This window comes from Lygodium microphyllum, chromosome 28 (assembly GCF_053477565.2).
Source record: "Lygodium microphyllum isolate KBCC chromosome 28, Lygodium_microphyllum_v1.1.10, whole genome shotgun sequence".
Lineage (NCBI taxonomy): Eukaryota > Viridiplantae > Streptophyta > Polypodiopsida > Schizaeales > Lygodiaceae > Lygodium > Lygodium microphyllum.
In genome coordinates, this window is record NC_141162.1 from 24,982,308 (window position 1) to 25,054,396 (window position 72,089).

Genomic DNA, 72,089 nt, shown 5'->3' on the forward strand with positions numbered 1-72,089 from the left:
CATTAATGTCATGCTCTCGGACGGACTTCTTGGATGCTAAGGCGTAAGTGTTAGGGCTCTTCCTTATCGTTAGGAAATTAATGTAATGCTATTGGACGGACATCTTGGCTCGAATGTTTAAGGTTTAAGCCTTATGGTTAAATGGCTTGAATGTTAAGTCCAAGCCTCTCAGATGGCATTAAGGTTAAATGGCTCAAATGTAAAGTGCAAGCCTCACAAATAGCATTAACGTTTAAGCCTTATGGCTAAATGGCTCATCGAATGACGGTTTGCCTCGGACGTTAAACACTAAGGCTCAAGGCCTTACGGCTCTTCGAACAACATGCCAAGGCTTAAGGCCTTATGGCTAAGGTTTGGTGCGGTGGACTCTCACTCCCACATGCTTAAGCGTTACGGCCCCCACTGGCATCTTGCATTAAGCCTTATTGTGCCTCTCATATGGCATTAAACGCTTTAAGACTAAAAGCCTTACGGCTCGGACGGATAGCTCTTCGCTCGCTAAGGCTTAAAGGGTTTTGGACTCGGGCATTAAATGCTAAGGCCTAAAGTCTTATTATGGCTTAGAGCCTTTTGGCTAAGGCTCGGACATGCATCTTTCTCCAAAGCCTTATGGCTCTCGTTTCAAGTCATGCTCATCCATGTGCACTTCCATGGCCCATTCTCTCCATGTCTCTACAACCAATTCTCTCTTCTGTCTGAGTGAATACGTGGTCTTACGGGTCTTAAAACAAAATTCAAGCCCCTTGTTGGGACCTAAAAGAGGCTCGACACTAGCTCTAAGCACTAGCTGGGCCTCTCTACACTCAAAGAACACACCCCCTCGGCCTTGCGGCTAGGATCGTCTAAGGGGCACACTGCCCTAACTTCTATCGTAAATTTCACGTTTGTTTTGGATTGTAATCTAACGGTGAAACCTTCCCCACGTCCTCAGAGGGAGTCCCTACACATATCAGTGTAAAACACCATGTAAGCACAGACTGGAGGAGGTACCCCTTTACTAAATGTCGCGGCCCTACTGCAACTCTCCTACACCTCAAAGATTGGCCCCTCGATGTGTCGCTAACACAAATAGCACGCACATCACACACCACTCTTGTTTTCAAATGTTCAAGGATATATATATATTTTTATCACTAAATAGTTCCCAAGGAAACCGATTGTCTAAACTTACAGCTTAGAATATCTCACATACTCAGCATACATTATATGTATGAATACAATTGCAATGCATCTAGTAATGATCCCATGAGTTGCATGCAATACAATTGTATGTGAACCATAGTACTCAATCATTTTATCATTTAGAAATCAGCATTGTGAGGTGCAAATACATTTCTTTTAATGTTTTAATTTACACGTAATGTTGCATTGCTAGGGTCAGCATACTGAGCATTCTCGTACTACTAGACCCTCTTAAACTTAAACCATAAACGTCTTATATGCCATGCATCAGCAAAATATCAGAATCTTATCAACAATTAGTCACCCTCAAAACCCCTCCTCCTCCCTACCGCTTAGGTTATGCATGTGTTGATAGGTATAGTAAGCAAATTTTTATGTGTTTTTCCTTATAAAAACGATAAAGACTCCACTTTGACACAATGACAAGGTTGAATTGAGGATTTTTCCTCATGTTCCAGTCATGTTATACATAAATCCTAATTTTTTTAATTTTTTTAATGTAAAAATATTATTTTCTCCATTTTTCCTATTTTTTCTTATTTACTTATGCATAGAATATGATATTTTCTTATTTTCTAGTTTGGACTGATCATGTGTACTAAGTATTAATTTTATATGAATTTTTTTTCCACACAAACCCCATAAACACCACAATACCCCTAAAATTGACCATTTTTCTTAAAACCACATAGTTGTAGGTTTTGCGGGTTTATGCATAAGTTGTTATGTGACTAAATTCTCTTATTTTCTTTAGCATCTTTGATGGATTATAGAATTATCAATCAAAGACAACCTGATGCCAGGAGGTATATTCCACAGTGGATTCCGTGAGGTTTTGCGGTGGATTCTGTAAAATTTTATTTATTGCTGAGGCTCATACACAAGGTGGATTCGTTGTGCGAAAAGTCAATGGGGACGCCTATCCTTTTTGGGCGTCTTGTTAATTTAATGTGCAAGTGGGTGATTCCATAGCGGGTCATTTCGCAAAATACATATTTAAATTAATAGACGTTTATGAGTTTAGAGCGCGCACTTGTAATAAATTAAGGTTAGGATTGAGTTATAACCAATTTATTTATTTTGTAGCTGAAGACTGCTAGGTATTTACTTTTGTCGGTTTAATTTTATTATTTTTCTAACAATTGTAAATGTTTCAGTTTGATGTGTAGAGCAGGGCAGTGGTGTTGGGAAGCACTGGGCGATATTGTGTATTCAAGTTATTATCATTTTTTATGGGCGCGCATCTTAGGCATGACGCCAATATTTATTTTGACGCACTTATTTATTGAAGCGCTTGACATTTATTTATTATTTTATATGCGTATGATGGATACACAATTTAAATATTTGTATTGGACATTGTATTTGGGCACCGCCCGACTCCTTGGGTGCCCAATAGCTTTAATTCTTTAGTGGGACAAAAGCAAACATAAAAGCTAAAGCGTGCTAATTGTAAATTGGGCTATTTTTTGAGCTTGGAGATCAATAATATATCAAATACATGCTTTGTGGAGCGCCCACACAAGGCATGGGGGGAGATTGTACCCAATGAGTCTTTTGTTTCATGTCGTGCAAGCTTTCTCTCTTGTTTTGTCGTGCAAAAGTAGAGTTATTTCGTTCTTGGGAACCTTCCGGCGCTCACTACGCGCGCATACAACATCCAATCTGTGCACCGATGGTATCAAAGCGAAGATGAGACCGAGAGCTTCCAATTGCTTACCATCTCGCGCGAAGGTAGAGCTCCTGGAACGATCGAGCTCTATAGTTAGTCTCGTGGCAATCCGTTAATACCAGTGTGTTCCTGGCAGTCAAGAACCCCCCTACTACGCACTTGGATCGCGAAGGACCGGCCTCTACAAGCAGAGGACCATGCTGGAAGCTCCTTCATCAAGACGTTTTTTCTCTCAGAGAAGAACAATAAGAAACTTCATTAATATTAGCTTTAAGCTTAAAGAAAAGCTTAAGCTTTGCTTAAGCTTAAAGAAAAGCTTAAGCTTTGCTTAAGCTTAATCGATTTGTCAAATCGTGGCAGAAGGACGCCGTGAAGGACGTCGACGTCGTTCAGGACATATCGATGTCCTAATTTTTTTTTAAAAAAACGACTAGACTAAAGCTTAAAGCTTTAAGTTCCTTAAGTTCCAACTTACTAAGTCACAAAGATCAAGATTCAACTCTCTTCCATAGTGGCAGTTCCCACTGGAGTAAATACGAACATGTCTTCAACTCTCTGGAAGCCCTTGTTCACACTTGTGGACTGACATAGCTAGATTCCAGCAAATAATTTGCAACACGCAGTCTACACGCAAGATTATCTTCTTGGAAGACTACCGTGACATCAAATTCCGCATCCGCAAAGGAGAAATACTACAAAAAGCCATAAAAGAAAAAAGAGAAATAAGCCTTGTAAACCCAACTTTGAGCTACGCTCATCCCACTAACAAGATTTTGAGTGTGTGAGGTCTTTGGAATTTTGCAGGATATTCGATCAAACCATGGAAGATTTTATGGCTGAAGGTGGTATACCCGAACCAACGATGGAGCAAAAACTAGATTTGATTATGATGTAGCTTCAAGAGGAACGAAGAGCACGTCAAACCTTGCAAGCTCAATTGGCCAATCTGCAATGATCTACCGCCGACCAAGATGGACTGCAATCTGAAGATCTTATACGACATACGATTGATGTAATACTTGAAGCGCAATCTATTCGAAAAGAAACAAATATAAGTAAAAGAAATTTCAAATTTCGTACTTTCAATGGGTCACACGATGGAAATGTTGTACTTGCTTTTATCAGTCAATTTGATGATTATTTCCATGAAGGACAGTATGCTGAGAAAGACAAAATTAGGTGTGTTACTAATCATCTAGTGGACTGAGCATCCCTATGGTGGATTGTTGTCCGCAAGAGCATTTATTGTCCTACTACTTGGGAGACTTTCCAAAAGAAATTTTTGTAGAATTTCCTTCCACCCCAATTCCACGAAAAAGCAATTAAACAATGGGATCTTCTGCAACAAAGGGATTGTGAGCCTATTTCACAATATACCAAGCGTTTTTGGAGTGTTTTATTATAACTACGAATGCTTGAAGATGTACTTGAGGCAACCCATAAACGCAAGTTTATGTCTGTCTTACTTTGACATTTTTATGCGGAAGTCAACATGTTCAAGCCAACGACTCTCAAAGATGCAATTTCCTTGGTCCATGACACTGAAGACAAAATTCGAGGACGAGAAAAGCGACCACAACAATCTCAAACTAATGGTAACTTTGGTTCAAAACAATTCAATTCAAATTTTTGAAGATTCAATCAAAGTCATTTCCTTCCGTCTTCATTCCGTAAATCTTAGACACGACCACCTGCTTTACCATCAAACACAAATCCAAACCCTAAGCCATCTTTCCAGCCAAATCCCAACATTCCTAAACTTTCTGCTATTACCAATAATGTATTTAAAGCCAAACCCATAGTCTGTTACAAATGTCATCAACCTGGACATCTAGTGACAAATTGTCAAATCAAAAAGCCAACTATTCATATCAATTATTTGGGAGCAACAGAAGATGAAGACCATGAAGAAACGCCGGATTTCACGGAATACGATGAAAACATTGGTACTAGTTCAGATACTTTACAAGGTATGCCAAATCCCCATTATTTATTAACGATGAAATGTCTTGTGTATGGTAAAGAAAATACTGTTTTACATGATGATGGGAGCACACATGACTTTATTTTTGCAAAATTGGTCAAAGAATTGAATTTACATACTGTTTCTACACATTATTGCATTAAGGCTGCATTATTAGGCACTAGATACAATGGAACACAAGAAGTACATGACTTAGAAATTAAAATTGGTGATTATAATGAACATAGAAATTTCTTAGTTATGCCTTTGCAGTCTAGTGACATTATCTTAGGAATGCCTTGGCATCATCAGTACAATCATGATATAGATTATTCCACGCATGCAATGAAGATTCATTCTAATGGGAAACAAATCACATTGCCTGGTATGCACACTTTCGATAATTTTCTATTGTTTAGTCATATACAAGCTAAACGTGCATTACGAAAAGATAACAAATCCTATTTAATATGGGTGAATGAGATCAAAGCTAAAGAAAATCAAATGCATCCTAGCCACACACAATTTCTTTCACAATTTCAAGATTGTTTTGCTGCTAACTTACCGCCTGGCTTACCACCTGTACGTCCCAAATATCACAAAATAGACCTAATTTCTAAATCACAATTGTGTCATTTTTTTCTTTGATGACATATTGGTTTTTAGTAAGAATGAGAACAAACATTATGAACATTTATATTTGGTTTTCAAATTATTGAAAGAGAATGAATTATATGCTAATCCAGAAAAGAGTGAATTTTTCCAAACACAAATTGAATACCTAGGACACATTGTTTCATTTCAAGGTATTAAAGTTGACCCTAAAAATATAGAAGCAATTTTGAAGTGGCCGATACCTAAAAATGTGCACGAATTATGTTCTTTATTAGGTCTTGCTAGCTTTTACAAAAAAATTGTGAGAAATTTTTCATTGCTTGCATTACCTTTAACAAAATTATTAAAGAAAGGCATTGTGTATCATTGGTGTGACAATCAACAAAAGTCCTTTCATTTACTGAATCATACTTTAGCTCATGCTCCTGTATTGCAATTACCTGACTTCAATAGACCATTTTTCTTAGTAGTCACTGATGCCAGTGGATCTGGAATAGGAGCAATCCTTATGCAAGATTCTCATCTCATAGCCTACTCTAGCTGCAAACTCAAACCCACTGAACGTAAGTATTCTGCCTATGATAAGGAATTGCTAGCTGTAGTACAAGCTTTATGTCAATGGAAATACTATTTAATGGGATGTGAATTCATGATCAAAATTGACCAACAAATCATTAAACATCTCCTTAGTCAACCAAAAATATTTGACCGACACATTAAATGGGCTGCTTTTATTCAAAGCCTTCATCTACTAATACAATATCAACTCGGAAAAGATAATGTTGTTGTTGATGCTTTAAGTAGAAGACCGACTATTCATAATATTTCTGTGATATTTTTGACTCTCTTCTCCCTATGAAAGATACTTATGACCAATACCCTACTTTTCAAGCTGACTGGAATAAATTAGCTGCAAATAATTGGATTCCCATTGATTCATTGTCTTACACTGATGGATTTATGTTTTATGAAAAAAGATTATGTGTAACTGTTCCATTTCGATCATTTGTTTTGCATGAAATTCATTGTCTCCCATACCAAGGTCATAGAGGAATTATTTCTACTTTACGTACACTAATTGAAGATTTTTATTGGCCACACATGGAATCTGATGTATCTAACTTTGTATCTGAATGCTTAATTTGTCAAAGAGTTAAAAGACACCACGGTAAAAAATATGGTTTATTAATGCCTTTACCAATTCCAGAACGACCATGGGAACAGATCTCAATGGATTTTATCACTGGTTTGCTTGACACTAAAGCTAATCATTATATGATTTGGACTATTATTGATAGGTTTAGCAAACAAGCATATTTCATTCCATGCAAGAAAACATTAACTGCATCTCAAGTTGCTCAATTGTTCTTGAAAAGTGTTTTCACTAATCATGGTTTGCCAAAAGTTATTATTTTTTATCGTGATTCTAGATTTTGCAATAATTTTTGGATTACTTTGTTTGCTAACTTAGGAACAAAGATTGATTTTGCATCTGCATTTCATCCTAAAACAAATGGGCAAATAGAAGCTACTAACAATACCATTTTAGATCTTTTGCGTGCATACATAATTTTAAAACCACAAACATGGGAGACACATTTACATTTACTTCAATTTGCATACAATAACACACCACATATGGCTACATAGAAAACACCATTTGAAATTATTTATGGATATAGATTACCTACACCTATTACATCATTGTCAAACAAAGTTCAAGCTATTGGATAATTTGGTAACATGCATGCTACTATTTTTTATGAAGTTAAAGATATGATTGCCAAACCCCAGCAATCATACACAAAACAAGCCAACAAGAAAAGAAAAGCTACGAGTTTCAAAGTTGATGATTATGTTTGGTTACGAATTGAAAAGCGAAGATTACAAAGTGTTGACAAACACCCTGTTGTAAAGTTAGCCCCTAGATTTTATGGACCTTTCAAGATCATTCACAAAATCAATGACAATGCATTTAAACTAGATTTACAACAACACTGGAAAATCCACAATACTTTTTATATCAAATTATTATGACATTTTAGAGGCCAATTACATGTACACCCTGTCTATGAAAACCCTCCTTTACTAGAAGAAGAAATTGAAATCCTTGAGCCTGAAAGTATTCTAGATACTGACTTTATGACCATTAGAACTAGACGTAGATATTCTAGATATTTGGTTAAGTTTAAAAATCATCCTGTTGAAGAGGCCCAATGGATGCACACTCGAGACCTAAGTGCTTACCCCTCACTATTGGCTCCACATTGAGCTAATAGCAATTGAGGACAATTGCTATCCCACCCCGGGGGTATGATGCCAGGAGGCATATTCCATGGTGGATTTCATAAAATTTTATTTATTGCCGGGGCTCATACACAAGGTGGATTTGTTGTGCAAAAAGTCGATGGGAACGCTTGTCATTTTCGGGCATCTTATTAATTTAATGTGCAAGTAGGTGATTCCATAGCGGGTGATTTCGCAAAATACATATTTAAATTAATAGAAGTTTATGAGTTTAGAGTGCGCATTCGTAATAAATTAAGGTTAGGATTAAGTTCTAACCAATTCATTTATTTTGTAAGTTAAAGATTGCTAGGTATTCACTTTTGTCGGTTTAATTTTACTATTTTTCTAACAATTGTGAATGCTTCAGTTAATGTGTAGAGCAGGCAGCGGTGGCGTTGGGAAGCACTGGGCAATAGCGTGTACTCAAGTTATTATCATTTTTAATGGGCGCGTATCTCAGGCGTGGTGCCAATATTTATTTTGATGCGCTTATTTATTGAAGTGCTTGATATTTATTTATTATTTTTTATGCACATGGGCACACGATTTAAATATCTGTATTAGACATTGTATTTGGGCATTGTCCGACTCCTTGGTCACCCAATAGCTTTAATTCTTTAGTGAGACAAAAGCAAACACAAAAGCTAAAGCGTGCTAATTGTAAATTGGGCTATTTTTTGAGCTTGGAGATCAATACTATATCAAATACATGCTTTGTGGAGCGCTCACACAAGGCATGGGGGGAGATTATACCGAATGAGTCTTTTGCTTCATGTTGTGCAAGCTTTCTCTCTTATTTTTTGGTGCAAAAGTAGAGTTCTTTTGTTCTTGGGGACCTTCCAACACTCACTACGCACGCATACAACATCCATTTGTGCACCACAACCATTTTCAAACAATTTCACCCAAAATCTATTATAAAACAAGTAGAACGATCACTTACGCATAGAAACATGCATTTTGAGACTCGTATTTCAAGATTGGGAGGCCGTTGATGCTCTTCCAGAGCCCTATCTATGATCCTTTGCGCTCCGGCACAATTACTCCATCAACACCTTTTATCAAAGTCCACTCCCTTCTCTCATAGAATCATGTATATGAACAAGTAGCAAGAGGAGAGAGAAGAGAGAAATACTACTTTTGCATCTTCTCCACCGGGCAGCCATTTTGCATGCAGAAGGCAGTGCTGGAGAGTGAAAAAAAACAGGAAATTGGTGGGTATGATTAGTTGGGTGGGTTGCTCTCAGCCCCCTACCCCTCCTCCATCCAATCATGGTGAGGGGGCAGGGTGTCTGCTTGTGCTATTTTTGAAACGCCCCCCTCCCCACACACACCTGCTTGTGCTGTTTTTGAAATGCCCCCCTCCCCTCCCCCCCCCAACACACACACACCTACACGAAAAAAATTAAGGGCATTTGGGCCCCCTAAATCCCATGCCCTTTTCCCCTCTTCTTTTGGTCAAATTTTTACCTTTGAAATGTTCGGCCTCTCATAGTTCCTCCGTCCGGTGACCGATTGCGAATTAGAAAAATCTTGTATGTCTAGCTTGGCATCCCGAACGACTGAGAAGCTATCTTTCTTCAATTAGACTATTGAAAAAGTTATGAAAAATCTGCAACCACTGCAACGGCCGAAGTTTATATTTTTGTATTCCTTGGTCTCTTAAAATTGTAAAATCCTCATGTTCCTCTTCCATCGGCTTTGAATTCCCATATAAAATTTGCATTAGTCTACTCCTTTTCAGCAGTTCATGGGTGTTTAAATGCGGTTCTCATGGGATAGGGCAACTTAGCCTATTGAATCGCACGAATTGATAAGCACAAACAATAACCAAAGAAAGCATCAAGCTTCCATAAAAAATTGAAAGGTGAGAAGGATCGAAGCTTGCACGCGAGCTATGGCGGGAGAGCAAGAGTAAGAAAGAGAGAGACAAGAAATGGGAACTCCAACCGTCACAATGTGTGATCGGGCCTTCCTTTATTTACTAGTCACTAAAATGAATGTAAAGAATAAAGTGATGTGACAGACGCCTACCACCTGTAGTGTGTAGTGGCGGGTACTGTCAGTGTAGTAATACACGGGGCGGCACGGCGGAGGCGCCTTTACCCCAATAACCTCCCACTAAAGGCGAATTTTCCCCAATGAGAGAGAAAAGAAAAGAAAAAGACAGTACAACTGTACATAGGTACAAGGGATGAGGAAAGGCAACATCTCATCCAACGCCCATCAATCTCTTAAGGAAGGCAAAACGCTCAATAGTGAGGCTTTTCATGAGCAGATCAGCAGGATTCTCGTCAGTGGAGATCTTGACAAGGTCAACAGACTTGTCCTCCACGATACCACGTATGAAGTGATACCTCACCTCAATGTGTTTCGTCTTCGCATGGAAGACCTGATTCTTAGCCGACTGAATGGTACTCATAGAATCCGAATGCAGTGTAGGTATATCATCAATCCCAAGGTCAGCAACTAGACGGCCTAGCCATATGGCTTTCTTGCAAGCCTCAGTGGTTGCAACATACTCGGCCTCAGTGGTAGACAAAGCCGTACACTTCTGAACCCTGGACATCCAAGAGACAGCACCTCCAGCATAGGTGAATACATAGCCAGAAGTGGACTTCCTACTATTTGCATAATCGGAGTTAGTGTACCCCATGACCCCTGTATCCTGGCTGCCATAGCAAATACACATATCTGTTGTGCCCTTTAGGTACCTCATGATACCCTTCACGGCATCCCAATGTTTCCTGCCAGGTGTAGCCATATAGCGTGCCACAACACCAACTGCAAAGGCAATATCTGGACAAGTGGCTATCATGGCATATGTCAAACTGCCCATGGCTGAAGCATAAGGGATCTGGGCCATCTCGGCCCTCTGCTCATCTATCTGCGGACAATCGGCCTATGATACCTTCACATAAGAAGGCAATGGACAGCCAATAGGCTTTACGTCCTGCATGCGGAAGCGCTCAAGGACTTTATGAATATACTCCCTCTGTGACAAGTAGAGGAGTCCCTGATGCATGTCGCATCTAATGCGCATACTAAGTATGTGAGAGGCCTGTCCCAAATCCTTCATCTCAAAGCTCTTCTTCAGCCGAGATTTAAGAGCATCTAGCTCATCATGAGCTTTCCCTGCTATCAACATATCATCCACATAAAGTACCAAATAAGCAATGAACCATCATGGGCTTTCTTCGTGTAAAGACACGGATCCATAGCACTCCTGTTGTAGCCCTGTGACTGCATAAAGGCATCAAACTTATGATACTATTCCCTAGATGCCTGCTTCAAGCCATAAAGACTTTTCTTCAACTTGCACACTAGGTGATCCCTGCCAGGTTCTGTAAAGCCCTTAGGCTACTCCATATAGATCTCATCATGCAAGTCCCCATGTAAGAAAGCCATCTTGACATCCATCTGATATAGATCTAAGTCAAGCTGAGCAACCAAAGCCAAGACCAAGCGTAGGGTGGTCATCTTAACCATAGGAGAAAAGACCTCATCAAAGTCTACACCATGCTCTTGCTTAAAACCCTTTGCTACCAATCTAGTCTTGTATTCCGGCTTGGGGTGTCCAGGAGTACTTTTCAGCTTGTACACCCACTTGCATGGCAAAGCCTTCTTGCCCTTAGGCAAGGCAACCAAATCCCAAGTCTCATTTTTATGCAAGGAGTCAATCTCAGACTGCATAGCCCTCTCCTAGGAGTGTCTATCACCCCTGTGCATAGCCTCATCATAAGTGAAAGGCTCTCCTGCATCTGTAACCAAAACATAATGCATAGAGGGCTGAAATCTATCAGGTGGACGTTTGTCTCTAGAGCAGACCATCTAACTGCAGGCTCTGCTGCCTACCCAGCTGCCTGCCCAATATCCTGACCATGAGCATCTGCTGCAGCTGTAGGTTGTCCAACTGGTTGTGCAGGAGCTCTAGGCTCCTCTTGAAAGATCACTCTGTGGATCTCAACCACCTTCTCAGGTTGCCTATGCATCTTGTCTTCATGGAAGACTACATCATGGCTGCGTACTACTTTCCGCGCCTGCGGATCCCATAGGCGATAGCCCATCTCTCCTGAATCACCATAACCAAGAAAGATGCATTTAATGCTCTTTGGATCCAACTTACTCCTCTTATCCTTGGGCACATGGCAGAATGCCTCACATCCAAAGACACGGAGATACGCATAAGAGGATGGCTTACCAGCCCAAACTTCCTCTGCAACCTGGAAATCCAATCCACTAGAAGGCGATCAGTTTATGACATTCACTGCCGTACTAACTGCCTCAGCCCAAAAGCTCTGTGGTAGGCCTGCATGGCTAAGCATAGAGCGGACACGCTCCTGAATAGTCCTGTTCATGCGCTCAGCCAAACCATTCTAGGCGGGGGTGTAAGGGGCGGTCAACTGGCACTTAATACCCCTGTCATCACAAAACTGCTCAAAAGCACGTGAGACATATTCTCCCCCATTGTCAGTCCTAAGCCATTTCAGCATATACCCAGTCTGGTTCTCAACGAGAGCAAGCCAACGCTGAAAGACTGCCAAGACATCAAACTTTTGCTTTATGGGATAATCCCACACTTTCCTAGAAAAATCATCAATGAAGGTAACAAAGTACTTCGCGCCACCCATAGACATACATGGCATGGGCCCACAAACATCTGAATGCACCAAAGCCAAGGGCTCACTCATGCATGGCCTACCCAATTTCTTATGCGTAGACCTATTCTGCTTACCATAAAGACAATGATCACACGAGTCAAAACGTGCATAGTCCAAAGGCGGAAGATACTGCAAACTAGATAACATTTTCATTCCCTTCAAAGACATATGCCCCAAACGGGCATGCCAAAGTGATACATGTGGGATAGAGCCCACTGCCAAAACATGGTCTACAGAAGACCCAGATACAACAAGAGGATAGAGGCTGCTAGCCTTGGCGCCTCTAGCAAGCATAAGTCTGCCTCTGGTAATCTTCCGGGCAGAATCCCCAAAACAGACATGAAACCTTGCATCATCCAACTGTCCTGCAGACATAAGACTACGCGTAAGCGCAGGTACATGACGTATATCCCTGAGCAAAAAGGAAATGCCAGTGGAAAACTACAACTGAATATCTCCACAGCCCACAATATCAAGAGACCTGTCATCTCCAAGTCTGACTGATCCAAATACAATACGATAAGAGTGAAACCACTCACGGTAAGGCGTCACATGGAAGGACGCACCTGAGTCCAATAACCAGCACTGTGCATACATACTAGGTGTCTCAGTCAAGTATGAGGCATAAGAAGAACTAGCTGCAAGTATGAACTCATCACCACCATCGGAATCCTCGATCTAAGTGACATTAATTTTCTCAATCTTGACGCTGGACTTCGCAAGTACTATGCTGCGATCAGAGGACTTCTCCTGCACTTTCTCTTTCCCCTTATTCTTGCACTTCTCATTGCGCAACTCATGACATTGTGGTCTGATATGGCCCTTTTTCCCACAATGATGACACGTGACATTAGCATTGTGCCCATGCGACTTACTACGTGACTTTCCACGAACCCTTCTGCAAGTCACGGCCACAGCCATGACCATGATCATTCCTATCATTCCTGCCTCTAACTGTCAAAGCATGTGAAACACAAGAGGCATCCAAGTTTTTGCGATTAAACTCTTCCTACAGAAGAGCACTCTCAACATCATTCAGTTTCAGAGTAGCACTAGAGGCACATAGTGTTGAGATATCGAGCTCCACTCATGATACGCCAGGGTGACCGTTGTGTATTTATGTCACCGACTTGTCAGTTGCAGACGCGGTTGGTACACCGCCCATGAATAATAGCTACATGATAGCTATCCTTATCTACTCTAATTCGTGGCTCAGTTAGTATGCCACCTTAGTTAGTTGAGTTTTGGTTTGAGACCCATATATAGGGTTCTTCTATTTCTTTGTACTAGAGTTCTTTTGGCTTACACAACTAAGAAGAGGAAAACTGTTTTCAGCCTCCACCCTTGTGTGTCTTCCCGCATTGTGCAAGCAAAAAAGCTTCAAGCGAGACTCCTTCCTTCTCTCCCACAATCTTGACATGGTATCAAAGCCTTGTTCGTGGTAAGGAGCTCAAGAAAGCAAGCCAAGCTCGCGGTGTTCTGGTAAGAGGAGCAGTGTTGCTTTCATTTTCTGTTTTGGGAGCAGATCTCTGCAGGTAGCACAGCCGGAAAGTGCAGGAGTGCATTGTCTTAGGTTGAGACGCCCTTCGCGGTGAAGCAAGAGGGCAGTATATGCTGCGGGAAAGGGCTTTAGCTTGGTGACCTTGTTTTTTTTATTTGAGGCCATTTCAGGGCCTGTTTTGGAGGTGGAAGATTTCTGCACGCACTCAGGAAAAGGCCCAGTTTTATGCTGTGCGACCACTGTTCTATAGATCGGTGAAAAGTTGTTGTAGAAATTGCATCGTATGCTTGTGTGCAGAGACATTGGGAGTTACAGAATCATTCTTGTTGCCTGTTGATGCAAAATCGTCACTAGGAAGTGACTGTGTGGTCAAATACCACTCTCTCAGTTTTGCAGATTAGCCCTTGTGAGGCTGAAGCTGTGTTCTTTGCAGTGACAGAACTTTTTGCAGTATTCTGTAATGGCGTCTGATTCTCTCTCACAGATTGTTACTGAAAAGCTTGACAAGAACAACTTCCAAGCATGGAAGTTTAGAATGACGAATTTCCTTATGGGAAAAGAATATTGGGAATTTGTTGCAGGAAATGAAGAAGAACCAGTTCTTCCTGATGTTCCCAATCAATAGTAAATGCAGGCATTTAAAGCATGGCATGAGAGAGCCAGGAAAGTTATGTACTGGCTGTCTATCAGCATTTCAGACTCTATGATTGTGCATATTCAAGATGCAAGTACGCCAAAGGAGGCATGGGATACTTTGTCAAAAATGTATAGCACAAATACGCAAGCCAGGAAAATGCAGCTCAAGCAAGAGTTGCATAATGTGCAAAGAGAAAATATGAGCATCAATGACTACCACATGAAGGTGAAGAAGATTACAGATGCACTTGCTTCCATTGGGTCGCCAGTGGAAGATGATGATTTAGTTTCTGTGACCTTGAATGGTCTAGGAAAGGATTATGCACAGTTTCGGACATCCATTTCAGTTCGTGAAAGATTTCCTGATTTTGAGGAGCTGATTGCTCTTCTAATTTTTGAGGAGCAAAGAAATGGTGGTGCATCTTCTTCAGGAGGAACTTCAAAAGAGGCTATCTTCTACTCAAATGCTGGAAGAGGTAGAGGCAGAGGTAGAGGAGGACGATTTGGAGGCCGTGGTAGAAATCAGAATATGCAGCAAACTCAAGAAAACCAGTCCTATGGAGGAGGACGTGGTAACTCTAGAGGCAGGGGGAGCCAAAGAGGTCGTGGTGGATGGCAAAGAGGCCAAAATGCAAACAGTAATGTTGAATGCTACTATTGTTGTAAAATGGGTCATATGGCTAAAGATTGTTATAAAAAGCAGAATGACATCATGAATGGAAAACTGCAACAAGGAAACTATGCATCCTCTAGTAGACAGGGTGATGACAGAAATGAGCATCTGTTTATGGTGCAGCACATGAACAATTCTGTGACAAGTGCAGAAGAAAGCAACGATGTATGGTATGTTGACTCAGGTGCATCAAACCATATGACAGGTCATGCAGAATGGATGGAGGATGCAAGGAAAATGGAAAAACCAGGATTTGTGGAGACTGGTGATGATACTGCACATCCTATTGTGCAGATTGGAAAAAATCCTTTGTCTATGCAGGATGGGAAAAAGAAATACCTGTCCGATGTATTTCATGTCCCGAATATCACCAAGAATCTGGTTTCTGTTGGTCAAATGGTTGAGCAGGGCTTGCAGGTCAGATTTAATCCTCATGGATGCTTTGTTGAGGATATGAAAAATAAAGGTCGCTTGATAGCAAAAGGAAAGAAGAAGGGCAAAATGTTTACATTGGATGCAGACATGTCTGAATTGAGTGCAGCAATGTTTGCACATGGGACCGGTGTAGTTGCAGATATTGATATCTGGCATAAACGCATTGGTCATGTTAATGTACAGCGACTTAAATCAATGCAGGCCCAAAATATTGTTGCAGGTTTGCCTAAATTCAAGGTTGCAGAAATGCATAAGGTATGTGAAGCCTGTCAATTTGGAAAACAGGCAAGGAAACCATTTCCTAGACATGTTCAAGAGAGTGAGAAGCCATTGGAATTAATCCACTCTGATGTGTGGACTACTAAAGCTGCATCTCTTGGAGGCTGTCATTATTTTGTCACTTTTATTGATGACTATAGCAGAAAAGTTTGGGTGTATTTTATGAAAAAGAAAAGTGAAGTTTTTGGGCATTTCAAAACTCTTAAAGCTATGGTTGAAAAAGAAATAGGCCTGTAGATAAAATGCCTAAGGTCAGATGGAGGGGGAGAGTACCTCTCAAATGAGTTTGCAAGGTTCTTGCAGGAGCATGGCATAAAGCAGCAATATTCATGCAGTCATATCCCACAACAAAATGGAATTGCAGAAAGAAAAAACAGGCATATTGGAGAGGTATCTCGTGCCATGCTCAATGAAAAAGACTTGCCAGATTTTTATTGGGCTGAAGCAGTTGCTATAGCAGTCTACATAATGTACAGGACTCCCACTGCAGCAATACATGGAATGACTCCAGAGAAGAGGTATACTGGTAGGAAACCAGATATTTCTCATTTGAAAATTTTTTGTTGCATTGCCTATGTACATGTGCCAGATGAGTTGAGATCCAAGTTGGATCCAAAAGCTGAGAAGTGCATCTTTATTGGTTATTCTCTGCAGCAAAAAGGGTATAGATGCTATAACCCTTCTACTCGTAAGTTTACAGTGAGCAGAGATGTTGTTTTTGATGAGATGAGTAGCTGATATAAACCAGTAAATGTGATTGATGATGTAGATGCATAAAATGGTAATGCTGCACAGAATTCACAGCAGCAGTCACAAAATATTAGTGGACCTGGAGCGTCCTCTAGCAGTGGTTCACATTCTTTGCTATGGATAGGCAGATTGAGATCAGGAGAATCTTCTCAAAGTAATGCAGATAGTGGTATGCAAGTATCACGAAAAGGAAAAGAGAAGGTTGATCAGCCCATGTTTGATGTGAATGCAGGTCACTCTTATGTGGATGGTGAATCCAGTGGCTCAGAACAGAGCATTGATGATGAGTTGGGTATTCCTTCTATTGTTACACCTGGAGTAAGGAAGACCAGGGATGTTTTGAGAGCACCTGGGAGTGAACCTACTTTGCGCAGGTCTACGAGAGCTAGGTATCCTGTGGATAGGCTGAAATATGATGGATTTACAGCCATTCACTATGCATATATGGTTAAAGTGATACAGGAACCAAAACCCACTTCTTTTGAGGAAGCCATGGGAAAAGAAAAATGGGAGAAAGCCATGGATGAAGAAATGGATGCCTTGGAAGCAAATGCTACATGGGAATTGGTACCTTTGCCTAAAGGTAAAAATGCAATTGGCTGTAAGTGAGTTTATAAGGTAAAGCACAATGCAGATGGTTCTATGAATAGATACAAGGCAAGATTAGTAGTCAAGGGGTATGCACAAACATATGGCATTGACTATGAAGAAACATTTAGTCCGGTTGCAAGGATGGCAACTGTAAGAGCAGTCATTGCTATGGTTGCATCAAAGGGATGGTTTTTACATCAGATGGATGTAAAGAATGCCTTCTTGCATGGTGATTTGCAAGAAGAGGTCTATATGGAGCAGCCACCAAGTTATGTGTATGCTATTCATCCTGAGTTTGTTTGCAGGTTGAAGAAAGCCTTGTATGGCTTGAAGCAAGCACCTAGAGCATGGCCTGACAAGATAGGACAGTATCTTGTCACTATTGGCTTTCAGATTTCCAGGGCAGATTTCTCACTTTATGTGAGAAAAACAGAGAAAGGAATTATGCTACTTGTCATTTATGTTGATGATTTGATTATGACAGGTGACAGTGATGAAGATATCCTTCATGTGAAAATGCTATTGAAACAGAAGTTTGAGATGAAGGATTTGGGAGAGCTGCGTTATTTCTTGGGCATTGAGGTGATTAGATCACCAAGTGGGATACAGCTCTTGCAGAGGCAGTATGGATTGGACATGCTGTCCAAATATGGGATGACAGGCTGTAAGCCTATTTCAGTTCCTTTTGGAGCAGAATGTAAAGCTGAGCACAGATGCAGGTGAGCTTCTAAAAGACCCTACTATGTACAGATGCATAGTAGGAAGTTTGATTTATATGACTATTACCAGGCCAGATTTGAGCTATGCTGTTGGATTGGTAAGTCAGTTTATGCAGGCTCCAAGGAAACCACATTTGGATGCGGCTAGACGCATACTCAGGTATGTGAAGTCCACATTGCAGTATGGACTATTTTATGAGACTGGGGTTCAGATACAGTTGCATGGATACACTGATGCTGATTGGGCTGGTAGTATTTCTGATAGACGATCTACCAGTGGATATGCGTTCTCTTTTGGGAGTGCTGCAGTCACTTGGAGCAGCAAGAAACAACCTACAGTTGCCTTGTCGAGCACAGAGGCTGAGTATAGGGGTGCAGCAATGGCTGCATGTGAGGTAGCTTGGTTGCATAAGCTACTTTATGATATGCATCAGTCTACAGATGGGCAAGTTGTCATTTATTGTGACAACATGAGTAGTATACACTTGGCAAATAACCCAGTCTATCATGCTAGAACAAAGCACATTGAGGTGCATTATCACTATGTGCGAGAGAGGGTTTTACTAGGTCTTATTGATCTAGTTTATGTCAGCACAGAGGATCAGGTAGCTGACATATTTACGAAGGCATTGGGCGCAGAGAAGCTGCGCAAGTTCAGAGACCTGCTTGGTGTGCAGGAATTGGGATTGAGCTTGAGGGGGAGTGTTCAGATATCGAGCTCCACTCGTGATACGCCAGGGTGACCGTTGTGTATTTATGTCACCGACTTGTCAGTTGCAGACGCGGTTGGTACACCGCCCATGAATAATAGCTACATGATAGCTATCCTTATCTACTCTAGTTCGTGGCTCAGTTAGTATGCCACCTTAGTTAGTTGAGTTTTGGTTTGAGACCCATATATAGGGTTCTTCTATTTCTTTGTACTAGAGTTCTTTTGGCTTACACAACTAAGAAGAGGAAAACTGTTTTCAGCCTCCACCCTTGTGTGTCTTCCCCCATTGTGCAAGCAAGAAAGCTTCAAGTGAGACTCCTTCCTTCTCTCCCACAATCTTGACACATAAGGCAGTGCGGAATACATCCCATGATTCATTCAGAGTCCCAAGCAGGAAAAGAGGAGTTACTTTCTCTCCAAAGGTGATATCCTGCAAAGTCAGGTTCTTCAGTATAGCATGGAACTGGCTCAAGTGAGCAGACATAGTCGCATTATCCTTCATGCGCAGATCCATAAGCTGCTTCAACCAGTACTTTTGACTCGTCGGACTTCTCTTATCATAAAGATTCTTGATCTTATTCCATAGATCCCATGCACTCTGTGCTTCCTCAAATACATTATAATGTACCTGTTTAGTGAGAGACAATACAATCGTGGACTTGCATAGCTCATCAAGTTCAAGCCAGTCGTCATTGTCCATAGTTTCAGGCTGCTCCCCGCTCAACCGAAGTGGCTTAATTTGAGATTTCTGCACCATGACCTGCCAAATTTGACTCTTCCAATAAGAGTAGTTGGTACCATCCAAATTTGTGATGTTAAATATGGCATTATCAATCGAAGAGGACACCATAATGCAGGCTGGAAATACACAATCAATGTAAAACTGATGGCTGTTTTACTGCAGAAAATGCTCAAAATCCGCTGAAATGAGCTCCAAATGGCGAGAAAAGTGTGCCAAAAGATGCTGCCCACTTAGTACTAGGTGCGGTACACCAAATCAAGATATTTTAGCATAAAAAAATACTGCTCAGTCCACCAATAAATGCTTGCTGTAATAAATTTCAAAACTACAATAATGAGAGAAAACTGTCCCAAAACTGGTATCAGAGCTTAGCTTCCTCTTGCTCGAGCTCGACTCGGTGCTTCTCTACCTTCATATCAATTCCCTTCATGCATTGGGTCTCCATCCCAGCAGCCATCCTCCGCCGTGCCGCCTCGTGTATTACTACACTAACAGTACCCGCCACTACACACTGCAGGTGGCGGGTGCCCGTCACGACACTTTATTCTTTACATTCATTTTAGTGACTAGTAAATAAAGGAAGGCCCGGTTACACATTGTGACGGTTGGAGTTCCCACCGGGCCTTCCTTTATTTACTAGTCACTAAAATGAATGTAAAGAATAAAGTGACGTGACGGGCGCTCGCCACCTGCAGTGTGTAGTGGTGGGTACTGTCAGTGTAGTAATACAGGGGGTGGCATGGCGGAGGCACCTTTACCCCAACAAAAATATACTCAACAAAGCACAAGAATAGCTCTCACCCTACCCCTTGACAAAATCAAGGCATGATAATCCACAAGGGATAGGCCCAACATAATCTGATAGAAATCTAAAGTAAGTCGCTAACCAATTGCTCTAACACGGGGTGTCTAAAAAACCTATCAAAGAGGTCATCCTAGTGGTAGTCTGCCTAACTTAAGACAATTTGACCAGGACCTCCTACTAGGCAAGGACTCCTATAGCCTAGTCATCATAGTTTTCTTGTAACACATTTGCCTCCCAAGGTTTCCATACTCGGGCATGTAAAAATGAGGGAGCTCAGCGTAAAGTGACCCAAGGAGAACATGGCATCGGCCTCAGGTCCTAACTTGGTATCCAAGAACCTACCAAGCCCTCACGAGACAACACTTAATCCCTTTCTTTCGCTCACTTTTGTTTTCGCTCCAACCTTCCTTTTTTTTCGACTAGCTACTATCAACTCATCCCAAGGAACCTACCAAGCCTCCACAAGGTGATAATCAACTACTTGTAGGAATTTTCTTTCTTTTTCTTTTCTAATTGAGGGGTTAGAATCCCTTTTTACACACCTCTATAATTTTTATCTTTAGATATATTCAGAACTTGCTCTTCTTTGCTATTTTGGTAGGCTTCTCTAACTGCCTCACACTAGCAGGGACTCTTAGGACAGCTGCCTAGCAAGCAAGAAGGATAGGGTCACAAGGACTACCCTCTATCACAGGTCTTTAATGCCTAACAATGTCCTATAACTGAAAGTAGGCAACTACTTAAATCTCCTCGTCGAGATATACCTAACCAAACCCTAGGACTTCATGCCTTGATTGATGTTGGTCCCCACAACCGAAAAGAAAATAACCCCCACATACACATATAACACTATTAGCTTAAGAGAAAAACTTGGAAAGGCGACAACACCACTTGAAATGGCCACAAGAAGCTTCTGTGCAGCAAAGGCTCCCTCTGAGCACTTCATCCAACTTGTGTGATGCAATCATAAAATAAAAAACATTAAGCGTACCTGAACCAAACAAACATATGGCCCTTTTGGCCTTATGAAAGTAAAATATTAGAACTTGATAGAGACGGCCCTCTTGGCCTTATGAAATAAAATTTTTTACTACCATTTAGCACAACATACTATTGAAACAATCCCTTGGTCCTAACGTGACTCTATTAAACCACAAAATCGACCAAGGATAAGGCTTCTTAGGCCCTACACTAAGTGCATCAGGTTATTAGCTAACCCCCCTCCATAGATAGCAAGAGGTATTCGACGAATATGACGACACACAATCATATGCGTCCATGACCCAGTAGGAAGGTGCGCACTTGCTACCTGACTCATAACCCAAACAAACCATCGGTGGCCAAAATATAACATGTTAGCAAGAAGACCCCAAAGTAGTCTAGGGCTAATGTTAGGAGGTAATTGTAAGGGCTCCCCTTGACCACAATTGAAAAAGACATCTTCCACGAAAGCATAGTTAGCCAGGGAATCCCCAAAGCCATTCCATTGTCGAGGAACTAATTGACAAGTCACCACCTCAAAGATATGCAACATCAGGAGTCACCTTTAACCAATAATTGATGGATACCACCACATCGGGCTACATTCAGTCCCATGATCAAATAGACTCCCATCTTCATGACAACCCTATGTTGGGGATCTTTAATGACCGCACTAACACTCGTGTGTTTTGCGGGCCCCCTGGAAGCTTCATCAAAATACAAAGTATAAACCCAGACTTCATTGATAGGCCACGCCACAATAATCAGCTCACTCATACATATGATAATCAAAATCAAGCTGAGAGAGAGGATGTATAATAGGCACAATCCCTCCTTCCTCGCTAAACTCAATAGGAATGCTAGTCAGAAGTCGTTGACAATGGTGGGGCAGTAGACCTTAATTTCCCACATAAAGGATATGTCTTGCCACTCAATAACCTGATACCCTTTGCTCCACCAAATCACTCAACCTTGGTGGTAACATTGCTCAAGATACGGATGCTCTAGATAGGGGATGATGTGTCCCATCCACTGTCAAGATTGTGGGAGAGAAGGAAGGAGTCTCACTTGTGGCTTTCTTGCTTGCACAATGGGGGAATACACACACAGGTGGAGGCTGAAAACAGTTTTTCTCTTCTTAGTTGTGTAAGCCAAAAAGAACTCTAGTACATAGAAATAGAAGAACCCTATATATGGGTCTCAAACCAAACTCAACTAACTAAGGTGGCATACTAACTGAGCCACGAACTAGAGTAGATAAGGATAGCTGTCATCTAGCTATTATTCATGGGTGGTGTACCAACCGCATCTGCAACTGACAAGTCGGTGACATAAATGCACAACGGTCACCCTGGCATATCACGAGTGGAGCTCGATATCTCAACACTCCCCCTCGATCTCAATCCCAATTCCTGCACACCAAGCAGTTCTCTGAACTTGCGCAGCTTCTCTGCGCCCAGTTCCTTCGTGAATATGTCAGCTACCTGATCCTCTGTGCTGACATAAACTAGATCAATAAGACCTACTAAAACCCTCTCCCGCACATAGTGATAATGCACCTCAATGTGCTTTGTTCTAGCATGATAGACTGGGTTATTTGCCAAGTGTATACTACTCATGTTGTCACAATAAATGACAACTGGCCCATCTGTAGGCTGGTGCATATCATAAAGTAGCTTATGCAACCAAGCTACCTCACATGCAGCCATTGCTGCGCCCATGTACTCAGCCTCTGTGCTCGACAAGGCAACTGTAGGCTGTTTCTTGCTGCTCCAAGTGACTGCAACACTCCCAAAAGAGAACACATATCCACTGGTAGATCGTCTATCAGAAATACTACCAGCCCAATCAGCATCAGTGTATCCATGCAATTGTATCTGAACCCCAGTCTCATAAAGTAGTCCATACTGCAATGTGGACTTCACATACCTAAGTATGCATCTAGCCGCATCCAAATGCAGTTTCCTTGGAGCCTGCATAAACTAACTTACCAATCCAACAACATAGCTCAAATCTAGCCTGGTAATAGTCATATAAATCAAACTTCCTACTATGCGTCTGTACATAGTAGGGTCTTCCAGAAGCTCACCTGCATCTGCGCTCAGCTTCACATTCTGCTCCAAAGGAACTGAAATAGGCTTACAGCCTATCGTCCCATATTTGGACAACATGTCCAATCCATACTGCCTCTGCAAGAGCCGTATCCCACTTGGTGATCTAATCACCTCAATGCCCAAGAAATAACGTAGCTCTCCCAAATCCTTCATCTCAAACTTCTGTTTCAATAGCATTTTCACATGAAGGATATCTTCACCACTATCACCTGTGATAATCAAATCATCAACATAAATGACAAGCAGCATAATACATTTCTCTGTTTTTCTCACATAAAGTGAGAAATCTGCCTTGGAAATCTGAAAGCCAATAGTGACAAGATATTGTTCTATCTTGTCAGACCATGCTCTAGGTGCTTGCTTCAAGCCATACAAGGCTTTCTTCAACCTGCAAACAAACTCAGGATGAACAGCATGCACATAACCTGGTGGTTGCTCCATATAGACCTCTTCTTGCAAATCACCATGCAAGAAGGCATTCTTTACATCCATCTGATGTAAAGACCATTCCTTTGATGCAGCCATAGCAATGACTGCTCTTACGGTTGCCATCCTTGCAACTGGACTGAATGTTTCTTCCCCACTTACAACCAATTGCATTCTTATCTTTAGGCAAAGGTACAAATTCCCATGTAGCATTTGCTTCCAAGGCATCCATTTCTTCATCCATGGCTTTCTCCCATTTTTCTTTTCCCATGGCTTGCTCAAAAGAAGTGGGTTCTGGTTCCTGTATCACTTTGACCATATAGGCATAGTGAATGGCTGTAAATCCATCATATTTCAGCCTATCCACAGGATACCTAGCTCTGGTAGACCTGCGCAAAGTAGGTTCACTCCCAGGTGCTCTAAAAATATCCCTGGTCTTCCTTACTCCAGGTGTAAAAATAGAAGGAATAGCCAACTCATCATCAATGCTCTGTTCTGAGCCACTGGATTCACCATCCACATAAGAGTGACCTGCATTCACATCAAACATGGGCTGATCTACCTTCTCTTTTCCTTTTCGTGATACCTACATACCACTATCTGCATTGCTTTGAGAAGATTCTCCTGATCTCAATCTGCCTGTCCATGGCAAAGAATGTGAACCACTACTAGAGGATGCTCCAGGTCCACTAATATCTTGTGACTGCTGTTGTGAATTATGTGCAGCATTACCATTTTGTGCATCTACATTATCAATCACATTTATGGTTTATATTAGCTACTCATCTCATCAAAAACAACATCTCTGCTCACTGTAAACTTATGAGTAGAAGGGTTATAGCATCTATACCCTTTCTGCCTGCAAAGAGTAACCAATAAAGATGCACTTCTCAGCTTTTGGATCCAACTTGGATCTCAAATCATCTGGTACATGAACATAGGCAATGCAACCAAAATATTCAAATGAGAAATATCTAGTTTCCTACCAGTACACCTCTCCTCTGGAGTCATCCTATGTATTGCTGCAGTGGGAGTCCTGTTCATTATGTAGACTGTTGTAGCAACTGCCTCAGCCCAATAAAAATCTGGGAGGTTTTTTTCATTGAGCATGGCACGAGATACCTCTCCAATATGCCTATTTTTCCTTTCTACAATTCCATTTTGTTGTGGGGTATGACTGCATGAATATTGCTGCTTTATGCCATGCTCCTACAGGAACCTTGCAAACTCATTTGAGAGGTACTCTCCCCCTCCATCTGACCTTAGGCATTTTATTTGCAGGCCTGTTTCTTTTTCAACCATAGCTTTAAGAGTTTTAAAATGCCCAAAAACTTTACTTTTCTTTTTCATAAAATACACCCAAACTTTTCTGCTATAGTCATCAATAAAAGTGACAAAATAATGACAGCCTCCAAGAGATGCAGCTTTAGTAGTCCACACATAAGAGTGGATTAATTTCAATGGCTTCTTACTCTCTTGAACATGTCTAGGAAATGGTTTCCTTGCCTACTTTCCAAATTGATAGGCTTCACATACCTTATGCATTTCTGCAACCGTGAATTTTGGCAATCCTGCAACAATATTTTGGGCTTGCATTGATTTAAGTTGTTGTACATTAACATGACCAATGTGTTTATGCCAGATATCAATATCTGCAACTACACTGGTCCCATGTGCAAACATTGCTGCACTCAATTCAGGCATGTCTGCATCCAACGTAAACATTCTGCCATTCTTCTTTTCTTTTGCTATCAAGAGACCTTTATTTTTCATATCCTCAACAAAGCATCCATGAGAGTTAAATCTGACCTGCAAGCCCTGCTCAACCATTTGACCAACAGAAACCAGGTTCTTGGTGATATTCAGGATATGAAATACATCCGACAGGTATTTCTTTTTCCCATCCTGCATTGACAAAGGAATTTTTCCAATCTGCACAATAGGATGTACAGTATCATCATCAGTCTCCACAATAGGATGTACATCGTTGCTTTCTTCTGCACTTGTCACAGAATTGGTCATGTGCTACACCATAAATAAATGCTCATTTCTGTCATCACCCTGTCTACTAGAAGATGCATAATTCCCTTGTTGCAATTTTCCATTCATGATGTCATTCTGCTTTTTATAGCAGTCTTTAGCCATATGACCCATTTTACCACAGTAGTAGCATTCAACATTGCTGTTTACATTTTGGCCTCTTTGCCATCCACCACGACCTCTTTGGCTCCCCCTACCTCTAGAGTTACCACGTCCTCCTCCATAGGACTGGTTTTCTTGAGTTTGCTGCATATTCTGATTTCTACCACGGCCTCCAGATCGGCCTCCTCTACCTCTGCCTCTACCTCTTCCAGCATTTGAGTAGAAGACAGCCTCTTTTGAAGTTCCTCCTGAAGAAGATGCACCACCATTTCTCTGCTCCTCAAAAATTAGAAGAGCAATCAACTCCTCAAAATCAAGAAATCTTTCACGGATGGAAATGGATATTTGGAATTGTGCATAATCTTTTCCTAGACCATTCAAGGTCACAGAAAACTAAATCATCATCTTCCACTGGCGACCCAATGGAAGCAAGTGCATCTGCAATTTTCTTCACCTTCATGTGGTAGTCATTGATGCTCATACTTTCTCTTTGCACATTGTGCAACTCTTGCTTGAGCTGCATTTTCCTGGCTTGCGTATTTGTGCTATACATTTTTGACAAAGTATCCCATGCCTCCTTTGGCATATTTTCATCTTGAATATACACAATCATAAAGTCTGAAATGCTGATAGACAGCCAGTACATAACTTTCCTGGCTTTCTCATGCCATGCTTTAAATGCCTGCATTTGCTGTTGATTGGGAACATTAGGAAGAACTAGTTCTTCTTCATTTCCTGCAACAAATTCCCAATATCCTTTTCCCATAAGGAAATTCGTCATTCTGAACTTCCATGCTTGGAAGTTGTTCTTGTCAAGATTTTCAGTGACAATCTGTGAAAGAGAATCAGACGCCATTACACAACACTGCAAAAAATCTGTCACTACAAAGAACACAGCTTCAGCCTCACAAGGGTAAATCTGCAAAACTGACAAAAGTGGTATTGACCACACAGTCACTTCCTAGTGACGATTTTGCATCAATAGGCAACAAGGATGATTCTGTAACTCCCAATGTCTTTTGTGCATAGGCATACGATGCAATTTCTATAGTAACTTTTCACTGACCTGTAGAACAGTGGTCGCACAGCATAAAACAGAACCTTTTCCTGAGTGCGTGCAGAAAACTTCTGCCTCCAAAACAGGCACCGAAATGGCCTCAAATCAAAAAAATAGAGCAACTGAGGGCTAAAGCCCCCACCCGCAGCATATACTGCCTCTTGCTACATCGCAAAGGGCGTCTCAATCTGAGACAATGCACTCTTGCACTTTCCGGCTGTGCTACCTGCAGAGACTTGCTCCCAAAACAGAAAAATGAAAGCAACACTAGTCCTCTTACCAGAACACCACGAACTTGGCTTGCTTTCTTGAGCTCCTTACCACGAACAAGGCTCTAATACCATGTCAAGATTGTGGGAGAGAAGGAAGGAGTCTCACTTATAGCTTTCTTGCTTGCACAATGGGGGAATACACACACAGGTGGAGGCTAGAAACAGTTTTTCTCTTCTTAGTTATGTAAGCCAAAAAGAACTCTAGTACATAGAAATAGAAGAACCCTATATATGGGACTCAAACCAAACTCAACTAACTAAGGTGGCATACTAACTGAGCCACGAACTAGAGTAGATAAGGATAGCTATCATCTAGCTATTATTCATGGGCAGTGTACCAACCGCATCTGCAAACTGACAAGTCGGTGACATAAATGCACAACAATCACCCTAGCATATCACGAGTGGAGCTCGATATCTCAACATCCGCTTGTCTTAGTACCTATTGCACATTAAAGCTAAATCTTGAAGGACCTACATAGGCATCAAGCCTAACGTTAGCCCTTACACATAGTAAGGCTTCAGCTTATTAAAGTTTAACTTTAGTCTTAAACTCTGTTAGAAGGGCCATAGAGCCATTCTTTCCTAAATGTAAAATCTTGTATGGTCCATCCCATTTGGGTTTTAATTTCCTTGGAAAGAGCTCCTAACGAGCATCATAATACATCACTAACTGACCTTTCGCAAATTTGTACTTCTTAGCCCAAAGATCATGAAGGGCTTTCATTCTCCTTTTCCCTACTTCTAGACATAGTAAAGCCTGCACTGAATCTCATCAAGATGTGCCAGAGAAGTATACTGTTCCTGTAACGCTTCTCCCTCTCCCAACGAATGCTTGAGGGCAAAACACACAATGGGAAGCTCTATTTCTAATTGCAAAACACACTCCTCCCCATACACTAGCTGAAACAGGGTGTGACATGTGGCTCTCTTGAATGTTGTGGTGCAAGTCCACATTGCCACATATAATTTCTTATCCTAGTCGTGCTTGCTTTCTGATACTAACTTGGATAAGATTCCCACCAGTTGTTTATTTGTACTCTCAACCTAACCATTCACTTGAGGATTATATGGGGTAGTCTTGTTGTGTAATCTTCAAAGCTTCAGTTAAGGTCACTATAACCTTGTTCAAGAAGTGTGTCCCTCGATTAGACACAATCTCCTTTGGTGGATCGAAATGGCAAACAATTTTCTCCATAATGAAATTGGCCATCTCCTTAGCATTGTCCTTCACTGTTGCTTGAGCTTCATACCACTTTGTAAAGTAGTCCGTTGCTATAATAATGTACCACTTTTTCATAGTTGATGAAGGGTATATTGGTTCCACAAAATCAATATCCCATTTTTCAAAGGGTAACATAACCAAAATGGGATTTAGAGGTCACCTATGATTTTCCCTCACATCGTGTCTTTGAGAGACATCACATGAAAGCATCTTGAAAAATCGATGGCCACCAATAACCAGCATGGAGAGCTTTTTGGGTAGTAAGCTAGCAAGCAATATGTCTCCCACATGTTGAATCATGGCACTCCTCACTCAATAATAAATGGTACCTCATCGGATACTACACAATGATGATAGATATCATCTACTCCTCTTCGATACAAGACACCCGCTATAATAAAAAAGTGTAATGCTTATTGCTTGATCTTTCTCTTTTCAAAATTTGATAAAGCAACCCCAAATCCTCCTATAGATGAATAATGCATTATAGTTGCATACTAGGAAGGGATGGAAGCTGTATCGATTTTAAATAGACCTTCAATATCCATTCCTTCAGCCAAAATTTCCTTTAGCTTCCTGAAATCCACAAGACATTCCACAATATCCTATAGCTTTCGTGGCTTACTCCTAATCTCATAATTGAACTCCTACAAAGTGATTAATTACTTTGCTAAATGATCAAGCAGCTGTAACTTGTTCAGCAAATCTGAGTCCTTCCACATTTGTAAAGAATACTACCTTCTCATAGAGAATATAATGCCTAAATTTCTTTGTCACAAAGATCACCCCAAGGCACAATTTCTCCATGTACATGCAAATTTCTTCCTAATAGCAAAGGAAATTGGATGATACCATTTCTCTTTCCAAATTTGAGCTAAACAACAGCTGCCGATACTATGCATTGTGGCTGCTGAAAATATATAGAAAACTTCACCTCTTTTGGGTGCCTTTAGGATTGGTGCTTTCACTAATTCTTGTTTCACATCATCAAAGGATATGTGATAGGCTTCATTCCACTAAAACAGACAATTAAAAGATAGAAGGTTCATCAATGGTAATGCTCTTTCCGCCAGTGCATTGATAAATCTTCAATAATATCACACTAATGACAGAAAGTTATGCACCTCTTTTGGAGTACATGTGGGCTCGTAGAGACTATAACCTTTATCTCTTAAGGGTCACCCACAATACCAGCTAAACTAACTGCATGGCCGAGTAACAACCCATAAAGCACTCCAAATATGCACTTTCTAGGGTCAAGAGCAATGTGGAACTGTCTACAATGCTCAAAACATTTCCTCATAATAATCGGTTGTCGCTCCCTTGTGGTGGCTACCCCTAGATCATCAATAAAGACTTTTAACTCCTTTTGGGAGATATTACCAAAGGTCTTATTAGCTATTCACTGCCAAGGCCCAGGCGCATTGCATAGTCCAAAGGCCATTACATGATATGCAAAGGTATCGAAGATAGTGAAAAATATCATTTTTAATTTGTCTTCCTCTACAATAGCCATTTGGTTATATCTAGCAAAGCAATTTATAAATGAATAGATTTCCCTACCCGCTAAGTGATTCGAGATCTGAACAATGAATGTCAACGTATAGTAATCCTTAATCATCTACTTATTAAGCTCTCTGAAATCTATGCAAAGCTGAATCAAATTATTATTCTTTTTCCTCATACCTAATGAACACCATTCTGTGTGTTGAACCAGAAATATCAGGCCAGTCTTTTGTACCTTTGTTAGTTCTTTGAATATCCCGTCCCTTAATTCGAAAGGCATACACCTTAATTATGTTGCATAGGGTAGCTATCTTGCTTCAAAGGAATCGTATGAACAACCAGACTGGGAGGAATGCCTTTCAACTCATTATAACTCCAAGAAAAGATATCGCAGAATTCTTGAAACAAAGAAACATAGTCCTTCCTTTCTTCCAAACTAAGCATGGATCCTAATTTAATTGGCTGTGAATCATTCATTGCACTAAGGTCTCAAGCTCAATTACATCCACATCCCTTATCCTCTCTTGAGCCTCTATTGGCTCATTCAAAGTCACTTGGTAGATATTTTATGTAGTGGATCCCTCATTGAATTCATCACTTGATGACGTCTCACTAGCAAATGGAGCATCTAGCGTATCAAACTATATCAAACTCTAACGAAGATAAAGGAACTCTCTCACTCTGAGGAGATTCAGGATAGGCATCTACTACTACACGTCTAGCACCTCGGCCAAAGATCAATCAAATAGTGCGTATATCAACCTGATAGTCTATTTGTAAGATCCATGGCCTACCCACAGCAATACTTGATAGCTAGGTCACCCCATAAACCTAATGACTAAAGTCTAGAATGCATTCTACATTGGCAACAGTCACATGGACTTTAGTAATGCAACCTTCGTGTTGTCTTAAACTGTCATTTGCCATTCAGAGGATCATGGAGGCATATTTTTTTAATTTTTAATCCTAGTCTCTTCATCAATTCTGAACTCATAATGTTGACAAAGGATCCTGTGTCCACAATAGCATGGTCCACTAATATTCCATAAACATATGCTACTACCCTCGGATAATGCTTTTCAATATGCTCAAACCAATCATCTCCTACTCATGATATTCCCAAGGACTCAACAATATACCAAGTGCATAGAATCTTCTTAAATTCCTTACGCACTCCTAGAGACAACTTAATCAATTATAGAATATTTACATTTGGCTTAACTTCGCAAAGAGAATTCACTAAATAGAATTCATGATTAGCAAGAGCTCGCTTTTCTCACTAGACCATTCTCTCCTTTGGTCTTTGAACCACCTTTGATGCTTATTTCTCGGCTTTTTCTTTCTTATTTGGCAACTTCTTATTCTTCTTGGGGTAGGCTTTACCATCTTTGACCTTGAGAGGTCCACCTTCCAAAATAGGATTAAGGACCGGTGTCCCCTTATCATCTTGCTTGGGATTTTCCTTGATAGGTTTTGCCTTGGTTTTGTCGACTTGTTTACCCTTTTGACCTCTTGTAATAACCCATAGATTAGAAGCTTCAGTGCCATTGATGCAAACAACTTCTATAAGGCTAACTCCATTGCCATTAGGTAGCTCCTCTAACATAGCTTTCCCTCTTTGTAATATTTGTTTTGGTCCTTCATCTTGCTGGAGATTATTCCCTTGTGCTCGATGATTAACTAGACATGGATATTAGTTCCTTGCTAGAGAGAGCTAATCTTACTCCACTAGGTACTAGCTAAATGATCAGACTTCCCACATATGTCACATTTAACATTTGGACAATTCCTAGGGAAATGTTGGCCACCACGCCACTACAGTTGAATCTTGAGGGGGCACCCTCTTCAAGGCATCGACTCCCTATCAAATTTTGCTACTTCTTAAGGAAATTGACATCAACGACTATTTGTCTATATTGTTCACTAATCATGTTAGTATAGTGCTTCATCATATTCTTAACTTCGCCAAGGACATTTGAGGCACTTGACTCATAGCCACGATCCTCTACTTGTCATTCTATTGGCCTAACCATTTGATTAGGGATTGGCTGTTGATTTCTTGGAACAACGGTAGGATTTATTGTTGGGCTTCCAATAGTTGGTGGAGCCATCTAACTACTCATAGGCATGGTCATACTAGGAGGAGGTGGCAACATGGGCGCATTTGGAATTATGCTTCCTCTCCCATTAGGAGGACTCATGGGCATCCCTTGACCTCCATTCATCAATGCTAAAGTATTTCCAAACCCTAAACTTGGATTCTAGTTTTCCCTAGAGGTATAAGTCACTTGTAATTGTGATTCTACATCTTCTACTTGTGTAATAGCCATATCAATTTCGGCAAGAGCAAGACTACTCAACAACACTTGAATGTTAAAGTCTAGCCCATTCAAAAACTATTGCAACTGAGCAATATCTAGAATAGAAATGTAGGTTTGCAACTTACGGAATACCTCCTTTAGTTTATTGGCATACCCATGGACATTCCAGTGATGTTTCTAACGTGTAACATTGAGGAGACATAGCAAATACTGACCTCCCCTTTCAAGGGAAAACTCTCTTTGAAAGGCTGCAAATAATGAGTCAATCATAGTTATGGTTCTAGCCTCTAGGCTGTGATATCACATTGCAGCTTGCATCCTTTGAGAGTCGTGTTGAAGAAAATTATAAAATGTCCTTCATCTTGAATTTGACAATTAAACATTAACTTTTGAAATTCATTGATGTGAAGTTTTGCATTTTCCTGTGCTAACCCATTAAAGATGGGTAGAGGAAACCCTAAGGCTGGCAAGTTCGGTGTCCCTATTGGGATTGCAATGGGTTGCACCATGGTAACAATCGGATTCGCTAAAAGAGTTTGAACAATCGAAACTATCACTCATCTCAAAGTGGACGGACTGATTGGAAGGGGGGAAGTACTAGAGCTTCCTCCCCTAACAAACTATTCATCAAGCTAAGACCCTGCCCTTGTAAGGATATTGGACCACTCCTTTGTAGAGAATATCTTCTTGTTATTTCGGCCCACTGTCTAGCCCGTTAAGCTCTTTCTTGCTTTTAAGCTTGGCTTGACGGTCTTTTGAACCTATCTCATTGCCTTTTGACCTACACTAATGAATTGATCCCTATTGACCAAGATTTGGAACCCGCGACTTATTAGCAGCTCCCAAAAAGTGCACCACCTATAGGGACCTAAAACGGGCCCGACACTATCTCTAAGCTTAGGATATCTCACATACTCAACGTAGGTCATATGTATGAATACAATTGCAATGCATCTAGTAATGATCCCATGAGTTGTGTGTAATGCAATTGTGTATGAACCATAGTTCTCAATCATTTATCATTTAGAAATTAGCATTGTGAGGTGCAAAAACATTTCTTTCAATGATTTTAATTTACATGTAATGCTGCGTTGCCAAGGTCAACACCAAGCATTCTCATGCTGCTAGACCCTCTTAAACTTAAACCATAAACGTCTTATATGCCATGCATCAAAAAAAGATCAAAATTTAGAATCTTATTAGCAATTAGTCACCCTCAAAACCCCTCCTCCTCCCTATTGCTTAGGTTATGTACACGTTGATAGGTGTAGGGAGCAAATTTTTATGTGTATTTCCTTATAAAAGTGATAAAGACTCCACTTTAACACAAAGACAAGGCTGAACTAAGGCTTATCCCTCATGCTCTAGCCATGTTACACATCCACACACATAAATCCTATTTTTCCTTATTTTTTGAATGCAAAAAATTTAAATCTCTCTATTTTTTCCTATTTTTTCTTATTTTTTAATGCATAGATTATGATATTTTTTGTTTTTCTGATTTGGATTGATAATATGTATTGAGCATTAATTTAATATCAATTTCTTGTTCCATACGAACCCCATAAACATCATAAAAACCCCAAAATCGACCATTTTCCTTAAAAACTGTGTAGTCGCGGGTTTGTGTATAAATTGTTATGTGACTGAATTTTCTTATTTTCTTCAACGTATCTGATGGATTACATCATTATCAATCAAAGACTACCATTTTCAAATAATTTCACCCAAAATCTATCATAAAACAAGTAGAATGATCACTTATGCATAGAAACACACATTTTGAGACTCGTATTTCAAGGTTGGGAGGTTGTTGACGCACTTTCTTGGCCACTAATGCTCTTCCATAGCCCGATCTACAATCCTTTGTGCTCCAACACCATTACTCCATCAACATCTTTCATTAAACTCCACCCTCTTCTCTCATAGAATCATGCATATGAACGGACAACAAGAGGAGAGAGAAGAGATAATACTACTTTTGCATCTTCTCCACCGGGTAGCCATTTTGCATGTGAAAGGTGGCAATGGAGAGTGAAAAAAATAGGAAATTGGCGGGTATGATCAATTGGGTGGGTTGCTCTCAGTCCCCCTACCCCTCCATCCAATTGTTGTGAGGGGGCGACGTGTCTGCTCACGCCGTTTTTGAAAGGCCCCCTCGCCTCCACTCCCCCCCTCACCCCCCTCTTTTGGTCAATTTTTGACCTTTGAAACATCTGTCCTCTTACAGTTCCTCGTTTGGTGACCGATTGCAAATCTGAAAAATCATGCATGTCCGGCTTGACATCCAAACAGTTGAGAAGCTATCTTTCTTCAATCCAACCATCGACAAAATTATGAAAAATTCGCAACCACTACAATGGTCAAACTTTGCATTTCCATATTCCTTGGTCTCTTAAAATTGTAGAATCCTCATGTTCCTCTTCTATCGGCTTTGAATTCCTGCAAAAAATTTGCATTAGTCCACTCCTTTTTGGCACTTCACGGGTATTTAAATGTTGCTCTCACCCCTCAAGTCCCCCTGCTTACAAGCCCCTTGCTTGTGGCTCTATGGAGTATACAAAGACTGAAATTTCGTTAGTTTGTTTTTTTCTTAACTTTAGCACCTTAATGCATAAACTCTATGTTCACATGTAATCCTAAACTTATCTACACTTTGTAACCAATCATCCATGCAATAAAAATGAAAGATTCAATACAAAAATATGAACCTATGCCTCTCAATTCATTGTCCTATACTAATTTGTGCAACATTTCAAAGCAGAAGCTCCTATTCCATCACAAGACCTAGAGTGTGCATGCTTAGTTTCTTGAATCCATTGGTATGGGAAACAGAACCAAAATGTTGTCAGGTCTATGGAGGGATCGCTTATTGATTTAAGTATTTCAATTAATCGAACTATGGCTACCTCTCATATACCCAATGTGCACTCTCCAATCAAAGGTAGAGAGCTTAATGAACAATCTATTCATTATAGTCTAGTCATAGAAATCCACCAATAGCTCCATGATCCAAGGGATGCACTAAAGCACGCTCCATCTCAATGCTACACTCGCCATGCTTGTCACATGAAGAGAAAAAGAAGAAGAAGAAGATAAGAGAATCCAAAGCTTCTCCAAGTCGGCTCCTCACACACACACACACACACAATAAGATAAACACAAGAACAAGAAGAGAGCCACAAGTTTGCATGCTCTAAAAATGAGATTATCCTCTTTTTTTGGTTTATATGCATGTTCTCTTTTTTGGGTATCCACCCACCCTTTGGTCCAACAATAGCCCTTTCTCAACATATATATTGTATTCTTTTTAAGCTTACGAAGCACAAATCATTCTATATGTCATTGTGAACTTTTTGATTGTACACCTTACATAGGAGGGAGCCTGGTACTCGTACAACTTGAATTATTATCCTTGTTTAGTCCAATTCAAACTCTTACTCCTGTACTTGCTTGTGCTTCAAAAAATCTTACTACACTTTTTCTTTCTTCTATTGCTTTCATCTTGTAGGGGTTAACAATCAAAGCATCTAAAAAAATACCAAAAGAGATGAAGGAGCAGACTTGCTGACAAGACCTCAAACCAACACAAGATTGGTAGAAGGCCTACACTAACCCCAAGAGGACTCTCCAGACTTTTAAGGACGAAGACATGGTATTTGTAAGAGTCTGGCCAAAGAAGATTTCTTGTCTATTGGAAAATTCAAAAAACTCAGTGTAAGATATTGTGGACCCTACAAGATTGTCAAATGTCTTGGTAGAAATGCCTATACACTAGAATTTTTACCTCATTTCAAAGTTGAAAATGTATTTCATGTCAGCCTTCTGAAGCCCTATGTCCCCAACCGATCATGTCCTAGATGATATACAAGCTATAATGCCAACTAGGAGAATTTTGAAAGTTTAACCTAATAGAATCCTAGAAATCAATGAAAATCCTCTTAGGAATTGTACTCTCTGTGATGAGTACCTTATCCAGTGGAAATACTTTCCCAAAGAGGATACCACATGGATCGAGGAGTCCATCCTCATGGAAAGACCACCATGAGTTTCTTTCAAGATAAGGGCATCTTGATTTCTCTAAGAGGAAGAGGATTTTAAGACCCTATTTTTGCAAATAATAACGCCCTCTCCCCCACACACCTCAAACTATTATTTCCCCTCCCCTGGCTATGCTCATCAAGATTTCTTCCCAAAACATGTGCATTCCCTACAGTTTAATAAAGCTTGCATCAGCTTCACACATGTAGTTTCTTTCCCCCACTATTTGTGATCAACGAGTAACATTTACGAAAACCACAATAGAACAAGAGCTAAGCAATAAGGTTTTAAACCATTAATAAGAGAAAAAGAAGAATATAAAGAAGGGAAGGAAAAGGGGGGCAATCTAATTTAGGCCACCGTTTCTTAGTGGCCCCACAAGTAATAATTTTATTTATTTATTTATTTACTCTTTTCCCTCTCCCCTCTATTACCATTCCCATCCCACCCCACCCCTACCTATGGTATACCAACAGTCTCCCCCAAATCATAAAATATTTAAATATACATTTATTATATATATAACACACACTCTCTCCCCCCCATTATTGTAGCAGTCTCAATAGGATCCCGCTCCCCCTCCCCCTCCCCTCCTTTTTGCAATTTACACACACACACACACACACACACACACACACACACACACACACACACACACACACACACACACAGGCACGCAGGCACGCACATACATGTGTGTGTGTGATTCTCTCTCTCCCCCACATCTTGTCAAAAAATCGATAGGTAGCCCCTCCAATTGTCAATTCTCTCTTTTAAAAAATATATAAATGATAGTATATTTTCTATTTTCTTTTATATATATATATATATATATATATATATATATATGTATTTATAAGTGTCACTATACATATATATGTACATATATGCGTATACATGTATATGTGTGTAAGTGTGTGTGTAATGCTACTAAGGTACTCTCCCTCCCTTGCTCAAATAAAATTTAAAATAATGTGAGTACTCCCCCTCCCCCTTCCTTTTTCACTCTTTAGAGCTTGACATCTATCCCCCCCCCCCCCCCCCCCCAAAAAAAAGACACACAATATATATATAACAATATGAAACCTCCCTCTCTCTAACTTCTATTATACTTTGTTTATTGGATTTATAAGAAGAAAATTGACACTACTCCCCCTTTCCTGACATAAATATCCCTCCCCCCTCCCACCAAAATTTTTTGACAAAAAGAAGAAGAAGGAAAAAATCAAACGTGCCTTTTCCTCTTCAACAAAAAGAATATCCAAGGATATCTTGGATTTTTAGTACTTCTCCTCTCCCTTTAATTGACATGTCGACCCTTCCCCATATTATTGACATTAAAAATTTTGGAAGATCTAACAACTATTATTTTCCACCTTTGATTTTTAGTACTTCTCCTATTCCTTTAATTGACATGTCGACCCTTCCCCATATTTTTTACACTAAATTTTTTGAAAGATCTAACAACTCTTATTCTCCCCCTTTGATTTAAAAGTCCACCAAAATTCATGGTGGCAATTCATCCCACACCCTCCTAAAAATATCAAGATGTTTATGTACACACAACATCAAATCTTGATTAACATAAAAGTAGGGAAATTCTAATCAAATGACACACGAGTCTTCCCCCAAAAAAATCTCCTCTCCCCTTGCCACCATAGGACACCTCAATATTTCCATGACACAAGTAGGTGATCCCCCTCCCCTTCCCTTTCACCTATAAATAAAGGTCAGTTTGTGAAGCGATGGCATGAGAGGTGGACAATGATGAACCCATGCCAGTGTGAGAGGAGTGAAAAAAAATAAAGAGTGTAAGAATGTGAACTGAGAGGGTGAAGACTTAACCCATGGCACATTGTAAGGCAATAATCGTGATGTGCATCCCAATGCAATTGGATATAACCTTCTCTAATTAATTTTCTTTTCTTATATACCCTTTTATTTTCCCAATCCATGATGCTACTTCAGAAGCTTCACACGGCAAGACCGCCCAACAAAGCAGACCCTTGAACGTGGGAGGAACGTGGTCGGCCTATGAAATGAAGCATGACCTTTCCACATTGTGGGCCCTTCTTCAACAACCCTCAATGCAAGGGTGAACACAACAAACAATACCAACGTATCCAACACCTATAATAAGGTATTTTCTGTCACTATTTAATTGACACTTTTTTAAATTAGGAAAGAAAAAAAAAGAGACTAAAAATTCTTTTGAATCATACATGTAAAGATTAGTCTTGCATCAAAAAATAGTTCTAGATTCCTTTTTTGATATATTTCTTTCACAAATTTAGGGATTAGTTGATTAGGCAAAAGACATAGAATTTACATGTCTTAAGTTACTGCATCCATAAAATGAAAAACTAAATATTAAAGTATGTTTTATTAATTCATAAATTATCTTTACTCATGGGTTGTGGCCAATATTGGAGATATCATTGAATTTAAAACATAAATAAATAGTTGCCATAGTTGGCCTTGATCAAACCATGATTTAAAGGCTCATACATACAAAATGCCATTTTTTTGTCATTGTCATCATTATTCTTAATTTCATAAATCTCTTAGTCTATAAATTGTAACTTTATGATTGCCATAATTGCGCACTATGCCTTAGACCATAAAATCATGTCGATAAAAATCTACTTAATTTCATAAGTGCTAACAAGTGGACATATGGTTTCGACCACTTGCTAGTTAAATAAGTTGAGGCCTTAATAACCTATGTTTATTATCTGACCCATATAATAGGTGGAAGTAACAAAAATTTGGGTTAACTTGCACAAGGCAAAGGTTGCACAATGGTAAAAGCATGTAATTATAGCTACTAGTGTGTTGTAAAATTTATCAAAGGATTGAATAGTGGAGATTCTACTTGGCTTAATGCGATTGCTAAAATTAGAAAAGTGTGATCATATAAAAATTATATATATTCTTTCTCATTAAAATAATAAAATATTGTTAAGAAAGATTGATTGGTATTGCCTTGGATTTGCAATAAATTTGCAAAATACATCTAGAAATTTATAAAAAAATTTGTTTATGCCTAGATGATAGGTTGGATTGAGTAGTTTACACTCTTCTAAGTGCAACTATTGGGGCTCAATTTCAGCTAGTTTTGTTCTAAATATGAGTGCATGACCAACATCAAGGTAGGAAGCTCGCAGACAAAGGTTACCTCCTATGGCAACACATAACAAGGGGGGCTCTAGCTAGAAAGGGTAATTGAATATTTGGTACTACAATAGAGAAGAAATCCATATGAGTATAATGTGGTGAGCATTGGGAGCCTAGGAATTATGAATTGATTATCGCTTTGAAGAAAAGAGCATACATTTGTATTTGGCTTTATAAGAAGGAAATGAGTGTAAAAAATATTAATTAATAATACAATTTTTTGGAAGGATCATCTTTACTCTTTTCATAATATGCCTTAAGAAGACGTAAAATGAATCAAGTGATAATGAATAATTAAGGAAGATGTTTTTAAATGTCAAACAGCATGGTTGTTTAGAAAACTAAAGAAAAACCATGTTCAATAGGAAAGCGATTCCCGATGAAAAATAATTAATGATTACATAGACTGATAAGTCAAGTGCTTTCCTCATATAGAAATTTGGAACAAGAGTTGGATGCTCACTTTTCCTAGGGTTTGGTCTTACATCTCAGTCATGTATCATTTTAGGAGAATGGAGATGAGATTTTTCTTTACAACCAGAGGGTAGAGTTTAGCTCCCCCTCATCTCTCACTCACTATGAATTGAGTGCAATGATTGACCTGACCTACTGTTAGTCTCAAAAGATTATAATGTGATCTCCTTGATTAAGGGCTAGAATGTTGTTAGAGGCTATTATGCCTTTAGGAACCTTTTGGTTAATCATCATGGATTGAGGCTAAGGATTTTGCTACTGTGAGGTAGAACCAAGGCCATCCACCCAATCAAGGACCAAAGTCTAATTATTCCAGTGGAGTATGATTATTCCAAGGCTATCCACCTAGTCAAAGACCAAAGTTTGATTATTCCAGTAGTGGAGTATGGACAGTGGTAGCTAGGATAGACCAATGACTACCAAGCATTACTTTTCACAATTAAGTGGCGAGTATCCCACAAGCATGTCTCCACTTTGACTAAAAGCCTTCTCTCAATTGGACAATCAGATGATGACACATATCATATAACACCATATTGGGGAATATGGGAATTTCCCCACTACAAGGATATCAGGCTATAGCGACGCTGATTAGCGATGCAAATAGCAACGGTACCCAGAGAAAAAAAACACAGGCCAAAACCCGAGCGCATTTCATTTTGCGCATTCATGAAAGTTTTCGAGAGGGAGAGAGAGAGAGAGTGACCGTTTTGCTGAGAGGGAGAGAAAGAGAGAAAGAAGGCTTCTCACCACCACCGCCGCCATTGCCGTCATTCACGAAGAAGAGGAGGAGGTGTACGGAGGGCAAAGAGGAGCCACTGTCACGAAGAGGAGCCACCAAACCCTTCTTTGAGTCTTTACGGTGTGTGCATTATCTCTCTCTTTTACTTGTTTTTTGTATAATTTGTGTATATTGAGAGAGGGAGAGTAAATGATAGAGGGAGAGGGAGAGGGAGAGGGAGGGAGAGGAAATGAGAGAGGGAGAGGGAGTAGGGAGGGAGAGAGAGAAAGAGAGGGAGAGGGAGAGGGAGGAAATGGCAGAGGGAGGGGGAGGAAATGAGAGAGGGAGGGGAGGGAGAGTGCATTCTCTCTCTCTTTTACTTGTTTTTTTGTATAATTTGTGTATATTGAGAGAGGGAGAGGGAGAGGGAGGGAGGGGAAATGAGAGAGAAAGAGAGGGAGAGGGAGGAAATGGAAGAGGGAGGGGGAGGAAATGAGAGAGGGAGAGGGAGGGAGAGAGAGAGAAAGAGAGGGAGAGGGGGAGGAAATGGAAAAGGAAGAGGGAGGGAGAGGGAGAGGGAGGGAGAGGATATGAGAGAGGGAGAGGGAGAGGGAGGGAGACATTAAACATCATAGGAAAATGAGAGAGAGGGAGAGGGAGAGGGAGGAAATGAGAGAGGGAGAGGGAGGGAGAGAGAGAGAAAGAGAGGGGGAGGGAGAGGGGGAGGGAGGGAGAGGAAATGAGAGAGGGAGAGGGTGAGGGTGAGGGAGGGAGAAAAAATGAGAGAGGGAGAGGAAGAGAGCAAAAGGAAATGAGAGAGGGAGAGGAGAGAGAAAAAATGAGAGAATGAGAGGAGAGAGAAAAAGAGAGAAAAGATGTTAAACATAATAGGGAAAGAGAGAAAGAGAGGGTTAGGGTGAGGGTGAGGGTAAGGGAGGGAGAGGAAATGAGAGAGGGAGAGGAAGAGAGAAAAGGAAATGAGAGAGGGAGAGGAGAGAGAAAAAGAAATGAGAGAGAGAGGAGAGAGAGGAGAGAGAGGAGAGAGAAAAAGAGAGAAAAATCATTAAACCTAATAGGGAAAGAGAGAAAGAGAGGGTGAGGGTGAGGGAGGGAGAGGAAATGAGAGAGGGAGAGAAAGAGAGAAAAGGAAATGAGAGAGAGGAGAGAGAAAAAAATGAGAGAGGGAGAGGAGAGAGAAAAAGAGAGAAAAATCATTAAACCTAATAGAGAAAGAGAGAAAAAGAGGGTGAGGGTGAGGGAGGGAGAGGAAATGAGAGAGGGAGAGAAAGGGAGAAAAGGAAATAAGACCTTACAATAAGCTCATCCTAGGCTCATAGGGGTTAGGCCGATCCTCAACAAACCTAGCACACTTGTGCCTCCTAGCATAATGTTCTTCCTGCAAAGAGACCTCTCATACATGAGGCTTATCCTAGCCTCCACCATGCAAGTATACAACGAAGGCAATCAGCCTATCAGTTAGAAAAAAATTTATTTTTCATAACGTAAATCCAAAAATAACTTTGGATATTCCATAAAAATCAATCTCTTCTTAAAAAGACAAATACAAAGAACTAAAACAGCATCATTCATATGCTTCGCAAAACTAAAACAACATCACCAAAAGATCTGTTAGGAAACTCATATTCAACTGTCAATTTTAATTTAAAAATATAATATAAAATCACTTGCAAGGAAGGACATTCTTTTATCATTAACCCTCTTTCTTCCTTAGAATAGTCTTAGGAACAAATTTTTGCTCTAACAAGCATATATTTGAGCATAATAAATATTTTAAGGTTTATTCCATGAGTAGTAGTAGTATATATGCAACCATCAAGCTAGATATCATGCTTTGGCATCTGTGGAGATCCCAATCTCATGCCCTCATAGAGATTGTAGTGTGCAATAGTGTGGAGAGAAGGTGGGTGAATTGTAAATGGTAAATGGGAATTCTATTGATGATGGAGAGAAGATGAGGTGAATCGCCAATTCTATTCTTAGTGAGTGCAACCTATCCATAGTATGGCATCCATGACCCGATTGAAATCAGTTAGACTTTGAAATCCTACCTCGAGTATTATAACTATTGTTTTGTGGTGGATTTTCTTGCCATAATTCAATGTCAATTTGTGCTTGTGTTTTCCACAGTGTGTTGACTATGGGTGTTAAATGCTCTAGTTGGATCTCTCTCTCTTTTCCCTGTCTCTTCTCTCAACCCTTCTCTCTCCCTCAATCTTCCCTCTTTCTCTCTTCCTATACTCTCCCTAAATCCTTCTATCTCCCCCTTTCTCTTTTCTCTCTCTCTCTCTCTCTCTTTCTATTTCTACCTCTCTCACTTCTCTCCTCTTCTTCTCTAACTTTACTCTCTCCCTAACTCTTGTCTCTCTCTTCATCTCTATATAAGTCGTCGTGGTCGTGGTCGTGGTCGTGGTCGTGGTCGTGGTCGTGGTCGTAGTCATGGTTGTGGTTGTGGTCATGGTCACGGTCATAGTCGTGGTCGTGGTCATGGTCGTTGTAGTCATAGTCGTAGTCGTGGTCGTGGTCGTGGTCGTGGTCGTGGTTGCAGTCGTAGTCATAGTTGTAGTCGTAGTCATAGTCGTAGTCGTAGTGGTCATGATGGTGGTCGTAGTCGTGGTCATGGTCATGGTTGTAGTCGTGGTCGTGGTCGTCGTGGTCGTTGTCGTGGTCGTGGATCGTGGTCGTGGTCGTGGTCATCGTAGTCGTAGTCGTAGTCGTGGCCATGGCTGTGGTCGTAGTCGTAGTCGTAGTTGTAGTCGTGGTCGTAGTCGTAGTTGTGGTCATAGTCGTGGTCGTGGTCGCGGTCGTGGTCGTGGACGTAGTCATAGTCATGGTCGTGGTCATAGTCGTAACATAGAAAAAGAGAGAGAGAAGGAAGGAGAGGATAACAATTTAAGAAAGAAAAAAAGAGAGAGAGATGGAAGGAGAGGAGAACAATTTAAGAAATAAAAAAAGAATGATAACAGAAATAAATTGTTTGTCGTAAACGTAGACAAAATGGAAAACAATGAAGGTCATGTTGTTCAAGATCGCGAGGCGTATCTTAATCAGCGTGTCCCATGTCCTTGCTCTCAATGCAAGCTGGCAATTAGACAAAAAAGTCGATTGTCTATAGAACACGTACAACGATTTGGCGAGTTTCAATCTGAGATAATTGATCAAGTGATTGCGGATTTTCAGCAAATGGTAAGAAAAGTTAATCGGGCAATTGCGCTCAACTTCTTACAGTGTGTGGCCTATAGTCCTTGTCAACTACAATATCCCTCCATGGCGTTCTACGAAGAAAGGACATCTCATCCTTAGCTTACTCGTTCCCGGCCGCCACTACAAAGTCAAAAATATGGACGTGTATCTTCCTCCATTAGTCGATGAGCTTAAGATTTTGTGGGAGGAGGGGGTCACCGTGCAAGATATGAGCAAGCGTGATGGTCTATGGTCTGCCAATATTTGAGCCATTCTCATGTGGACGATGCATGACTTTCCTGGATTCGGAGAGTGCTCAGGTAAATAAGCTTTCATTCTCGTTGGTAATATCTATATTTTATCTCATTCAAGCTTGTATTCACTGGGTCATGGTGTTGGAACAGGTCTGGTTACCTCAGATTATTATGCATGTCCATTGTGCGGGCCATAGTTAGACTCTCAAAGGTCACGAACCATGAAGAAGATGGTATATCAAGGACACGCCGCTTTCTTGCCAGAGGGTCATGAACTCATGGAAGGTTTTCTTGGATGACCTCCAACATGTATGAATGACGCAAGCTGGTACGAGCTGAAAATGGTCCACACGGAGTCACATCCAAATGGAATGCAACGGTTCTTAGTTTTCTACGAGTTGCCATATTGGACCCACTTATAGGTCAACCACTTGTTGGATCCCATGCATATTTTCAAGAATGTGGGCAGCTTGCTATGGAACCACATCATAGGAAAGAGAGACACTATAGGGGCACGAATGGATTCGAAGGAGGTAGGCAAGATAGAGGCGCTCATTAGGAGAGTTTTGAGGTCTCGAAAATGCCTTTTAGGATGTGGAGAGAGAGTGCTCTAGACCAATAAGAGCAAAGCCTTCGTAACGGAACTTCTATGTAAAAAAAATTTAAAAATCATTTTACAAAAATATACAAATATGATAATATTACGAATTTATATTTTTATTATGTATTTTTAGTCTCTTATATTCGTGATTATGACATCTTTTGCATTAATGGCATAGAGTCTTGGCTACTTTTATTTAATGATAATGACTAATGTAATCGAAATTCAAATTGGTGAAAAGCATGGCACTCAGTTTTTTCCCTCCTTTCTTTTATTTCTCTATTGTTTTTCCCTCCATTATGGTAGCCTAGTCCTCTCTCTCTCTCTCTCTCTGTGCATGTATCTCTCTCTTCTACCATGGATACAGAAACTCGACCTTCAACAAGGCGTCCAAGCTCCCAAATCACATCCATATCAGTGTCAAACTGATGGAAAATGGATTCCTACTATCATTAGCAAAGGTAGTTGGATCACCATGCAACAAGCAAAACGTGGAAAAAGGCAAAGACATGAGAGCTCGTTTATCTCTGCTTGGAAGGGCAAAATCCGAGATTTTAATCTTGGAGCAAATAAGAATAGCATCAAAGAGGTACTAGTGCAACATGTGTTCATGCATAGAGAGCTGTGTTTGAAACCTGGATCTTCAAAGCTTCCAATGCATAGACCAAATTGTAAGAATTTGATTCTTAAAGTTTTTCCTTTCTTAAACATGGTTTAGGTTTTTCCATTATAATATTTGTTTGTCTTGTAGATGTCTATCCCTCTAATCTTGAGGAATGGCAACCAGTGGAATCTATTATTGATGTTATTGATGTTATAGATGGTTCAATTGGAGAAGAAATGTATAGAGGCAGAAAGAAGACAGAGCTTGCAGAGAATGGAATATTCTTTTATGGCCATTCTTATGTTATTCCTATGCGGCGTTGCCAATGGGAATCAATAAAACTCCTTCCTTTGTCAGATTTTTCAAGCTTTGAGTGGCCTTTGCCAAGTCCAGCTACTAGTGAGGCCTATAGATGTAAGATATTTTCTGAGACCCAAAAAGCACTAAAATCTAATATCTCAAGTAGGCTAAGCAAAGTTACTTTATTTATGCCTATTAATATATTTATTGATTTCTTCTCTAATATGGAGATAAGAATAACAAAAACCATGCTTTCAGTGAAGAGACTAACATATGATCATATCATACAATTTGTTGATGAAGGATGGGATACAAGGACAGAAGGAAAAATTATATGTAAGATAGATCAAGACTCTATAGCTTGTAAATATATGATTGCTACTCAAAATTTTATCCTTAGCTTTTACTATAGTCGATGGCATTTTGTTGGTAGTAGTCTAGTTGCTTTAGACCAGAATCTTAATTATTTAAGTAAGGATCCTATAGTGGATCTTGGTATTTGGTTCAACGAGGATATTATTGCAATCTTAAAGATGAGAAAATCATGTACTCTACATCAAGTGAGGATGGATTTACAAAATGAAGACATTGAACTACCATGCTCCTTTGTATTTCAACTTGACAAGAAACGAGTAAGTTTTCACATCATATTATATCTACTTAGATGTATATCAAGATCTCACTTTCTAACTAGCTAATATTTGTAATTTATTTTTTGCAAATATCGAAAATGAGAGAAAATAATATACACTGCAATGACATTCAAGAAAATATATATTTACTATCAATATAAAATATATGTATAAATTTTGTAGTAGATGTCTATCTGCCATCTCTATGAGATATACAAGGACTGAAGGGCAAATTTCTATATATGAAGGCTTACAAGGCGATATGGCAAAGCTATTTCTTTTTTGGAGAACTATCCTTTCTAGGAGTCCTTTTGCCTTTCTTTGATGTCTTGGGTATAGAAGGTGTTGAAGCTGTGGATTTTCCTTCCATGGTTATAGGCACCGCATCTCCTTCATGGTGCAAATCCCCACCAATCTCTGTTGTTGGTTGTATACAATTGACCATTATATACTTCAAGAGCTTTGCTCTGATGTACCAAACATGCTCAGATGTATAGCAATCCTTTGAAAACGGTCACACATTTATAGAAAAAAGAGTTTTAGTTCATTATTGTTCTTACAATACACTATATTTTTATCATCAATGGACTATTTGCAATTAATATCTATCTTAAAGTTTAGCATCTTTCATATTACCTTTACATGTTTATCATCATTAAGATAAACAAAGTTAACCATTCTTCTAGCATTTGCAATCACCCTCCAGCCACAAGAATGGCTATCATCCTGATGGGGACACTGCAACCACCAACACAAAGTAAAACTATAAAGAGGACGAATGGTAGTTCATAGAATAAACTCATGTTTCAATTATTTTAATGAATAACTTACTGCAACTTGTCTATATTGCATTGTTGCAAGCAAATCAGACGACATAGGGGGTCTTTTCTCTAGCTCTTCAATTAATCTTTTGGCACCTCTGTATATAAAATATGTTGAAATTTAGAGTACTTACAAAAAAAAGAATTGAAATATCAAGGAGCCCTTGGATAGTATAACTTACAATTTAGCATTTCCATGGCTTCCTTTCATAGAGTTGATTAAAAAGCATTGCTTATCCACAAGGTCTATTGCAATCAAGCTCCAATGAGAACTAAAAGCGATCATATCTCAACAAATTAGTAGGATAAAATCTCAAAAACTCTAACAGAATATTGAATCACTTACTTTTCATTATATGGAATTATAAGGAGCTCCAAAGTATCGAAGTTAATCAAATTGAGCCAGTGCTCAATAAAACTTGTATCAAGCTTATTCCTCATAAAGAATGAGATAGATGGATCAAGAACCTCAATTTTTTGTTGTATATCCAAAGGAAACTCATGCATTATACACCTAGAAAAGGCATAGAAATAGTGAGTATAAACAAGAAAAATCTTATTGTTAAAAAAAAATCAAAAAGTATAAGTAATTATGGATGGACATACCTTAGGCCAACAAGAATAATACTATCATTTACTTCTCTTTTTTTATCCTTAAGAATCTGAACACATGCAGCATCAAAGGGGATAACCTCAGTTCTTTTGCCTAATTCACCAAGTAAGAAACAAAACACATTGAATCCTTTTGGATTAGCTGCTTCAAGAAGGGTAGCTAGCTCATTTTCAAAGGACTCTAGTTGCTCTGCTTCCCTTTCTTCAACCCTTTGCCTCCTATACTCTCTCCATTTATCTGCTTGTTCCTCTTTAACTTTCTCCTCTTTTTCATATTGCCTTGTATCCTTCTCATGGGTGACATCCTCAACCCTAAGACCAGAATCATCTTTCTTTCTCCTAGCTGGGGGCACATTAAGGATATTAAATGTCTTCATATCAGTGAGGGGAATTGGCTCAAGGACCTTTGAAAATCTATATCTTAGCCTCCTAAGAATTACCATGTCCTTGTCCATGAGTGTGAGCCTATGAGCATGAGCAGCACAAATGTAGGCATCTTGAAAAAACTCAACTAAAAAATCCTCTGTGGCTTCTTGTATACAATTAAGAGCTGTTCTTGTCCATCTGAAACTATCCAAACTATATTTGTCACAAATTTCCCTGACAAGCCTTTGAAAAGACAACTTTGGAATTGCATTGTCAAGAGCATTTACTGCCTTCCTAATCTCCCTTAGGCACCTGACATTTTGAGAAAACTTTCTCCTTGGCTTTGACTTTCTAGAGAGCTTCTGAGGCTTTGAAGACTGATGAATCTTTGATGCTAAATCCCTAGGATCAATCTTCTCTTTTCTTGCTATTGCCTTAGTCCTAGCCATCTGCAAAAAAAAGACATGTTACTTCTTCTCCAGCATGTCCAGTGAAACGCGAGTCCTAGACAAGAGGTATCCATGCTGCATGGCATTTTCATGTTTCAGCTGAATTTTTCTTGAGGTGTCTAGTGAAATGCAAGTGTCAAGCAAGGCGCCTCCTTGCAGCTGCTTCTTTTCGCATTTCACCGGACTTGTTGTCCATTGTGTCTAGTGAAACGCGAATTTAAGCCAGGAGACCTGCTTGAAGCACCTTATTTTTGCATTTCACCGGACAACTCATGAATAGCATAAAAATCGACAAAACCAATAAAAAAGAGCTTTGATCTAAGGAAAGCTTTTAAGATTACATAAAATATCCATAGAATTAGGGAAGAAGTTTGAAGATTTTCTTAAACCTCCACAACATTAAGGAATGCTCCCACTATGGAAAAGATTCTTTTGTAGTGGTCATAAGCTCATAATAACATAAAGGATTAAGGAAAAGTATCAAAAGAATGCATTGAATGGAGCCTGTTATTGAAAAGCAAGATGCAGAAACCATACCTTCTTTTTAGCTTGTTCTTCACAATCTTAGCCTAAATACGACAATATGCTCGAAGGTTTCCTTTGTTGGGGAAGCAGTGAAATGCTTGGAGATTGGAAGGAACACCAAAGGTAAAGGTGGAGTAGCGATGAAATGCGATGAAAGGCGAAGGCGGTGAATTTGCATGGACTCAACGTTCTTGGCAAAGTGTTAATAACACACGTGTGACGTACTCTCGCTTACTGGATTTTTTTTTAACTTGGAAAAGGGTTATGTAACACACGTGTGACGTATTTTTGGAAAAAGAGAGTACGCACGTCTTCTGAGGAGTTTGATACGGTGTGTTAAGTGAGACACGTGTACACGTATTTTTCCATTATTACACAAACTTTTTCATTGGAACTATCACCACATGCTGAACAGGCAATATAAAAGCATTTCAAATCCATTTCTCTGACATTGTCTTCTATTCTGCCAAAATTTTGTCTCGACTTCCCTTCAAGGTCCTTGCTTCCTGTGTGGAGAGCAGTTCAACCATCTTTGATAGGTAACAATTTTTTTTTATTATAAGTATTTTAACAAAATAAATTTGATTAATATAGAAAGAATTTTTTATAACACTTGAATAATTACAGATGTTATGTGATTTGTATATTTTAAAAGTAGCATAGCTTTTCCAAAAATGATTTTCTCATCAATTTCTGTGTTTCCATAGAATTAATTTATAGTTCATGTTTCTCTCCTTGATTTGCATCTTTTGACCAGTGAAACGTGAAACAATGTCCCTGTTAGTGATATTTTGCTAAGTATCGTGTTTCACCGGCAAGATATTGGAATAATTTTTGTCTTCAAGGTAGTGTCCGGTGAAACACAATTTCTTCACAGGCATTTGCCTTGGACACTTGAATTTTCGCGTTTCACCGGTCAACTTAAAAAATTTCTCCTTTTTTGATTTTTTTTTCTTGGAAAATCAATTTTTGGGGCCTCTTTCCATGGTTCCATCTTGTTTTATTGGATATTGGTTCTATTCTGCTTTTTTTTTCAAGGATAAATATTTTCCTGGTCAAGATGACAAAGAGGAAGCTATCTCTGGAAGGAATGGATGAGGAGGAGATAATTGAGACATCTGATGATAGGCTCTTTGATTTCTTACACACCACTGGAAATTCTTCCAAGTTTGGCTATATCAGGAAAATTTTCAATGTTCCTTTTGATTTGAAGGAGTTATTGGAGGATCTTGAAGATAAACTTAAGGAGTACAGATGTTTTTATGATAGACATGTGCAAGGTTTGGAAGTCAATGGATTTGTTCATTATAGTGATGTCATGGGAGCCACCAATACATCCAGGTCAACTTTGCTAGGCAGGTTCAACCTCATTGAAGAGGAATTTAGAAAGAAAGAAACATGTTGCCCTTTCCATAGGTACTAACATCAACGCCTTCTGATCCACAAGGACATTGGATTTATTGTGTATCTTCAGTACATGGAAAATTCTTCTCCAGATATAGACCAACAGAGAAAGCTAGAGGATATTGCAAGTATGGATAAGGAGGTCGAAGAGAAGGAGGAGATGTTCCAAGAAGATGTTGAGAATCAACTTGTCCAAGGTTTTGATGTAGGTTTATTCAAGAGTGACAATATCACAATGGTGGAAGAAAAGGAGATCGAGCCAAGTGCACAGGTTGATGAAGAAGGTCCTCTTGCATGTGTTCCAACATTTCCCACTTATCTTATCAACAAGAAGAGATATGTGTTGCTAAATGATATTCAACATCTTTTTGATCTTAGAGAAGATTATTGCTTAGCAATCCTTGTAGGTTGGGGCAAAAATGACATGAATTTTATAGGTTATGAACAAGAACCACTAGCAAGTCTTGATGTTGAGGGAGAGAATTTCCAAGATAGCTCTATAGCCTTACATACATGTATTAATCAGATCATAGAATACGAAAAGGGGGGGCTACCTACAGAAGAAGAGTTCTTGCAAGTCCAGAAGAAACTTCATATTGATGATGTAGGGTATGAAGAGAGATTGAAGTCTCCATCAGATGAGAAGCCCAAGAGTTCAACAAATCTTTATGATGATAGTCTTCTTGAAGAAGACGAACACCCTAAGGTATGAAATATAATTCGAAGTTACCCATTGAGTTTATGTTAGACTTTATTATGCATTATAGATCAATATCTTATATCTTGTACTGTTGTGGTTTGTTCTATAGATTGAGATTGAAGATCTGGACAACTTTCTTGGAAGGGCCAAGGGCTCTAGGCCAATGAAGCTTGGAAAAAATCAAAGCCTTGGCCATTATATTGGAAACTTAAACAATCAAACAATTGTAATATATCATAGTAGATTGTCAAGCTCTCCAAGTCTACCAATGATGGCTTTGAGAGCTATCTCAAAGGTAATTGGATCTCAAGTTTTCAGCAGAGGTTTGGACAAGATCATTTTGGTGGAGAAGGAAGAAGCCATAAGAGTTTTTGGCTTCATGCCTGGATACAGTGGATCTAGAGCTGGATATTTTGGAGTTCTTGGCTCCTATTTTCTCTCTTATGTAGGAGATAGTAAGAATTTGAAGCTTCTTCCCAGGCTATCAAAAACACGAGTTTTTGAAATACAGAGGTCTTATTGAGTGGGATGAAACAAAAGATTCCTCTAGAGGCCCTGTCGAGCTACCTGAAACCAAGGACTCCTCTGAAGGCCCTGTTGAGGTGCCTGAAACTAAGGACTCTTCTGCAACACAATCAGACTAGAAGATGCCAAAGTTTAAGGGTTTCTTGAAACCCATCTTTTCCCAACTCTTTGTTTGGTTTGTAACCATTCCGTAAATCTTTGCTTTGCGCAAGAATTTAAATATCTATATTTTCTTCTTTGGGTAACAATTTGTATAGTCCTTGCTAAAGATGATGTATTGATTGATGTGGTTGTATCTTTAAGCTTGAATTTATGCCAAATTTGTCGATAGAACCATTGAAAGACCTCTAATAAACTGTTGGCTTTATGTCTTCCACCTCCATGTCTTGTGTGTCTGAAATATTTTGTTCTTGCTTGATAATGTGATTTTTCCATACCTTGGGTTGACCAGATAGATAGAGATCCATATTGTTTAATAAAGCATGGAGCATGGTTATATAGAATATGCTACATAGTCAACAAATAAAGAAAGTTATTAAAAAATATTATATGAGTTCGACAATGAAGAAACAAACATATACAAACTTCTTACCATATAGTGAGTAAAGTGTTGATCACCCCAAGCTTCCGTCACCGCCTTTTTGAAAAGGTTCAATTGGTTTTTAAAGTCTTTGAGATCATCATCATTCCATTCAGTCTTATCACGATAAAAAAACACTTTGTCTAGTGTTTCCCAAACTTTAGCTTTTCTATTTCGAGCTTGTCCATTATCAGTGTGATCCTTAACTGCATTATGTAGGGATTTCCACTGATTAAATTTAATAGTTGAGCGACCATTTCTCGAGTTTATCTTGCCAAGTCTCCCATGAAAGCCTAGAAACCTTCTAGCCTTCACTCCACCAATAGATGGTTTTTTTGGGACACAATTACCATCCTTAGACTTTTGAAGATCTGGTTCAATAACAACATTGCCACCATGCAAACCAATTGCAGAGAGAACTTTTTCAACCTTTGTTATAACATCTGTTCTAGTTGATAATGGCTTCAACTTCCATGCAAATCCTATATAGAGATGAACAAGCTTTTCAATTATCCTGCAAAGTGCATGAAGTGTACAAATATGGGCATTCACTAAAGGAATGTCTAAGACTGGTTTAAATTGTGGATCCTTATTGTGCCTAGAGGGAGCTATATTCCAATTGCTTGAGTTTAACTCTGCAGCTAGTGACATGCAGTATAAGCAAGGAGATCTCGAGTTAGCTCCCTTTGATACATTATACATACATTTGAGTGTCTTTAGGTCACCAGCTATGTGCCATTCAATTCTATAGTTCCCAAATCCTTCAACAAATAGCTCTTCTCCTGCTTGTTGCCTTTGAATAACATTAGGTATTGATGTTTGATGAAAAACCCAATATAGTATATCAAAATTCTCAGTATCTACCTCAAATGCTCCTAGCCACCAAATGTTATATTCAGATTGAACACTAAATGATGTTGAGTGATTGCAATGACCTGATGAAAGTGCTCTATTCATCAAGGTGATAGAGATTCTCTCCAATTTTTTACATTTCAGAATCTCACTTTCATCAAGTTTAATCACAAATCTAGCCACTCCCTGTGCCTGTGCACTGACAAGTCATAAAATTTGATCATTAAGCATTGTAGGGTGGGCAAGTCAAGGACAATATTGTTAAATTCATTGAATGTAACCTCCTTTTTCTTGCCCTTGAAGCTAGCCTTGATATGAAAAGGCTCACCTAGAATCTCCATCACTTTGTTATTAACTCTCTGTCTGATAGTCCTAACCACAAATGGTTTCGGAAGTATGCAATTGTGTACCTGTCATTGCTTCATATTTGATTGTAAAAGCTAGAAAAGTTACATGTAAGCATCTCGACTGATACCAATACTATCCAGTGTCTTCTGTACTAACTCAGAATCCAAAGAATGATCCTTTACAAATGACTCCAAGCATTGTTTCTTTGCCTTTTTAAATTTCTTTTTCTTCAAAATATCCTTTGAAACTACTGAAGGAAGAAGATGATAATAAAACTGAACTGCTTTTAAAGAATCTCTTTCACTTGCATTTGGTTGTAGAAGAGATCTAAGCAAAATTAACATCACAAATCAATGGAAATAGTTTAAATAAAGTCATATTTAAGATTTTTCAAGTGAAAAAAAATAAACCTTGCTGCTTGGATTCTTTTACCACAACCTCCTCCTCCTCGTTTGAGATTCTCAATATTTTTAAGAGCTCTTTGTCGATTTCGAAGGCCTAATAAAGTTTGCTTTTGTTGATAAACTTTGATACGCTTTTTCAATGAATGAATTTTTTGTTGACAATCCTCTAGCTTCTGCAACAACTCCATATTGTGTTTCATCAAAAGATGATTCTCTAGTCCAAGGATATCCTTTTCTGCAACAAGATTAAGTGTATAACCTAAAAATCCATTGTAGCCATCACCAATAAACCTCATTAATGACGAGCTATTATAGAAAGGAGGAGTGCTATTTCTGCTAGGAACTTTGGGATATAGATTTCCATCTAACCAAAGATCAATATTCTTCTTTCCTTCAAACCTCAGTATATGTTTCATAGACTCTGTAAGCCATGATAGATTTTTTTCTCATTCTTATTGGTTCATAATCACTGTCCAACTCAATATGAAGATGATAGAGAGGTCTTTTATGAGAGCTACAAAGATCATTAGATGATTGATCCATAGTTGAGTTACAGAGATCATTGGGTGATTGATCCATAGCTAAGGATATGATTAGAAGCAAGAACGAAAACAAAGAAGAGACTAATAAGGAGGAGAAAAAAAGAAGAGAGAAACGATAGAGGAAGGCAATCGAGTATCCACCAAAATTCAAATTGAATATTACTTTTCACTTTAATGAGGAGAGGTAAGATCTTCATTATGACAACCTTGCCAACTTTATGGCGACCTAGATTTCTAGGTTTGATGTGACCATGAGAATATCACGACAATGACTTATTAACGAATTTTGATATTTTAACTTACCAAAATATAAACCTTTTAAAATTTCTATAAAATGATTTTATTTCATAAATTATTTTCTCTCTCTAGGATCTCTTACAGGGCATTTTCGAGACCTCAAAACTCCCCTAATGTTGGCCGTAGTTGAGTGCTGATGGTCGCGTGCAGCTACCTCACGCTCCTTGGGTTTTGTCCACTAAAGAAGAGTGCATTGTGAAGCAAGTAGTCAAGTCTATCCGTACTCCGACGGGTATGATGCATTCTCTCATGTTTGCATTTTCTAAAGATGACCAATTATCAAGGCTAAAATCCCATGACTGGCATAAGATATGTCAGGTTTGTACTACGAAGGGATTGTAATTGGCATGCACATTTTGCTATTTAGAGTATAGCCATTGTTCATAATGCTTTCTCATTTGTGGCAGTTTTTACTACCGATCGCGATCACAGGATGCCTTACTCCAGAAATATACGGGGCCATTTACAGGTTGTTGACTTTGGTGCAATGGATCTCATAGAAGGAGATTAAGACATCCTCTATTGAATCCACGAGGCGGGGAGCAGTGGAGATAGTCTATCTCTTTGAGAAATACCTGCCTACCAGCATGCTTATGATACAAATCCACCTTCTTGTGCATCTTGTAGATGAAGTGGAGATTGCTGGACCTGTCCATACGCGATGGATGTTCTTCTTGGAGCACTTTATGAAAACCCTGAAAGGCTTTGTGCGACAACGAGCTTGGCCAAAAGGTAGCATGGCTGAAGGTTGGTTGGTGTCTGAGGCGCTAGTGCATATTTCACAATGGCTACCAATGGTGGATCCAGACAACAAAATGCTATGGTCGCTGAAGGATGATGATAGACTGACCAGAGATGTGGTGGTTGAAAATGGGGTAGAAGAAAGAATGGATGCTACAATGGAGGAGAAGGCGAATCGCTTTTGTATGTTGCACCATGCCTTTATGGAGATGTGGCTCGCCAAGTATTAGATCTCTAGGCAAGATCCAGAGGAAGCGCGATCTGAATTCGACATAGTACACGTCATTGATCGATTTGATATCCCGAGGGCATGGAGGAGATGCCGCGGTTCATGTCAACACGATGGTTGCATGGAGCTTTGACTACAACGTCTCGCGAAGGGGCAGAGGTCTCAATGGAGGAGTGGGAATTCTCGAGGGGACGTAGTCCAAAGGTGATGAGATGTTTAGGATTTTTCGTATCTATATTTTATATGCAACATCTAATTTGAGTGTTTCAATGTACAGTACAAAATATATAGTGCAGTGTGGTCGTGAGGACGGCATTTTTGCGTGGAGCGTATTGACAAAATGCGCTCCACAATGGACTGTGGTATCATGGCAAGGTTCGAGCAGGAGAGCCGGTGACGAGCAAGGGATCCAAACACATTTATAGATGAGATGGAGTATTTTGGGAACTTGCAAAGTATTGTTACGGTGGATTACCGTAGCTTCTTCATGATACTATTGGATGTGTAGTGATTCAAAGTGGTACTTAAAGGAGCTAGAGCAATAGTTCAACAAGGTCCATCTGGATTTCTTGAAATAGATCCCAAAAAAAAAGGATGGATTTTGGCGACACCTTTGTGTTGCCGGCCCATTGTGAACACGTGCATGAACTCATTTGTTTGTTAATTGTATTACTACATGGTACATGTCACAATAGTTTAAACTCTCTTGTACGTGTTTGTGAATAAGTAATCTTCTATCCAAACCCCTGACAACCTCAATGGTGGTATGTTATACCTTCAACTCCCCGAAGTGCGGAAGACAATATGCAAATAGAGGGATCGATATTGCAAGGGGTGGAGGCCACCGAAAGCTTGGAGCCAGCATGCTAACAATGATGGAAATACAGGAGTCCAAGAATTCTTTGAGAACGAGGTGGATCCTTTTGTGGTGACATGTCTATCGAACTTCCAGTGTATGTGGAGTTGTGTCAGGAGATTGACATGGGACCATAGGATACTTCATACTTGGAGCATCCACTTACTCAATTCGTTAACTAATCGCTTATAAGGGTACATAAGATTGCATTTTAAGTGAGATCATTTTTAAAGGTTTTATATTATCGTGGTTTGTATGATTTAAATTGATTATGCTAACATCATTTTTTGTCTGTGCAACTGACATTTTTAGGATGAGTCAAGGGATGAGTGATGAGGAGTTGTAGGATATCTTCACGTGCATGTCTCCAAACCAGATCAGTGAGATTCAAAGACATGGCAGACGAGGAGCTGTCTTGGACATTGTTAGGCTGCTCTGCTAGATCTACTTCGGCGCGATCGGATGCTTCAGCTTCGAGCAGACAATGTTGATGCTCCATACGTGGGCCAGAGAGAGGGAGTGCTGCAGGGTCAGGGGGATGCTGTAGAGATACAGAGGTAGTGAGCCCGCGGTCGGCATGGGATACATGTGCGACTCCTCGCTCTCGTGGCAATTCAAGGGAGCATGGCTCAGGCTCACGTGGATGTTGTGGAGTTACGGACACGGTGTCTCCGTCTTGTCATTCTGCTGGAGTTACATCACTTCTAGGATTTGTCACACCTGTGGAGACATCTACTCCAGTTACTCGCTCAGCCATCTACATGTGGCACCCCTATGGGTGCTACTCCGACATATATTACCCCGATCTGTACATTAGATGCATAGGGGTCTCCTGGATATACCCAAGAGCGTGGACACAGGTGGGAGAGGACTCATCTTAGGCATACCCTAGGGGGATATGCCTATCTAGTCGATGATAGGTTAGGAGCCATCATCATGAATGATGAGGGGAGGAGGGTGATGGCTTGCATGAGAGAGTTGTGCCAACAAGTTTTTCGGCACAACGTCTTAGATCATTGGAAGAACATACTGGAGGGGAGCAAGGACTACATAGTAGCATCCTTGCATGAGGAGTTTTTGGTTCCAGCCTCAGTAGATAGGTTTTCTACGGGTTGGATGATGGACTGCATGCGTGCATATATGTCACACAGACGATTGGATGCACGGAAGGCACTCAAGAGTGGGGCTACAAAGCCCGAGTGGCTAGACGCGGATGACTGGCGCCGACTAAGGGAGAAGGCTACAGATTCTCTAGGACGTTGGAGTTAGCAACGTGAGGCGGTGAGGGCACGACTAGAGGCCGGAGTGGTCCATTATCTTGGGAGTGGCAGCCATAGGACATTTGGAGGACTTTTGCAATATCCTTTGTACTGACAATCATGTTTCTAACATTTAGTTTTTTTTTTCTTTGCAGCAATCCATTACAAATTGCGATCCGACTGGCCTTGAGACTCGATATGCAAAGAGGCACGATCTCACTGCATTGATTTATCGATTGTATAGACACGGCGGCCCTGTAAGTCACTCATCTTTCTTGTCCGTAGTTACCATGTTTAATTAGAATGCATTATTGTATGGTGGACTAATGTGTTATTGTTTCTTTTTTTGCAGAGTCCATTCGATGCTCTTTTGCAGCGGGACGAGCTTTCGGATGGCGAGGATATGTAGCTCGCCCTTGGATCCTTGGACCTCACACACCTTTCTTTTTTGGTCGCCTGATCCATGTAGACATTTTCTATGTAGTAGTGATATCTTGTCATGATTGTACTAGTCGCTTTCATTATGCGATCATGTATTTATTTCATGTATCAGTATTATGATTTCAGTATACTTTGTTTTTGTTTACACAAGCATTATGCACAGTGCAAAAACTATTTTGTATGGCCTAATTTTTTTCCCTGTTACTGTCGCTATTAGTGTCGCAAATTTACTGCTCGCGTCGTTATTGGCATCGTTATTAGTGTCGCAAAGCATCGGTATCAACGTCATTATTGGTGTCGGTATGTTGATACCGATTTGCGACGCTGATACCGACGCCAATAACGACGCTGATACCGAATGTTCTATGGCATTGCCAATAATGATGCTTTTTGCAACAACGAGGGCAAATTTTGTTATTTACATTTTCGTCGCTTTTAACATCGATATAAGGCCTATATCTTGTAGTGCCCATAAGTTTGGGACACATGGTCAAATCTTTGGATTTGTCATAACTTGAACACTATAACTCCAAATCGAGCGCTCTATAGCTCAATACATTCCATTTTTCAAGCGCTTTCCAGTGATAGGTCACATTATATAGTTTTGAGAAACTTATGGTCATGTTATCTAGGTGCCACCTTTTTAGTATTCAAAAAATGGAAATCGGGAGATTCCCAAACTCACTAATATTGTGTTATATATCTTTTGGTGTTTTTTCATGAAAGATTACTTGTGACAACTTCATTTTTACTAGAGATACCAAGGTTACTAGTGTGTATCCCTTGCTTGTTTGGATGTATTGATCATGTTTTGGCTATGACTAATCTTCCACATGTATATATTTGGCATTACAAACTTGGGCATATATCCCTTAACAAAATTAAAGTCTTGACTTGTTTGCACTATTTACTCTCTCTTGACTATTCTTGACTACTCATGTTTTAATTTATGTAATCTGTGGCAAGCAAACTTGTAACTCATAGTACAAAAAGTTTCATTCTACATGCTAGGCGAGCCATTGGTTGTCTTGTGCATTCAGATGTTTGTGATCCCATGCTGTGCCATTAGGTGGTTGCAAAGAATTTTGTTACATTTGTTGATGATTATTTACATAAGCTATGGGCCTATTCCATAAAGTAGAAGTAAAAAGCTTTACCTACATTTCAATGCTTTCTTACTATTCTTGAGAATCAGTCTAGGCATAGGTTAAAATGCCTATGATCCGATAATGGGGGTAAATATATCTCTAAGACATTTGAGTAGTTTTGTGATGAGAAGGATAGTAAGCATCAGTTGGCTACCCCATACACCCTTGGATGGTGTTGCAAAGCACATGAATATGACTATTTAGGAAAGATTCCATAGTATTCCTAGTTAGGTAGGCTTACCACAATACTTTTGGCTTGAGGTAGTTATTACTATAGTTCATCTATTTAATAGATCCCCATGCATTGCTCTTGGTGGTAGACTTGTAGATGAAGTATGGTTTGGTAAACCTCCCTTGTATGCACACTTGTGAGTCTCTAGAGGTGAGGCTTTTTGCAATATTCCCAAAGGCAAAATGCAACAAGTTGGATTCGAATTCCATTAAATGCATCATTATAACATATGGTAATGTAGGTGAGATGGGCTATTGCCTTCAGATCCGCATGCTCAAAAGGTTCACTACAAGGAACAAGCGCATAGCGACGATGGTTTTCGACGTAAATTAGCGGTGTCGCTATTTGCGTCGCAAATGCTAGTACTCAAGCAAAAAAACACGGGCTGAAACCTGAGCGCATCATTTTGCATGAATGAACGAAAGAGAGCAAAAGGGAGAGTGAACTGCATCTTGCATTTGAGAGGGAAAGGGAGAGAAAGAGAGAAAGAGGGAGAATGAAAGCTTCTCACCGCCACTGCTGCCATTTACGAAGAAGAGAAAGAAGTGTATGGAGGGTGAAGAGGAGCCGCCGTCGCGAAGAGAAGCAGCCAAATCCATCCTCGAGCCTTTGCAGTGAGTGCATTATTCCCTTTTGCTTTGTTTTTATTTTTTCTCCTTTTCTTTTGCTTATTTTTGTTAAAAATCATGTGTATTGAGAGAGAAAGAGAGGAAATGAGAGAGGGAGAGGAAGAGAAAAAAGAAAAGAAGGAACGAGAGAGAGAGAGAGAGAAAACATTAAACATAATAGAGAAAGAGAGAAAGAGAGAGAGAGAGGGAGCGAGAGAGGAGAATGAATGAATAAAAAAACAAAGAGAGGGTAAGATCATGTTTAATTTCTTCTTTTCTTGTTTTTAGTAGTAGTTCTTTAATTTCTTCTTTTCTTGTTTATAGTGGTAGTAGTAGTAGTGGTGGTAGTAGTAGTAGTTCTTTAATTTATTATTTTCTTGTTTGTAGTAGTAGTTGTTGTTATTATGGTTGTTGTTGTTTTATTTCTTCTTTTCTTTTTTTCTTATTTGTTATTGTTGTGGTAGTCGTAGTCATAGTAGTGGTGGTGGTGGTGGTGGTGGTGGTGGTGGTGGTGGTGGTGGTGGTGGTAGTGGTAGTGGTAGTGGTAGTTGTTTAATTTCTTATTTTCTTGTTTGTCGTTATTGTGGTAGTTGTAGTAGTGGTAGGGGTAGTATTATTTGTTGTTGTTTAATTTCTTGTTTTCTTGTTTGTTATTGTTGTGGTAATCATAGACATGGTCGTAGTCGTGGTTGTAGTAGTAGTTTTCTTATTTGTTTTTGTTGTAGTTTTTTTTCTTTTCTTGTTTATTGTTGTTTAGTTTTCTTATTTGTAGTAGTAGTAGTAGTAGCAGTAGTAGCAGTAGTAGCAGCATCAACAGTAGCAGTAGCAGTAGTTTTTTATTATTTTCTTGTTTTTTGTTGTTATTGTTGTTGTAGTAGTTGTTTTTTTTTCTTTTCTTGTCTATTATAGTGGTAGTGGTAGTGATAGTGGTAGAGAGAGAGAGATTGATATTAGAGAGAGAGAGATGTTTTGTCAAAGGAAATGAGAGAGGGAGAGGAAGAGAAAAAGAAAGAAGGAACGAGAGAGAGGGAATAAACATACAACATAATAAAGAAAGAGAAAAAGAGAGAGAGAGATAGAAAGAGAGAAGATAATGAATGGATAAAAAACAAAGAGAGGGTAAGATCTTGTTCTTTAACATCTTCTTTTCTTGTTTGTAGTAGTAGTGGTGGTGGTGGTGGTGGTGGTGAGGTCCGGTGCAATACCACGAGACGGGAAACACTCCGACATACGTTAATTTATAGGTGGGTGAAGACTTTACATACGTTAATTTTGTTGAGTTACAAGAGAAAAAATCCATTCTCAAACAATTTAAGAAAGAAAAAAAGAATGATAACAAATACAAATTGTTTGTTGTAATGTAGACCAAATGAAAAACGATGAAGGTTGTGTTGTTCAAGTTCGCAAGGCGTATCTTAATCAGTGTGTCCCATGTCCTTGCTCTCAATGTAAACTGGAAATTAGACAAAAAAATCAATTGTCTATAGAACACATACGATGCTTCGGTGAGTTTCAATCAGAGATCATTGATCAGGAGATCTCAGATTTTGAGCAAACGGTAAGAAAAGTGTATATCAATCATGCATTGTATTCACAAGCTAATTGAATATCATATACAAAAACATTAGGTGTGGCTGACAAATTTTCTATTTAGGGAGGTAACGTCTCATCCCAAGGAGGAATGCACCCTTTGTGACCAGTTAGAAGAGTTTGTGGGTGTGTGATGGATGGAGTGCCTAAGCCAATCCACCACTTGGAAGGTACTACCCAATCTATACCGTAAATACCAGAGGAGACAGGCAGCCTTCGAGACTTACCTACAATCTTGGAGCCTGAGATAGAGGCAATAATCGATGCATTGATGCCCACGAATGTCGAGACTTCTGACCCACTTAGAGAGGAAGCATCCATACCATTATATGATGGGTGATGAGTATCTCACTTGAAGACACTACTTGCACTCCTAAGTGTGCAAGAAAAATACAGGTGGAGCGATGCAAGTGTGATCAAGTTGTTCAGGTACCTTGTATGTACGCTTCATTGATTTCTTTTTGGCACTCTCATAAAAAATATTTTTGCTTTTTCAGGGTGTTTTATGATTTTTTTCAGGTTACCAAAGTATCATATATTACCACTTACAAATACCATGCATGAGTCTCGTGATGATGCACGACATGTTTTACGAAAGCTTGGCATGGACTACAACAGCATCCATGCATGCATCAATGATTGCATAATGTTTCGAGGAGAATACGAGACTATGGAGACATGTCCAAAGTGTGGTGCTCATAGGTATCGACAGGACTTGCAAGGGCAAACCATCCCTCAAAAAGTTCTCAGACACTTTCCGCTTATCCCTCGCATAAACCACATGTTTTGTACATCCGGCATGGCGATCTTGACAATGTGGCATGCGTAGAATAGATCCACAGATGGAGTTCAACGAATATCAGTGGATTCACGAGCATGCAGCCACATTGACTCTACCTTCCCACGCTTTGCCTGAGAGCCAATGAATCTTTGGCTTTGGTCTTGCTATGGATGGTGTGAACCCATTCTGTACTCAACTTCTTACAGTGTGTGGCCTATAGTCCTTGTCAACTACCATATCCCTCCATAGATTTCTACAAAGAAAGAACATCTCATCCTTAGCTTGGTTGTTCCCGGCCGCTACAAAGTCAAAAATATGGATGTGTATCTTCGTCCATTAGTCAATGAGCTTAAGATTTTGTGGGAGGAGGGGGTCACCATGAAAGTTATGAGCAAGTGCGATGGTCAACGGACCGCCAATATTCGAGCCATTCTCATGTAGACCATGCATGACTTTCTGGGATTCGGAGAGTGCTCAGGTAAGTAGGCTTCCGTTCTTGTTGGTAATATCTATCATAGCTTGTTCAAATTTGTATTCACTGGATAGAGGTGTTGGGACACGTCTGGTTACCTCAAGTTATCATGTATGTCCATTGTGTGGGCCACAGTTAGACTCCTGAAGGTCACGGACCATAAATAAGATGGTATATCAAGGACACATTGCTTTCTTGCGAGAGGGTCATGAACTCAGGGAAGGTTTTCTTGGATGACCTCCAACACGTATGAATTCCCAAAGCTAGTACGAGCTGAAAATGGTCCACACGGAGTCACATCCAAACAAAATGCAATGGTTTTTTGTTTTCTACAAGTTGTTGTATTGGACCCACTTACAGATCAACCACTTGTTGGATCCCATGCATATTTCAAGAACGTGGGCAGCTAACTATGGGACCACATCATAGGAAAGAGAGACAGTATGGGGACATGAATGGATTTAAAGGAGGTAAGCAAGATGGGGGCGCTTTGACCGCAGTCGAGTGCTGATGGTTGCTTGCAGCTACCTCGTGCTCCTTGGGTTTTGTCCACTAAAGAAGAGCGCATTGTGAAGTAAGTAGTCAAGTCTATCCGCACTCCGATGGGTATGATTCATTCTCTCAAGTGTGTGTTTTCTAAAGATGACCAATTATCAGGGCTGAAATCCCATTATTGGCATAAGATATGTCAGGTTTGTACTATGAATGGATTGTATGTGGCCTGTGTATTTTGCTATTTGGAGTATAGTCATTGTTTATAATGCTTTCTCGTTTGTGGCAGTTTGTACTATCGATCGCGATCACACGATGCCTTACTCTAGAAATACGCGGGGTGATTTACAGGTTGTCAACTTTAGTGCAATGGATCTCACAAAAGGAGATTAAGACGTCCTCTATTGAATCCGCAAGGCATGGAGCAGTGGAGATAGTCTGTCTCTTTGAGAAATACCTGCCTACCAGTATGCTCACGATACAAATCCAGCTTCTTGTTGATCTTGTAGATGAAGTGGAGATTGTTGGACCTATCCATATGCGATGGATGTTCTTTTTGGAGCGCTTCATGAAAACCCTGAAAGGCTTTGTGCGACAACGAGCTCAGCCAAATTGTAGCATGGCTAAAGGTTGGTTGGTGTCTAAGGCATTACTGCAAATTTCACAATGACTATCAGCAGTGGATTCAAACAACAATATGCTATGGCCACTCAAGGACGATGATAGATTGACCGGAGATGTGGTGGTTGGAAATGGGGTGGAAAAAAGAATGGATGTTGCAATGGAGGAGAAAGTGAATAGCTTTTATATGTTGCACCATGCCTTCATGGAGACGTGGCTCACTAGGTACCAGCAAGCTAAGAAAGATCGGGAGGAAGCGCGATTTGAATTTTGACGTAGTACGTGCTATCGATCGATTCCATATCCCGAGGGCATGGAGGAGATACCACGGTTTATGTCAAAGCGATGGTTGCATGGAGCTTTGACCGCAACGTCTCACGAAGGAGCGGAGGTCTCAACTGAGGAGTGGGAATTCTCAAGGGGATGAGTCCAAAGGTGATGACATGTTTAGGGTTTGTCATATCTATATTTTATATGCGACAACTAATTGAGTGTTTCAATGTATAGTACAAAATATATAGTGCGGCGTGGTCGTGCGGACGGCATTTTCACGTGGAGCGTATTGACAAAATGCGCTCCACAATAGATTGTGGTATCATGGCAAAGTTCGAGCAAGAGAGCCGATGACGAGCAACGGATCCAAACACGGTTATAGATGAGATGGAGTATTTTGGGAACTTGCAAAGTATTATCATGATGGATTCCTGTAGCTTCTCCATGATCCTATTCGATGTGCAATGGTTCAAAGTGGTACTTGAAGAGCTGGAGCAACAGTTCGAGGAGGCCCATCTAGATTTCTTGAAATAGATTCCAAAAAAAAGGACGGATTTGCACGACATGTTTGCGTTGCCGACCCATTGTGAACATGTGCATGAACTCATGTTTTTTTTAATTGTATTACAACATGGTACATGTCACAAAAGTTAAATCTCTCTTGTACGTGATTTTGAACAGGTAATTTTCTATCCAAACCCTCGACAACCTCAATGGTGGTATGTTATACCTTCAGCTCCCCGAAGTGTGAGAGTATATGATCAAAGCGATGTTCCGAGCGTAGACGAGGATAGTATGCAAATAGAGGGGTCGATATTGTGAGGGGTGAACCAAAATCTTGGAGCATGTAGAGGAGCTAGAATTGGGTAATGATGATGGAAATACAAGAATCCAAGAATTCTTTGAGAACGAGGTGGACTCATCATTTTGTGGTGACATGTCTATCGACCTTCCAGTGTATGTGGAGTTGTGTCAAGAGATTGACATGAGACCATAGGGTACGTCATACTTGGAGCATCCACCTACTCAATTTGTTGACAAATCGCTTATAAGGGTACATAAGATATACATTTTAAGTAAGATCATTTTTTAAAGATTTATATTATCGTGCTTTGTATGATTTATATTGATTATGCTAACATCAATTTTTATATGTGCAGGTGACCTTTGTGGATATTTAGATCAGCATGATGAGTCAAGGGATGAGTGACGAGGAGCTACAAGAGATCTTCACGCATATGTCTCCAGATCAAATGGCTCAATTCAAAGATATGACAAACCAGGAGTTGTCTCGGACACCATTAGGCCGTTCTATTAGATCTACTTCGGTGTGCTCTGATGCTTCAGTTTCCAACAAACGAAGTCGATGCTCTAGACTTGGGCTAGACGGATGGAGTGGTTCAGGGGGATGCTGTGGATACCTGGATGCAGTGAGCCCACGGTCAGCTCAGGATACAGGTGATACTCCTTGCTCTCATGGCGGTTCGAGAGAGTGTGGCTCAGGTGGTTTTTGTGAGGTACTGACGCAGTGTCTCTATCACATCATTTTGCTGGAGTTGCATCACCCGTAGGATTTGTCACACCTATGGGGATGTCTACTCTAGTCACTCCAGCTTTTGCTCAGCCATCCGCAGAGGTGGCACCCCTATGGGTGCTACTCCAAGAGGTACTACCCCCATAGGTACACCAGATGTACATGGGTCTCTTGGATATGCCTAGGAGCGTGGTCGTAGGTGGGAGAGGACACATCTTAGGCATACCCAAGAGGGGTATGGATACCTTGTAGATGATAGGACAAGAGCCATCATCATGAATGATGAGAGGAGGAGGGTGATGGCTCGTATGAGAGAGTTGTGCCAATAATTTTTTCGGCACAACGTCTTGGATCATTGAAATAACATACCGAAGGGGAGCAAGGACTACATAGTAGCATCCTTGCATGAGGAGTTTCCGGTACTTGCCGCAGCAGATAGGTTTTCCACATGTTGGATGATGAAGTGCATGCATGCGTACATGTCACACAGACGATCGGACACACGCAAGGCACTTAAGAGTGGGGCCTCAAAGCCCAAGTGGCTAGATGCAAACGACTAGCGCCGACTCAGGGAGAAGGATACAGATTCTCTAGGACATTGGAGATAGCAGCGCGAGGTGGCGAGGGCATGACTAGAGGCAGGAGTGGTCCATCATCTTGGGAGTAGTGGCCACAGGACATATCTAGAGGACTTTGTAAGTTTTTCTTTTGTTCTACTTGCTTATTTTTTTGCAATATCCCTTGTACTAACAATCGTATTTCTAATAGTTGTATTTTGTTTTCTTTGCAGCACTCCATTACAAACTGTGATCCCACTGGCCTAGAGACTCGATATGAAGAGAGACATGGTCTCATTGCATTGATCGACCGATTGTATGGACGTGGTGGCTGTGTAAGTCACTTATCTTTATTGTTCGTAGTTACTAAGTTTAATTAAAATGCATTAGTGTATGGTGGACTGATGTGTAGTTGTTTCTTTTTTTGCAGAGTCCGTTCGATGCTCCTTTGTGGCGGGATGAGGTTTCGAATGGTAGGGATCTATAGCTCACCTTGGATCCCTAGAGCTCACATACTCTTCTTTTTTGGTCATGTGATTTGTGTAGATATTTTCTATGTAGCAGTAGTATCTTGCCATGATTGTATTGGTTGCTTTCATTATACGATCATGTATTTATTTCATGTATCAGTGTTATGATTCAAGTACACTTTACCTTTATTTACATGAGCATTGTACACATTACTAAAACTATTTTGTATGGCCCAAATAAAGCACATAGCTGCCTTGCCATAATTTTTTTTTCCCTGTTACCATTTCTATTAGCATCGCAAATTTACTGCACGTATCGCTATCAGCATCGCAACATGCGTCACAAAGTGTTGTTATTAGTGTCGTTATTTGTGTTAGTATCAGTGTCGCTAATATCGACATCGCTGATACCGATGCAAATAGGGACGCTGATAACGATGCTAATACCGAATGTTCTATGGCATCGCTAATACCGATGTTTTTTGCAACGATGGGGATAAATTTATGAATATTTTCGTCGCTTTAAATGTCAGTATAAGGCATGTATCTTGTAGTGGTTATCGCCGTGATGTTGTGATTTATGAAGATAAGATGCATACAAGACCAAAGTGGGTGGTTAAGGTCCACATTGGTGATATTTCAAGGAGAGCCTCCTATTATAGTAGAGCTAGCCCCAATTAGATAGCCTATAGCTACTAATGATGTAGTGGCCTAGGATCTTGATGTTATGCAAGATCATGATGTTGGACAAAGAGGACATGTAGTATATGTTGTTGGATGGAAATGCACACATAGGCTATAAAGATACGGGGTCTTTTGAAGAAGGTTCAAAAATTTAAGGAAGAGAAGAAGATGAAATCGCCCATACATGTATAAACCCAATCGAGTACATCCAAGGTGATAAAATCCTTAAACACTTTTAGCTCTTTCACAATACATCTATCACCCTGTATCATAACCATGAACTCAACAACACATTAAGAACATCCCTCAAAATCCCAATTTGTTTGCATTGACATAAGTGGTTCTATTCCTCTTTCTTCCTATGTCAAAACCTTGAGAGTGTATGTGACAAGATATGAGACCTTAAGGATAAACAATAAAACAAGAGTAACTAAGGTAAATAAGAGAGAAGAGATGTAGCTCTTATCAAAGTCTACCAATTCTTCATGGATCTTATGAGTCTAGAAAATGTCACCTCCACCATCTTCAACACAATCATCTTTACATGATCCTTCTCAACGTGTCACCATATGTAAAGACCTACATTCCTAGCTCATGAAATAATTGTTGAAGAATAAGTGACAAAGCTTGCCAACTTGCACCATAATCTCACAACTTCATGAAAGCTGAAGGTGATATCTTCAAGATGGTTTGCAGCTCATATTGACTAGGGAGCCTTACTAAGGCACAAGTGTCAACTATGTGTGGCACTAGGATCATAGCTCCAACACAATCCATGTGCTCCTCTCGCTTCCACTCGAGAGACTCCATAAAATGATGTTATATGGTCCAAAGAATCCAACTCCTTTATATCATGCAGCCACAAATTTCTTTGAAAAGCAAAGCATCTTTTTAAAACACCTAGCTTCTTTCCCAAAATAGCCATCCATCCTCCTCAAATCATGCATATAGAAAAGACTTGTGTATATCTTATTATTTTCCTTTGTTCAATCACTAGGACCATAAGGCATCTCATAGGCACAAATGTGCATTCTTATCTTATGACCAAGTTGGGATCTTACTACCATTCATTAGAAAACCCATATAATATCATGGTACTTGACTCAAAACCAACAATTCAATCCATATAATGGAAGCTCACTTGGCTCTCAAAATCTAGAAGAGACCTATCATATTAAGTATTTTCATGCATTATTTCAAAATTCACGCAACAATACCCCATAGCAAATTTTGAGATACTATGCTAGAGCCGCATGTCCTCCTGATCCTTTTGATCTCTCTATGCATTATGTTTTGGTAATAGATTCTAATAAGCCCCTTTCTTATGAAGATGCTATTTGTAGAGGTGCTAGTGACTCTTGGGAAAAAGCCACACAATCTAAGTTTGATTCACTACAAAAAAAATTAGTACATGTGACTTGGTTTCCTTGCCAAATGGTACACATGAATTGCTATGCAAGTGGTTGTATAAGTTGAAGAGTACCCATGGTTAACCTAAGCCAAGAACCATTTGCTTGGTTTTGACCTGAGTTGCATAGCTAGATCTATAGCTTTATCATATGGATATAAAGACAACTTTCTTATACGAAGACCTACATATGGACATTTATATGCAGCAACCTAAGTGCTATTTGAAAAAGGGCAAGGAATATCTAATGTGCAAGTTGAGAAAGTCTCTATGGACTTAAGCAAGCACCTAGGGAATGATATTGCAAGTTTAATGCTTTTATATATTTGTAGAGTTATTCTCATAATGCTATGGATCCTTGTATTTAAATGAAGAAGGCACATGATGGTGGCCTTATCATTTTGATGCCATATATTGATGACATACTGATTGTGTTGGGAGTTCTCATGATGAGTTGGATTCTTTGAAGACTCAACTCAAGAAGAGATTTGAGAGGAAGGACATAGAGATGCCCAAGTTCCCATATTCATCTACAATTATAGCTTGATGTATGCCATGATAGTCACTAGATTTGACATAACATTTGTAGTGGAAGTTATAACTCACTAGATAGTAACAACTAGCAAGGGAAATTGGAATGTTATGAACGGTATCATGAGATATCTTAAGCACACTAAAAATATGTGCATTTGCTATGGTGGCCAAGATACTAGAGTCATGTGTTGAGATGGAAAGCTCAACACATGCGGACATTGATGATGGACCACCTGGCTAGATGGGTTTGCATATCTACGCTTAGCATGTCGGTGGTCATTATGATCCTCACATGGCCACTAACTTATCACTTATTATATTTAGTTTGTTACACCTACCTATATCTAGCATAGATATATTGCCAATCGATTAGTATAGTTAGTTATGCATTGTTTGACTTAGTAGGCCACTTTCCTTTATGTTTTATCTTATCTATACTTTGTGTACATTGTATTGTGTATGGAAGAAGAAGAAGAAACCAACAAGAAAATGTTTTGACATTCATCTTTCTTCTTTTTTTCTTGAGTGAACTTCCTCTTATGTGTACAGTGTGTGTTTAGCAATACAACAACTCAAGCAAGTCCCCCCACCACGATTCTTGACATGGTATCTGAGCGGTGCTACTGAGAGAGGCTAGTTTTGAAGGATGAAGTGAAGGAGAAGAATCAAGGATTTGAGCAATCAAGAAATGAGTAAGAAGCTCTTCCATTCTTCCACCCTCTCTCTTAGATAGTACATATGGAGGCACTAGAAGCAGGGCAGAGTGATAATCTTAGATTGTTGTGAGATTTGATGTGCAAGTAGAACATAATATATTTTGTAGATAAGCTTTTTAGGGCTTGCTATTGCTTTTTTGGGCATCTTAGGCCATTTTGAACCCCGTTTAGAGCCGTAATATTACAGAGAGTAATTTCAGAGTATACTATGATTTTGATAGTATTGACTGAAAGTGGGTGCGCAGGTTGCACATTTTGAATTTGTAATTTTTGAGGTGTTTACCAAGAAGCAAACATACGTATTATTTGCAAATAGGCTTTAGATTACATAACTGTTGAGCAATCAGTGAAAAAGGTTGCTTAGTCTATTGCTATGCACTTGTTGTGAAAGGTTGCAGAAGACTTGCGTGCTGTTTTGTATCATTTTGGGGATAATGGGTAGAGAACAGTGGAAAACCCATCATTGAGAACCTGGACAAGAACAACTACACTTCATGGAAGTTCTGTGTGACAAACTTCCTCCTTGGAAAGGGTCTTGATGGGTTTGTTTTAGGTGAAGAAAAGGAGCCGGAGAAGCTAAGTATCCCTACGACTCCATATGAATTAAAGGCATGGAAAGAATGGAATGCAATAGACAAAAAGGTGATGTTGTTACCGTGTTTCCTGCAGCACAGAAGAGCGGAATATGAAAAAAAAAGAAGTAGCAAAAAAGGCGCAGGATAAAAGCAGAAAAAGACGCCTTGACCGGTAACCAGACCCTGAAAATTTTAAATATTTGGGCACAACCCTCAGAAAACCTCGGTGTCGCCCCGAGACAACAAACGAGTAAAAGGGCGCTCCATTAAAATGTGGGAGTGCCCCCGAATCTTTGTAAAAGAGTGCCAGGCTCACTCCTGCACAAAGTGTATGCATTAGTTGGGTATAGGATAAATTAGAATGGTGGGAAATGGGAAAAAGGGCCTAGGCTATGGTTGGCCATGTAAAAAAGGGAAAAGGGGATGACTACCCAAAAAGGATTTAGGGCTTTGTATATAAAGTTGAAAAGTGAATGAGAAAGCTCATTCTTTGGTGTGTGGCAAAAAGAGTCTTCTTCTTCCTCTCTTCCTCTCTTCTTCTATCCTTCTTGCTTGTGTGTGCTCTTGAGAGAGGGAGTGTGAGGGAGTGAGTGTGTGTGGGAGTGAGGGATCAAGAGGGTGAAGCTCTTCACCATCTCCTCTTCTCTTCTTCTCTTCTCTTCTCTTCTCTTCTGTTCTCTTCTCTTGCACGCACGGCTATGGAGGATGGAGCTTGGAGATGGAGGAGGCTTGAGGATGCTTGAGCTAGCATCAAGAATTGTGGAGCTACCGGAGTGCAAGAGAGAAGAGGGTACTCGATCAAGCATCAAGGTAAGCTCACTACACTCGTAGGATCGATAGTGCATTGGCTAGGTGAGAGATAGCCATTAGAGCTCACTTGGAACGCTTGAAACAATAAGCGGTCCGTGGGTCTTGGCGGTTGAGCGAAAGCTCCCATATTTTGGTTCCGTTTTGCCGGGACCAACGGATTCAAGCTTGAGCACTTGCGTGCCTCATATCGAGCATCGAAGTAGGATATTCATCCTCGAAACGGAGCTTGAGATAGGTAGGAAGTTTGGGTGTTTTTCATCTTCAAAATAGGTAAGTATTTTGGGATATTTTGGTTGTTTGATGATTGGAAAACATCGAGAAATTAGTTCAGTTTTTTGCTTTCGATTTGTGTTGTGTTT